Below are 71403 nucleotides of genomic sequence, written 5' to 3'. Positions count from 1 at the left end.
TGTTCAGATGTTTAGTCATTCCAGGGCTTTATATCCTACGTAATCCATGCCCTACGTAATCCATGCACTGCGTGGTCAAGTAATTTGCATGCAGTGTGATCACGCCATCTATGTGCAGGGGAATCCATAAAAAGTGGATCACATGGTGCATGCCTGTAATCCCAGCACTCGAGAGGTAGAGGCAGGTGGATCTCTATGAGTTCGAGGCCAGCCTGGTCTACAGAGCTAGTCCAGGATAGGCTCCAAAGCTACAGAGAAACTCTGTCTTGAAAAACCAAAAAAAAAAAAAAAAAAAAAAAAAAAAAGCGGATCATAGACTCCTCCCCCTTCCTCCTCACCCCCTCTCCCTGCACATGTCTTCCACAGGCCTGATCACATTTTCTTCTGTCCCTCCCTTCTCCTAATAAAACTCTGAGAGTGGGTTTTGTTGCGCCTTGTGGCTTTTCTCGTATGGTAACAACGCTGCATAAAAACCAACAATCAGGCTTGGCAGCAAGTGCCTTCACCCACTGACCCAGCTCACCAGCTCAAGATTTTGAATTTGATTTTGTTTGTTTGTTTGTTTTTGTTTTTCGAAACAGGGTTTCTCTAGCCCTGGCTGTTGTGGACATCTGTAGACCAGCATGACCTCGAACTCACAGAGATATGACTGCCTCTGCCTCCTGAGTGCTGGGATTAAAGGCGTGTGCCACCACTATCCTGATGATTTTTTTTTTTAAGTTGAGATAAAGGCTGGTCTTAAATTCAAAGAGATCCACTTATCTCTGTCTCCAGAGTGGTAGGATTAAAGTGTGTGCCATCATGCTCAGTCCTGGGTTGAATTTTTCTTTTAAGATTTACTTATTTATATCTTATGTGTATGGGTGTTTTGCTTACATGTATGTTTGTGTATTGAATGTAGGTGGAGGCCATAAGAGGGTGTTGGATCCCTTGGCATTGGAGTTACAGACAGTTGAGAGCCGCTGTGAGGGTGTTGGGTGTTGACCCCGGTCCTCTGAAAGAGCAGCCAGTGCTCTTAAGCTCTGAACCAACTCTTTAGCCCTTGGATTGAGATTTTATGAGGCATTTTTTTCTGGGCTAAGTATGGAGTCTTTGGCTTTCTAGGTCAGATCTCCATCAGTGAGTCAAGCTCCCAGCCCCTCACTGGGGTTCTAGGCAGGGGCTCTTTTCCCTGGCCACACCCCCAGACTTTGTGTCTATATTTTTAAATTCAGCTCTTAGATTTTACTCACATATATCACTAAATGGAGTCAGCTTATGGATTAACTGTTTTTATAAACACTTTTTTTGGGTGTGTATAAAATTTATCTATTATAACCTGCAATGGTGGCCCATGACTTTAATCCCAGCACTCAGGAGGCAGAGGCAGGCAGTTCTCTGTGAGTTTGAGGCCAGCCTGGCCTACAGAGTGAGTTCCAGGACAGCCAGGGCTACACAGTGAAGCCCTATCTCAAAAAACCTAAAAAACAATTTTTTTAACCTAATATAAAATTGCATGGTTTAAACAGTTTTTAAATAGGTCAACTAATTTTGTTTGAGTTTTGTTGCTGGAAATGGAATTGTCATGTGTGCTAATCATTTACTCTCTCCTCAGACTATACCCAGCTCACCTAGCTCAACATTTTTAGTAGACATTAAAAAAAACCTTTTTATTTGGGGGGGAGGGGAGTGTTTTGGTCACTGTTCTATTGCTGTGAAGAAACACCATGGCAACTTTTTTTTTTTTTAATGCTGAATGCCGTTTATTGAAGGAGGGAGGAGGTCTTAAATACAGGCTTACAGCACAATGGGAGAACCCCGGAGGGCAGAAGCTCACTACCCAATGTTCTACATTCTTGCATCTAAGCTGTTAACACCCAATATGCAGGATACTTCCCTTAAGCATTCAGGAGGGTGGAACCTGGCAGGGAATTAGCATAGGGAGGATATCAAGGTCAAGGTCAGCAAGCAAGGCAACAGTTACCCAAAACGGGGGCCAGGACCCTACAGGTCCCCCCTTTTACTAAAAAATGAGCTTCTGACTTAGGTTTCGTGGGACATCAGCAGGTCACCTTACCCATCATGGAGACGCCTGTCCAGGCCACACAGGCGCTCTGTCTTAGGTTGGTGAGCGCCCCCCAGGCATTACCCGTCTCTGAATACTCATTATTATACAGGCTCAATCATGTGTGAGCTGCAGAGTTAACTGCTGCCAAAGATCTCAAAGTGGCGCTGGGCTTGCAATCTTTGTGTTCAACACAGAAAAGACCAGCAGAAGTTCTAACCCACCCATAGCCAGTAGGCTAAAGGCAACTGAGCCATTCCTTTCCTTAACGAGGACCATGACAACTCTCAAAGAAAACATTTAACTGGGGACTTGCATACAGTTCTGGAGGCTTAGTCCATTATCATCATGGCAGAGAACATGGCAGCAGGTATGGCAGGCATGGTGCTGGAGAAGTAGTTGAGAGCTACATCCTGATCCATAGACTGAGAGACACTGGGCTTGGCATGGGCTTTCAAAACCTCAAAACCCACCCCCAGTGACACATTTCTTCCATCAAGGTCACACCTCTTAATCCTTTCAAGTAGCACCACTCCCTGCTGACTAAGCATTCAAATATATGATCCTGTGGGGGCCATTGTTCTTAGTCAAACCACCACAGGAGTGAACAGCAAGATGCTTAGCAGGCAAAGGCACCTGCTCTCAAACCTGACAACCTGATTTTACCCTACCCCCAGGCCCCTGGACCCACATAGTGGAAGGAGAGAAACAATCCCTTAAATTGTCCTCTGACCTCCATAAGTATGCATACACAGGCATCAGTCAGTCAATCAGTTAACACAACCTAAAAAGATATATCCAGGATGGCAGAGGTGGTTCAGCAGTTAAGAACACTTGCTCTTGCAGAGGACCTGGGTTTGGTTCCCAGAACACATGTGCTGGCTTACAACATCTGTAACTCCAGCTCAGGGGATCTGATGTTTACTGTTGACCTCTGCAGGCACCAGACAGACATGTGGTGCACAGACATACATGCAGGCAAAACACTCATGCAAATAAAATAAAGAAAGAAATCCTATGTATATACAGGCTGGTGAGGTGGCTCAGTGGGTCGAGTCTGAAGGCTTGAGTTTCATCTTGGAAGCCTACACGGTGGAAGGGTAGGACTAATTCCTACAGTTGCCTTCTGACCTCCATATGTATCCCATGCACACGCCCTCACCCAGTACGTAAATGAGATAAGTTTTAAAAGTATCTCATGGGCTGGAGAGATGGCTAAGAGGTTAAGAGCATTGACTGTTCTTTCAGAGGTCCTGAGTTCAATTCCCAGCAACGACATGGTGGCTCACAACCATCTGTAATGAGGTCTGGTGCCCTCTTCCGGCCATGCAGGCATACACGCAGGCATAATACTATACATAATAAATAAATATTTTACCTTGCCTTGGAGGAGGTGGGACTGTGGGATGGGTTGGGGGGAAGGCTGGGGGGGCGGGGAGGAGGGAGGACAGGGGAATCTGTGGTTGGTATGTAAAATGAATAGAAAATCTCTTAATAAAAAGTATATATATATGACAAAAATATTTTTTAAAAGTATTAATACAGAGTCCTCCAACTAGTCGGTGTGGGAAGATAGGAGACTTCCAGTGCTCAGCATTAAATGGGTCATCTGTGCCACACACCCTCCTCCCAGGGCTAAAGATTGCAAGGACCAAAGGTCCTGGATGACTGCCATGACACTGTTTTCTGCACACAACAGGGGACACCTGGCACACATGAACTCACGGTGGGTGGACCTGAATGCACAAGATTAAGCCAGACAAAATCCCAGCATGAAGTGAGGGGTGGTCAAGAAGTCCCACCCACAGCTGAGAAGCTATTGGCAGCTGATGGCTCTTGGGAGAGGGCATGTCAGTTTTATTAGGGTTGTGGCGCCTGAGAGGCTGCCCATGCTCCAGTAGATGGCCCTATGTCCATGCAGGTATAGTCAGCATTTAGTGTTAACACGCTGGGTTTAAAAAAAAAAGTACATGAAGTTGGGAAGGAATTGAGCAGGGGGATAAGGGAGGAATTGGAGGTGATGGAATGGAGAGACTTGACCAGGACACAGTGTGTGCATGTATGAAATTTTCAAACAGTAAAAAATAATTTGAAAAATAACAAGTTCCTGGTCTACCTTAATTACAGTAAGTGGTTTCATCCCTTGACCTCATTCTGTCCACCTTGAGAATGGAAGGGAAGGACCTCCTTTAGTCACTATGAAGATGAAATCAGGCCATAGGGATCAAATGCTTAGAACACTGCGTGGGGTGCGATTGAGGAGCAGAGCACCAGGGGAGTGTGGTCAGGGTCCTGTGTCCTACACACCTGTCTCGAGGGCCCCAGCTGAGGCAGAGTCTAGCCAATGGGAGTAATCCATTTCAACAGCAGGATGTTTGGACTCCCACATCTGAGGCAAATCCAGGCTCACAGTAGTCCTTTATTTCCACATCTGGAGCGCCCCCAGCTTCCTGCGGGTTGCTGGGCCTTGGGGCTCGGACTGGAGCCCATCTGAAGCAGCTGCCAAAGCCATCCAAGCTGGTTTAGGCCAGCTCAGGGGTGCCAAAGGGTAAAAAGCTGTTTATTGTTGGAGCTGCTGACCCACTGCCTCCAGCGCCCTCCAGTAGGCTTGGATTGGGTTTCTGGAAGGAAGGGAAGAGATTTAATCATCGGGGCACCCCGTCCCAGAGCTGGGGATAAGTTTTGTAATTGAAGATTTGGGACATTGTGCCGATGTGCTCAAGCCAGGAAGGAGTGCTGGGGGCCGAGGTTTGGTGGAGTGAGCGGACCTGGAGGCTGATGCTCCCGGGTGAACAGCACCTCATACCCACAGCTAGCTGTCATCTCTCCCTCAAGAGAGGGATGTAGAAGTTGGGTGCGTTGGCATTAGAGAAATGGAGGCAGGAAGGTCAGAAGTTCAAGGCCAGCTTCAGGTACACATTGAATCTGTTGCCATCCTGGTCTGCATGAGATACTGAGACAGTTTTTCGTTTTTTGTTTTGTTTTTCGAGACAGGGTTTCTCTGTGTAGCCCTGGCTGTCCTGGAACTTGATCTGTAGACCAGGCTGGCCTCAAACTCATAGAAATCTGTCTGCCTCAGCCTCCTGAATGCTGGGATTAAAGGCGTGCGTCACCACTTCTTGGCTGAGACAGTATTTTTTTTATTTCACTTTCTTTTTTCTTTTTGCCGTGCTGGCATGGAACCCAGGGCCGAGCATCCTAGACTGAGACTCGGTTCTAAGCCTCTACATCCGCTCCCCTCCCCCAAATAGTGTCTCGTGTGATATAGACTGGTCTTGAAGTATGTTTGAAGATGATCTTGAACTTAAATTAAAAAAAAAAAAGATTTATTTTATTAGCCATCACTCGGGTGACAGAGGCAGGTGGAGCTCTGTGAGTTCAAGGCCAGCCTGATCTACATAGTGAGTTCCAGGACAGCCAGGACTCCATAATGATATCCTGTCTCAAACAAACAAACAAAGATATATTTATTTAAATGTATGAGAGTTTTGACTACATCTGTGTATGTCTGTGCACCACACGAGTGCCTGGTACTTGAATCAGAAGAAGGCACCAGATCCCCTGGAATTGGAGTTATGGTGGTTGTGAGCTACCATTTGGGCTCTGGGGCTTGAACCCAGGTTCCCTGCAAGAACAACAAGTGCTCTTGACCACTGAACCATCTTTCTGGCCCCTTCTAAAAAATATTACTTATTGTTATGTCTGTAGGGTTTCTCTGTGTAGCCCAGGCTGTCCTGGAACATGCTCTGTAGACCAGGCTAGTCTCAAACTCAGAGACCCACCTGCTTCTTCCTCTCAAGGACTAAAGGTGTGCACCACCACTGCCTGACTAATTAATAGATTTTTTAAAGTAAAATGAATGACAACAAATGCAGGCGAGCTTGTGGAGAAAGAGGAGCCTTTAGACACTGCCAGGGTGGGGGTTTAAGCTGATGCGGCCACTAAGGAAATTTGAAATGTTTTTCCAAAAACTAAAAGTGGAATATCCATAGGATTCAGCTCCTGGGCATCAATCAAAGGGACTCTAAGTCAACATACCACAGAGGTACTTGCTCATCCATGTTCATTGCAGCTGTATTCACAATAGCTAGGAAATGCAGTAAACCTAAATGTCCATCAATAGATGGATAGTGAAAACGTGGTGTGTGTGTGTGTGTTCCAGTGTGTATGTGTGTGTTCCAGTGCGTGTATGTGTGTGTTCCAGTGTATGTATGTGTGTGTTCCAGTGTGTGTATATGTGTGTTCCAGTGTGTGTATGTGTGTGTTCCAGTGTGTGTGTTCCAGTGTGTGTGTTCCAGTGTATGTATGTGTATGTTCCAGTGTGTGTTCCAGTGTGTATGTGTGTGTTCCAGTGCGTGTATGTGTGTGTTCCAGTGTATGTATGTGTGTGTTCCAGTGTGTGTATATGTGTGTTCCAGTGTGTGTATGTGTGTGTTCCAGTGTGTGTGTTCCAGTGTGTGTGTTCCAGTGTATGTATGTGTATGTTCCAGTGTGTGTTCCAGTGTGTATGTGTGTGTTCCAGTGTGTGTGTGTGTGTGTTCCAGTGTGTGTGTGTGTGTGTTCCAGTGTGTGTTCCAGTGTGTATGTGTGTGTTCCAGTGTGTGTGTTCCAGTGTGTGTGTGTGTGTGTGTGTGTGTGTGTACAACATGAAAGTAGATGGAAAAGTAGAATTTGGGGAGAAGAAGGGGAATAGAAGACAGTAATGCCATGAATACAGTTAAAGAACTTGACTGACTTGAGAGAACGACATGACAAAACCCATAACGTTTCCAATATGTTGAATGAAGATAAATGCTAAGAAAAATCCAAAACGTACTCACAAGCTTTAACTTGACCTGGTAGCTTCCGATATAGTCTTCAAGTCCTTTGGCAATAGCTCTTTCCAGAAAGCCTTCCTTCCTTCTCTGGCTTCCCCAGTTCCTTTGTTCCCCGAGACTCCAACCAAGGCTCATCCTCAACGTTGAGAAGCTGGGCCCATCTTGTTCTAGCTTCATCAGTTCCAGACCATGAGTTCCTTGAGATGCAGCCCACGGCCAGCGCTCAGAGCTCTCAGTGACAGGAGTGACCCGGAGTGGAGCGGGGGAAACACTATAGAAGATTTACTTCCTGAACAAAGGGCCCGCCTCTTAGCTGCGGGCTTCCCCAGCTCTGCTCCTCTGGGCAAAGAAAAAGTTCTAGGTCAAGATGGCCACCTCCTGAATTCTGCGCCTTGTTCTCTTTCTGAGTCATTGTGCTGGGGTGGTGACTTCGCTGTGGGTGTATATCACCTGTGTCATTCCTTGGCCAAGAGAAATGTGTGTCAAATGTGTTCAAAGAGACCCCAGTTTCAATACAGGCTACCCAGCTGCCTAGGTAGAGCCTTTCCTTTTTGTGTGCCTTGTTTTCTCCATCTCTACAATGGGTACAGTAGTGTGTTTATCTCTTGACTGTGGCAAAGGAATTGAAGGAACGTAAATTTTTCAACTCATTTCCCACCACTTATCTGTTACCTACTGAGAGAAATTCACAGGACAAAGGGTTAGCTAACTAATTAATAATTAATTATTGTTTGAGACAGGATCTCATATAATCCAGGTTGACCTTAACTTCATGTGTCAGGAGACTGATCTTGCTTCTGTCTCCCAAGTGCTTTGATGTATAGGCATGCATCATACTCAGTTTATTTTATTTAAAAACATTAAAAAAATCCTCACATTTTGGCTGGCACAGGGCGGGGGGTGGGGGTGGGGTGAAGGCTGTGATGCCAGACCTCACAACTGGAATTCAAGCCCCGCACCCCGGATCCACACGATGGAAGGAGAGAATCGACTCACAAAACTTGTCCTCTGCATATTCACACAAAACAAATAACAGTAAGAGAAATTACATTTTATGCAGTGTATGTGCGTGTGTATGTATGGGTCAGAGGATAACTCTCAGGAGTTGGCTCTCCCCTTCTGCCGAGTGTCTCAGGGATCAAAGTCAGGTTATCAGGATTGGTGGCAGGTCCCCTTGCACACTGAGCCATTTTGCTGCCTTTGTTTTGTTTTCTTTTGACAGAGCTTCATGGAGCCTGGGCTGAACTTGAAGAACTTGTGATCCTTCTGACGTACCCAAGTGCTAGGATGACAAGTGTGTGCCACCATGCACAAAATTAATCACTGTAAATCAAACAACTTAACAATATAAACCCAGCAACCAGTGACATTTAGCACACCAATAGAGTTGTGCAAGCACCACATCTCTCCAGAGCCAAAGAAGTCTCTCCACCCCAAGCGGAAACACCGACTCTATTGCTCCCTGTCTCCATCCCTTCGGGCCCAGGTAGCCTTTGCTCCGCTCTCTGTGCCTGCAGATCTGGGATCTGCCCGTGCTGACATTTCATACAGACGGCACCGTACACTGTCTTCTGGGACTGGCTTCTTCCAGCATCGCCATGCTTTCAAGGTTCAATCATGTTACAGTGTGTGTTGGTGTTTCGTTCCTTTATACAGCAGAGTAATGCCACACAGCACAGCTAGATGACATTTTCTTTATTCATCATTGAGTTCTTTCTGTCCTTGCTCGTTTGAACTGTGCATCGATGAACATTACCATGTGGGCAAGTTCTCACATCCCCCAGGGGAAAGGGTGTGTGTGTGTGTGCATGCTGTGTGTGCACCTGAGTGTAGGGGTCAGAGGACAACTACTTTTGGGAGCTGGCATTCTCCCTCCATCACAAGGGTTCTGGTGATCACACTCAGATTGTCTGACTTGGCAGAAGGTATTTTTACCCGATGAGCCATCCTGCTGGTTCTTTTTTGTTTTGTTTTGTCTCTTTAAATACAGGCACTCACTAGGTAGCCTAGGCTGGCTTTAAACTCTCAATACTCCTGCCTTAGCCTCCCAAGGGCTTCTGTAACCAAGTAAAACTGTAGGCCACCAGACCTAGTTCTCCCCCCCCCGTCCCCCCCCCCCGCCCCCGCCCCCCCCCCCCCCCCCCCCCCCCCCCCCCCCGCCGCCACCCGCCGCCGCCGCCTTTCTTTTTTTCTACTGTTTATTGAGCCAAGTCTCATGTAGCCCAGACTGGCTTTGAACTTGACAAGTAGCCTACTGTGGCTTCAAACACTGACCCTTCTGCTTCATCCTTCTCAAGTGCTGGGATTATAGTGTGTGCTGCCTGGCCTAGTTTTGCCTTTAGACATTTATTATTATTATTATTATGATGATGATGATGATGTGTATATTTGTGTGTGCTCATGTACACATCTTAGTGTTATATGGAGGTCAGAGGACCACTTTTGGGAGTTGGTTCATTCATTTTCTGCTGTGGGTTCCAGGGATTGAACTCAAGTTGTCAGGCTTACACTACAAATGCTTTTCTGTCCACTGACAGGGTCTCTTGAAGCACAGGCTGGCCTTAAACTCACTAAGTAGCAGACGATGACCTTGAACTTTTTTTTGTTTTGTTTTTTGAGACAAGGTTTCTCTGTGTAGATTTGTGCCTTTCCTGGAACTCACTTTGTAGACCAGGCTGGCCTCGAACTCACAAAGATCCTCCTGCCTCTGCCTCCCGAGTGCTGGGATTAAAGGCGTGCGCCGCCGCCGCCGCCGCCGCCGCCGCCGCCGCCGCCGCCGCCGCCGCCACCACCACCACCGCCCGGCTGAACTTTTGATCACCTGACTTCCTCCCCAGTGCTGGGATTACAGTGTGTACCACCAGGCTTAGCGTTGCTTCTAGTTCTTTTGGACCTGCATGAAAGAGAGGCTCTGCTGGGCTGCATAGTCCCTCAGTGTAACATTCTGAGGAACCAGCACGGTGCACCATTCATTTTTACACACTTTTTATTCCGGTTGTCTCCCAAGCGAAGTGCGGAGAGCTCTAGGCAGAGACTCTTTTACAACCACATTTTGGAGACAAGGCAGTTGAGGATGGGAGAGGTGATCCCTGTACTAGCCTGAGACTGAAGGTGAAGGCAGCCTCTCTGATGGCAACTGGACTAGGCACCGACCTATGAATATAGCAGAACATCATTAGGAATCATTTCATTGATTTTCTTTTTTTTTTTTTTTTTTTTTTTTTTTTTGCCAGTCATGTTTGGCTTGACCTAGGTCTCTGGGCTATCAAGTCTCCAGTTCCTGGTCATTCAGTCAGTGTCAAGCACGAGCTCCCTCTTGTGGGAGGAAGCAGCACCAGGATCCAGCACCACTGTGTGCCAGTCACTTGCTGAGAAGGATGCTAGGGTAGTCCTCAGAAAGCTTTAAGGTCCCTGGGACCCAACAGATCTGAGCTGAACTGCCAACCTGGATGAGTTACGTCCTCATTCTGAGTTTCTGTGAATCTCCATGGGGTCAGGCATTATCCAGCTCCCTACCTCACAGCCTCAGGGTAGGAAGTTAATGACAGAGGGACAGGGTTTATCTGATGAGCAAAAAGTGGTCACCTGAGCTCAGAGGGGTGAAGCAACTTGATAAAAGCCACCTAGCAACTGACAAAACCTGGATTCAGGCCAGCCTGGTCTACAGAGCGAGATCCAGGACAGGCACCAAAACTATACAGAGAAACCCTGTCTTGAAAAACCAAAAACTAAAAAAATATATATATTCAAAGTCATCCTTGGCTACAACTTGGGCTACAAGAGACCTTATCTATTAATTAATCAATTAATTTAATAAATGTCAGATCCGTCTGACTCAAAAGCCTGAAAGTATTTTCAGACTTCTAGAATCTTCTTAGCCCTTCTAGAAGCCTGGTCCTCCAGAAAGGGGACAGGCTACTGTCATGATTTAATTTTTGGGGAGCTGACTTTTGACGTTGTACCCTACCAAATCTGCCTGAAGTAGCTTTTGGCTGTGAAGAGCAGGGGCTTGCGTCCCTGGCAGAGGTGCAAGCGTGCTCCAGCCACAGCCCACTCCCTCCCCCGCCCGGTTCATATCTGCATAGCCAGCGACCTCTGGCGCTCCAAATGGGGCAATAGACCAGGTGCTTCCGTTCCTCCAGGCCTCGGCTCCTGCAAGCGCAAGCTTCTGCTCTAGCCCCCTTCACACCTCTCTTTCGTTATACTTCTTCTATTCATTCAGGACTGGGTATGTGTGCTGCGTTTGTGGGGGGTCAGAGGACGATTTGCAAGAGTCAGTTCCCTCCTTCCATTATGTAGGTCCCAGGGATGGAATCCGGATCCTCGGGGGCTCCAAGTGCCTTTTCCTGACAACCATTTCCCTCCTGTGTCTGCCTGGTACACAGTGACAGCGTGCAAGAACCTGGAAATGGCGGCTTCCACGGTCTCCTCTGACTTCTCCACGCCTCCACAATCTGTCTTCTTGAGGATGCTGTTCTCCCACTGGCCTGGACTGGATACACTGACAATATTCCACATTAGATTTCCAGGTCTTCCTGGTGACCTCACCTGATTTACATAGACTTTTATCTGACAGTTCTTAAATTAATTAATTAATTAATAGGTAAGGTCTCTTGTAGCCCAAGTTGTAGTCAAGGATGACTTTGAATATATTATTTATTTATTTATATTTATTTTTGTTTTTTCGAGACAGGGTTTCTCTGTATAGTTTTAGTGCCTGTCTTGGATCTTGCTCTGTAGACCAGGCTGGCCTCGAACTCACAGAGATCTGCCTGGCTCTGCCTCCCGAGTGCTGGGATTAAAGGTGTGTGCCACCACCGCCTGGCTGAATATATATATATATATATATATATATATTTAATTTTAAAAGAGATTTAGTGTGTGGGCCATGTGTGTACTGGTGCTTTTGGAGGTCAGAAGAAGAAGGCATGGGATCCCCTGGAGCTGGAGTTACAGACGGTTGTGAGCCATCTGATGTGGGTGCTAGGAACTGTTAGGCAGATGTCCTACCCATTGAGCTACACCCACAGCTCCCTCTCTTGAGTCATTACTATAAATATAAATTTTCTTTCCTCCTAAGTGAGTTTATAAAGATGAAGGGTTCTTCCATGCTCTGCTCCACAGTCTAATAAGTTTTCTCAGATGGGTGACGGGTGGGTACCTTGCCCCTCTCTAGCCATCCATCATCCTCAAGCTTTTTTCTGTGGTTTCTGAGGACAAGGACCGACATCTCAAGGCATCACTCTGCACCTGCCTGCTCTTCCCTTCAACACAGACTCCTATTAAGCTGTCAAAACCCACCCACCATGGCACTTCCTCCAGGAACCTTTCTATGCCTCTTCCAGGTCTCACTGTGTAGCCCATGCTGGCCTGGAACTCTCATCCACTCCCCTCAGCACACCAAGTGCCACCATGCTCAGTTCTCATCTGGGTTTTTTGCTGCTGCTGTGCTTCTCTCCTGGAATGCTTCCACCCTCTCCTCGCAATGGTCTTCTCTCTGTTCCTCTTTCTTAACCTTTTCTCTCCTGGTCCCTTCTAGAAAATTTCAGCCTATATAGTCCCCAGGCCAAAAGCTTTTCTGTCACTCCGAGTTGTCATCTGACATCCCTGCATCTAATCTGTCAGCAAATCCCATTTATTTCACCTTTGTGAAAATTCCAGGGCTGGAATGTGGCTCAGTGGTGGAGTGGTTGTCTGGCATGTGCGAGGCCCTGGGTTCCATCCCCAACACTGGAAATAAAACCAAAACTAAGAGAGTTGGTGTGGTGTGGTGTGGTGTGGTGTGGTGGAACACCTTCAGTTCCAGCACTAGGGAGGCAGAGGCAGAAGGATCTCTGTGAGTTTGAGGCCAGCCTGGTCTACAGAGCGAGTTCCAGGACAGCCAAGACTACACAGAGAAACCCTGTCTCGAAAAACAAACAAAAATTTAAAAAAAATGAACAAAACCCACTCACTCCCTTTCCCAGCTGGTTGCCAGTCTAGGCGTAGGTACAGGGAACTCCTGTTCCTCCTTCAACCTGTTCATAATGTTGCAGCCAGAGGGCGTCTGTTACAACCTTTGCTTAGAGCCATGAGTAGCCTCTCAGCTCAGAACCATGGGTAGCTCCCCCTTCCCAGAGTGATAACCTCAGTCCCGGCAGGTGAGATGGCTCAAAGGGTATCTTAGTTAGGGTTACTATTGCTGTGATGAAACGCCATGACCAAAGCAACCTGAGGAGGAAAGGGTTTGTTTCACTCACAGCTTCACATGGTGCGTGTTAATATTCTGACCCATCCCTTGAAATCCCGCCCCCTGGGACCACTCTGCATCCTGACGCAAAAGCCTCATTTTAAGGAAAAACCCCTCCCCTTCCTCTCGCTCTTCCTCTCTCTTTCTTCCCTGCCATGAGGTGCGCACACCTCTGCTTTTCCTTCTTCTCTTCCTTTCTCTCCTTTCTGTCTTTCTGTCTCTTTATGTCCATATTATAATAAACTCTTTCCGTGAGGATGCAGCGCCTGGGTTGTGAATGAATGTCCACAGTCACTGCCACCGCCATGCCTGCATGGTGTGTCTCGTCCGCTGCCCACCGCTGCATCTGCCCAGCATGCCAGCATGTTTCCCTGCATGTGCAGGATACCCTCAGGGTCCCCCATGCAGTGTATCATAACATTGGTGCCACACGTGTCTTTTGGGCTTTAAGCCCTCTGGCCCCTGCCCCAAGGCGACGGCATATGGAGACAGCGATGCCCACTCAATTCCACCGCCCAAAGCCTTTGGTGGTACGATGGTCCATTGGCTATCTTGCACCATTATCGTTGGCCCTTGCTGACCCTCTGGGACACTGGAGGTCAGTCCGCTGGACCTTAATAACTCACTGTGGAAAATGCACCTACTCCCTCCTATTCAGGCGCCTCTGCTCCACTCGGAACCAAGCCCCTTCCCCCTCTGGCAGCCCGTAGACTAGCCGCAGAAATGTCTGTTCGCTTGACTGTATTTCTGCTGCTGCCACTACCACTGCGGCTCATGCTGTTGGGTCAAGCCAGGTGGAGTAGCCCCTGCCCCCACCTCGGCCACTCACACCATGCCATAGCCCAGGGGGTCCCTCTCTCCACTAGGCTGCACTGCTACTCTATTTCCCGTTCCCCTCCACAGCCCCACCTCTGAGCTCCAACGCATTAACTGTAAAAGTTTCCCAAAAAACTTCTCTCCGTCTTTCTTTCACAAAGTCTGTTTCCTATGTGCGGATTGATACGGCCATCTATATTTCTTTCTGACTGACTCTTTTTTTTTTGGTTTTTCGAGACAGGGTTTCTCTGTGTAGCTTTGCGCCTTTCCTGGAACTCACTTTGGAGACCAGGCTGGCCTTGAACTCACAGAGATCCACCTGCCTCTGCCTCCCGAGTGCTGGGATTAAAGGCGTGCGCCACCACCGCCCGGCCTGACTGACTTTTAAATGCCTCAGTTTATATGTTCCTTATCTTTTCAGTTTATTTTGCAAAACAAAACAAAACAAAAAATACCCCACATGACCATCACAGTCACCATATTTGATAAGGGCTGTTAGGTGGTCAGGCAGACGCCATCTTTGCTAAGTTCAAAGGGGGACAGGTCATATGACCTCACCACCATCTTTACTAAGGGCACCAGGAAGTCAGTTCCTGACTCAGTTGTGGGCAGGGGCAGCAAGATCCTATGCCGGGATAATGGGATAATGTAGCAACAATAATGCTTAAGAGATTTTAAATCTTTTTAAAATGCCACATGCTTTATTTTGGGTATTGAAAGAAGACATTCGAGAGATCTTGAACCTTTCCTTGGGAGTAGTCTTTAGGTCTCTTGATAAATGGTTCAGGATATAAATTCCAGTTATACATACTTTTTTTTTTTTAACACAAATCTGTAATTCCACTAGAGCTCAAGGGTATGAGTCTATTTCTGCTGTTTTGCAGACACCCATTGTCTGCTCTCCTATGATATGGATTTCAGTACTGATTGATAATACCAATTAATCGAAAACTTTTATTTCTTTTTATAAAATAAGAATTCATAAAAACCCCAGAAGATCAAAAGAAGCCATTGGGTCCACTTCACAGAGGTCAAACGACCTCCAGATAAATGAGTTTCCTCACGTGTCTATTCCTGAGGATGGTTATTTTCTCCCTCCTGGTCTCCCTTTCCCAATCACTAAGACATGGGACAAAAGGTTCCAAATAAATTCATAAATTTTAACTCTCGTCTCTAGTCTATATTTCAGCAGGCTGGCAGAAACATCGAAGCAACAATTGTGGACCACAATATGCAGTGCTTTCCCTGCTACAGATGCCAGCAGACACTCTTGTCTATGTGATGCAGACCAGCCCAGCCAAACATAATTGTTCCCTGTCTCTACAGCTAGGTCAGATGACCACATACTTTTGATAAATACCCCATTTCCTGGGCTCCCTCCTTGCCTTTGACTAGCCAGGGTCCTGAGCACCTGTGCCCTATTTCAGCTTGAAACAGCTATGGAGGAGAATATGTCATCTTGTGCTCCCTGTTCCCAGGGCAGGCTTCAGGGCTAAGTTCAGGATGGAACCCCTGGTATAGGAAACCGAATTGGCTACCTAATGACAATTGATATACCAAGAAACTGGACCCAATATTGCAATAAGACAAGACACATGATCTTCTTAATGCAGAACAAAAGAGGTATTACATAACCTTGAGAAATTATTTCTACATAAATTATTCAGGATTATAATCTGGCTGTACTCAAAGATCAGAGCTATGGCTACAGGGCCTTAAAATGTGTAATAGATTCAGATATCACTGCCATCATCTTAAAAAATGTCTCTCCTTGCTCAAGGTCTGTTCAGGCTTAAGAATGTGAGCCTCCCTGTCCTTGCTAACTTCATTAAGCTGTAGCTAACTGGGAAACCTGTACATTGAGATTTAAGTCATATATATGCTCTCAAAGTTATAAATACATCTAACAGATTTTATTCCCCCAGTCTTCAAACACCTTTAGAGATCTGAGAATATGACATTTAGTATAAAAGCTTTTATGAGAGAGAGACATGTCAGCTCCTGGCAGCATCCTGTATCTTCTCCAAGAAGGTAGATGGTCACGAAGAACTTCCACCTGGAAGCTTATGGCAAGGTCAGCTATGAAGTGAAAAGCTGAGATCCTGTTCAGGTTGTGAATAAGTGGAACAATGGAGGACTGATTGCCCCTTACTGCAAAGTCAAGGTGGGTCAGTTTCCCCAAATTTCTACTCCACAGAAAAAAATCTGTCAATCTTCTGGGCCTGTCAGCTGAACAACTGCTGCCTTTGGGGCTTCTGTCTTCCAACAACCATGGAGAGACTTGGGATTGCTGCCCAGGTAGCTGGAAAGCTGTCTTACTTCTCCTTAAATTTATCCTTCTCAGATCTGATGATGTGTGATGACAAGGGTGGATTAGTTTAATAGCCCCAGTCCCAAGATTACTGGCAGCTCATTAATAAGTTTCCTATTACAATTACAGACAGGTATGCCTCATTCAAAGACTTCGTGGTACAGAATAGGCTGGTTTCAGATATAACTTCAGAGGTTCAAAGTTTTAATATTGATAAATGCAGCTTTGATAAACTGATAGAACACTGACTACAAAGAGTTCTTAAGAGTCCTTAAATTTCTATAGATTTTTAACCCTTTTGCTATGATGTAAATCCATTCCAGCTGTCTTACAGATGCCTGTATGTTCTTGGGAAAAGTTCTGCCACTGAGTCAAGAAATCTGGTCTGATGAAAACTAACAGTCTCCAGAGCCCATTTTTGACTCCACCTATTTTTTCAGCGTATTTTGCAGATTCACTGTTCCTGCCTGACCTCCAGAGAAACGGCAGATGCCGTGGCTTCTGTACTCCTGATTTGGCGTGCCATTTCCCCCAAGGCTCCTGGAACACCACTGTTGCAACCTGCCTTCCCAGCTTCCTGAGATCTTTCTCCATGCATGACTCCCAGTTCCCCCCTCCCCACTTCACCCCTTGTCAGCTTGAAGAGTCTCGGGAATTCAGCGCCCTTGTTCCCCCACTTGCTTCCATAACTCACCTCTTTTTATAATAATCAAAATGGAGGATTGTTAATATTCTGACCCACCCCTTGAAATCCCCCCCTGGGGCCACCCTGAATCCTGACGTAAAAGTCTCATTTTAAGGAACCCCCCCTTCCTCTCTCTCTTCCCCTCTCTTTCTTTCTCACCCTGAGGTGTGCACACCTCCACTTTTCTTCTCTTCTCCTCTCTTCCTCTCTCCTTTCTGTCTTTCTGTCTCTTTATCTCTATATTATAATAAACTCTTTCCGTGAGGATGCAGTGCCTGGGTTGTGAATGAACTACCACCACCACCACCGCCACTATGCATGCATGGTGTGTCTCACCCACCGCCCAGCATCTGCCCAACATGCCAGCATGCTTTCTTGCCTGCTCTCACTGTGTGCCAGGCAGAAGCAGGAGGGAAATGGTTAGTAGGAAAAGGCACTTGGAGCCCAGCCTGAGGATCTGGTATCCATACAAGAGTTCATCTTCAAAGGCAGTGAGGACAGGAACTTGCAAGGACAGGAACCTGAGGCAGGAGCTGAGGCAGAGGCCATGGAAGGGTGCTGCTTACTGATTGCTTTCCATGGCTGGCTCAGCCTGCTTTCTTATAGAAACCAGGACCAGCAGCCCAGGGATAGCACCACCCACAGTGGGCTGGGGCTCTCCCATCATCACTAATTAAGAAAATGCCCTACAGGCTTGCCTACAACTGGATCTGTGTTCTCTCTCTCTCTCTCTCTCTCTCTCTCTCTCTCTCTCTCTCTCTCTCTCTCTCTCTCTCTCTCTCTCTCTCTCAGTAACTGCTGAAGACCCTTGATCCAGGGTCTGGGACTGGTAAAAATAACTCTTAGGTAAAAATAACTCTCCCTCCAGGGTATTTCTTTCTTTCTTTCTTTCTTTCTTTCTTTCTTTCTTTCTTTCTTTCTTTCTTTCTTTCTTTCTTTCTTTTTTTTTCTTTTTCTTTTTCTTTTTCAAGACAGGGTTTCTCTGTGTAGCCTTGACCATCCTGGAATTCACTCTACAGACCAGGCTGGCCTCGAACTCAGAGATTCATCTGCCTCTGCTTCCTGAGTGCTGGGATTAAAGGCGTGCACCACCACCACCCAGTTCAGGGTGCGTCTATTAAGCAGATTCACTTTGTTTCAGTGTTCTGTTTTAATCTATTGTGAAACCCAGGGTTTCATATATACTGTGGAAGTGATCTACCACCAAACCACTCCCCTAGCTCGTAATCTTTTAAAAAAGGTGGTGGCACACGCCTTTAATCCCAGCACTTGGGAGGCAGAGCCAGGCGGATCTCTGTGAGTTCAAGGCCAGCCTGGGTTACCAAGTGAGTTCCAGGAAAGGTGCAAAGCTACACAGAGAAACCCTGTCTCAAAAAAAAAAAAAAAAAGGAATAAATTGAGGGGCTGGAGAGTTGGCTCAGCTGTTAGGAGCACTGGTTACTCTTGCAGAGGACTGGGGCTCCGTTCCCAGCACCCACATGGTGGCTCACAACCATCTGTAACTCCTTTTGGCCTTCTCAGGCACTGCATGCATGTGGTGTACAGACATACCTGCAGGCAAACACTCATATACATACAAAATAGGTAAAATCTCAAAAGTAATCGAATCGGGCATGGTCTTGCATGTAATGCCTGCACTCGGGAGGCTGAGGCAGGAGGATCATCAGTTCAGGGCCAGTATGGGCTATAAAGTGAGACACTGACTTAAAAAAACAAAATGGTGAGGGCTGAAGAATTGGTGCAGTGGTTAAGAGCATTTGTTGCTCTTGTAGAGGACCTGGTTCAGTTGCCAGCACGTGGTGGTCACAACTCCAGTTTCAGGGGAATCTAACACCTTCTGAACTCCTCGGGCACCAGACATGCACACAGTATATAGACATATATGCAGGCCCAACACCCGTAAACATAAAATTAGAAAGAAAAAGGACTTAAGCAGGTAAAGTACGTGGCACCAAGTTTGATGACTGGAGTCTGGTCCCTGGGAGAGAACCAAGTCTCATGGGTTGTCCTCTGACCTCCATGCACACTTGTGTCTTCCCCCACATACATATATATACACATATAGAAATAAATAAATAGATGTAAGAAAAAAAAGAGAGAGAAACAAGGAGTTTGGAGCTAGATGTAGCAGCACAGGCCTGTAATCCCAGAACTTGGGAGGTGGAGGCAGGAGGGTCAGACATTTAAGACCAGCCTGTATTACATGAGTTTCAAAAACCGAAAGAAAAACATATCATTAGTTTTTATGACTGGTTATTGTTCTGGTGAAGCTCCACCTCAGCCCCTGGCACCCTGGCATCCCTATACCCAAAGAGTCTGAAATGTTTGGTAGAAGATTCACCTCAACTCCCCTCTCCCATCTCTTTCCCCAAACCTGCCCCTTCAAAACCTGCCAAACACAGCTCCTCTCCCAGAGATGCTCAAGACCACTCCCACAGGGTATTTAAGCTGCATCCCCCAAAACAGACACGTGGTTTTCCAGTGTCTCATCCCCGTCTCCTCTCTAGTGGGCCGGAGAATCATCCGGAAATGCTTTACCCATTAAACCGGGGCTGTTTCTAATTCGATCTGATTTGGGTTGCTTCGTCAGCAGCGAGTTTTATCGGGGTGCAAAAAAACCTTTCAGTTACTATTCTATCACCCAGATGAGGTGCTTTCCTTTTTTCTTTGATGGGTCACTTAATTTTTCCATCTTTTTATTGATCACGCATAGTGCTACTGTGAGTACAAAAGTGAACGTGTTTTCAGTTCTTTGGGGTCTGTACTTAGGAGCAGAATCTCTGAGTGACAGGATAACTCTGTGGTCAACTTCTGGAACCCTTGCTGTACCACTTTACCTTCCCACCAACAGTGTCAGAGGAGGGCAAACTCTTTTTGTTGTTGTTGTTTTGTTTGTTTGTTTGTTTGGAGACAGGGTTTCTCTGTGTAACAGCCCTAACTATCATGGAACTAGCTCTGTAGACCAGGCTGGCCTTGAACTCACAGAGATCTGCCTGTGCTGGGATTAAAGGCATGTGCCACCACAGCCCAGCTGAGGAGGGCAAACTCTTGCTCAGCTTTGGGAGCCCTGAGAAATCCCTTTTTACTTCGTTTTTAAAGTTACATTTATTTCTTGGAAGAGGAGTATCATTGGCAGTGTATCACTGGTTAGAGGACAGCTTGCAGGAGCTGACTCTTTTCATCATGTGTGTCCTAGTTAGGGTTACTATTGCTATGATGAAGCAACAGGACCAAAAGCAAGTTAGGGAGGAAAGGATTTACTTGGCTTACACTTTGGTATTGCTGTTCATTATTAAGGGAAGTCAGGACAGAAACTCAAACAGGGCAGGAACCTGGAGGCAGGAGCTGATTCAGAGGTCATGGCAGGGGTGCTGCCTACTGGCTTGCTCAGCCTGCTTTTTATTTTAAAATAGAACCCAGGACCACCAGCCCAGAGCAGCACACTTCACCATGAATTACTATTTTAGAAAACCTCCTACAAGCTTGACTACAGCCTGATGATCTTATAGAGGGATTTTCTCAGTGGAGGATTCTTCTCTGATAACTCAAGTTTATTGTCAAGTTGACATACACTAGCCAGCATAATGTGGGTCATAGGGATCAAATTCAGGCCTTCAGCCTTGTCAGCAAGTATCTTTACCATTGAGCCATCTTTTTTACAAAAAAAAAAAAAAAATACTTTTTAAAGATTTTTTTTTTTTTTGAGAGAGAGAGAGAGAGTCTCTTTATGTAGCCTGCTGGCTTAGAATTCACTATCTAGACCACACTGGCCTTGAACTCACAGAGATCAGTCTGCCCTTGCCTCTCACATTTTTAAGATAAAAAATTCTTTAATGATGTTGATTTGTGGTGTATGTGTGTGCACATGCGTACAGTGCCTGTCAGGTCAGAAGAGGAGCTGAAGTTACAGGTGGTTGTGGGTTGTTTACAGTGAGTGCAGTGAACTGAGCCTGAATCCTCCTCCTGAACTGTGAGTGCTCTTAACTGCTGAGCCATCTCTCCAGACCCTGGAAAGACCTTTTAAAAAATTAATGGTGCTGGGATAGTAGCACAGGCCTTTAATTCCATGGAAGGCAGAGGCAGATGGATCTCTGGGAGTCTGAGGCCAGCCTGGTCTACAGAGTGAATTTCAGGACAGCCAGGTCTACACAGTGAGACCTTGTCTCAAACATTATTTTTAAACGAATTCTTTGAACTTCATACATGTATATACTACATTTTGAGCATATTCATCCCTCCATCTCACTCTCACCCCTTTCTTCCCAACCATTTCCCCTCTCACTTGCTTGCTTTTTTATGATATAATAAGGGCTTCTTGTATAAGCCTGGGTCAGGGGGTGTCATTTTCTGGAGCACTGACTGGCCCCTGCTGTGCTCTGGAGTCCACACAGCTGTCCTGAACCATCTCCTAAGTCTAGTGATTGTTTCTGGCTCATCCAGTTCTGTGGTCTTGCTCCCATCCTGTCTCCTTTCTATTGCCCACCCCCATTCCGTGAAGTGGGAGGTGACCAACGTGAACCCCTCTGTGTTCGCCTGGTGGCTTTCACGTTGGGTTCAACTAAGAGGGAGCCACAGCAGGCTTTAGAGGGAAGGAGAGAAAGAGGGGCCCATGGATCCTTTTGTGACCCGGTGAAGGCCCAGGGTCCTTGTGATAGACCATTCCTGTGATGTCACCTGTCACTGCCTTCCTTAATCGCCGCCCCCAGTCCTGCCTCTGCCTGTCCTTACTGTACGTGTGCTGTCACCCATACTCGTCTCCGTGCACAACTCTGTCTTCCCCCTTCACCCAAGTGACCCTCCACCCACTCCTGTGTTGTCTACTTTCACCCCAGTGAGGTGACTCACTCTCACATGCGTCCTGCTGCCTACCTGAACATCCCACGGCCCTTGTGGACTGAAGGTGACAGAGGTAGAGTTTTCCTTAGCATTGCTGACACTTGTGACCCATTAGTCTCTGTTGCTGGGGGTGTGCTGTGTGTGGTAGGACACTGGACGGCATCTCTGCTCTCCACGGATGACATGCCAGTGGTACCTTTTACCCCAGTGTGATGACCAAAAGTATCAGGAGATACTGCCTGTGTCTGCTAAGCTGGCACAAATCAATTCCCAAGCTCAAAGGGCCAGTATTTGCTCCATGCCAGATGCAGGGCTGAACGCTCTGCAAGCACCACCTCATTTCACTGTTTTATCTGTAGAAGGATGGCATGACTTTCCTAACACCACACAGCCAGGAAGCCTACTGCCGGTGCCTCTACACCCAGACTGTTGGGTTTATTCCTCTTCCCTGGTATTCATCTCTCTGTGTCTTCCAGTCTCACATCCAGCCTGTGATGGAGGTGGCTAAAGGTCCTGGACTTCAGCCCCAGCAACTCCCCTGCGCCCCCAGGTCTCCATTAGCCATGGAAACATCCTTCTCAAACTCTCTGCCTTTGGAAATTTATGTATCTTCCATGTCCGCAGTAAGGTCTTCCTTAGCACCATCAGCAAAACTAAATCACACAAGTAAAATGATAAGTAGGTTCTAATATGTTTTAAAACTAGGCAAGCAGTATGGGGGCACTTTTGCTCAGACACTGTCTGTGACTCCCCATTGCCCACCAGACCAACCAGCATCCACTGAAATTGACCCTCAAGGCCCTCCCATTAGCTCCTGGGCCCTTCCAGCCTCTTCAACTCTCACACCCCAGGCCAGGAAAAGCTACCGGGCAGGCTGCACCTTCAGGTTTCTTTGTGCCCGAGCCCCACCCCCTCTGGCGGACAGGTTGAAATTCAACCCCTCCCCGCAGACCTAGCTCTAATATCACCTGCTTCAGGCCACCAGTCTGCTCTCCCTTCTGTGGTTTCCAAGCAGAAAGCTTCGATTATTTCCAACTCTTGTTCTTCACTTCGAATCCCCACCTTCCCAGGGCAGAGTGAGAGAGGCTGACTGGAGAGAGAAGGGAATATTTGAAGTGGAGGCCAAGTGTTAGTTAGTCTTCGGTTAGTTCACCCCGCTCTCTGCCAGTGGGCCCATGTCGGCTGCCTGCCCAGCCCAGCCATGTGCTCTGTCTCACATCTAAGGGTGGGGCTGACTGGATACCTGTGGGGCAAATGGGCTGGCCAAGGACAACATCCCGGTGCAAGGTCAGGGTGCCTGTGAGTGGGCGGGTTGTGTTGAGGTGGGAGCTGAATAGTCTAATGCCTCTGGAGACTCTCCCTTCATCTTTTTTGTTTTCATTTATTCATTTAAAATTTTATACTTTTTAGATTTGTTATTTATTTTATTTTGTATACATGAGTGTTTTTGCCTGCATGTATGTTTGGGCATCATGTGCGTGCCTGGTGCCCTCAAGTTCAGAACAGGGTGCTGGATCCCCTGGAACTGGAATTACAGATGGTTGTGAGCTGTCACGTGGGTGCTGGGAACCCAGCTTGAGTCCTCTGCAAGAGCAACAGATGCTCTTGACGTCTGAGTCATCTCCACTTTCTATATTTATTTAAGTACTGTGTGGATCACAACGGTCTGTGGTGGGCCTGTAGAGGTCAAAGGACAACTTGTGGGAGTTGGTTTTCTCTTTCCATCACGTGGGTCCTGGGGATTGAACTCAAGAAGTTGTGCTTGGTGGCAACCGCCTTTAACCGGATGAGTCATCTGGTTGCCCCTTTACCTTCTTTTTTTCTTTTAAAAAATTATTACTCTTACTTGCAGATTTTTTTTTATCATTTTTGATTGGGTGTGTGTGTGTGTGTGTGTGTGTGTGTGTGTGTGTGTGTGTATCTGCACACATGAGTGCAGAGCCTCTGGCCTCTTATGCCCTGGAACTGGGTTTACATGCAGGCAATTGTGAACAGCCAGTGCTTTAAATGTCCGAGCCATCTTTCCAGCACCCCTTTTCTCTAATACTCCCTCCCTTTTATATATATTGCAACAGTTATAAATAAATAAATACTACACACACACACACACACACACACACACACACACACACACACACACACACATTTCGACAGGGTTTCTTTCCTTAAGTAGCTCAGGCTGGTCTGGAATTTGCAATCCGCCTGTTACCAAGTGGTGCTGGGACAACGGAGATGGTGTTGGGAGGACTGGAAGAAGAGCGGTAGAATCCCACCCAGGAGGGCATGCAGGGCCGGGTCCAGGAAAAGCAGGTAGCCCCCAACCTTGGCCTGATGGAGCCTGAGAACTCTTGAGAGCCCTCAAAGAGCGCTCCTGTGGGACAGTGACATCTCAGAGGTGATGGTTTAGGGACTCCTCTGCAAGCTTGAGAGCCAGTTCTGCCTCGGGGCTCTGAGGGGTTGGTTTGGGAGATGGGTGACCCTGAGTGGTAATAAAGCTCTAATAGGAGTCAGAGCCAGGGAGTCTGAAGGTTCCTGGCTTCTCATCTCCATCTCTGTCTGTTAAGTTCTTGCTTTTGGCGCCTGTCCCCACCTCCATGTCTTGGGTCTAGTTAGTGCTCTGGATTTCGGGGGCCAGGCTGGCAAGCGGCAGGGCAGGGGTGTTGCCGTATGGGCGTGGCCCCGCCGCCGAGAGGAAGGGCTCAGCGCTCATCCTGGCGGGTTTAAAGGGCTGGGGCTGTCAGACCGCGCTGTCAGAGCCCAGGTGGCTGGCGGCACCTGCAGATCTGGATCTGGATCGAGCTCGGCAGGCTTAGACCCGGGTGAGTGAGCCGGCCCAGCGGCTGTGGCCTGAGCGGGGCGGGGCGGGGCGTGCGTCTGTGGGCGCAGTCAGTTCCAGGACCCCGCGACCAGCGGATGAAGTTGAATGATCAGGAGTGGAGCTAAATGTCGGTGTCTCCCAGACAGTTGTGGGGTTTTTAAATTTTTAAATTTTCTGAGTGCTCCCGGTGTCCTGGAGTAGCTCATTTTTGAGTACCAGTGGTGGAGACAGAGGGAGCTTCTTGGGCCAAAGATTTCTGTTCTGGGACACCTCTTTAGGGGCTGCCTGACATATTGTCTTGAAGAGGAGGTCTGAGTTGGCATGTAGTTCAGTGGTACAAGTTTTTTCAGCATACTTGAAGCTGTTCATCCTCCGGATGAAACCTATCTGCTTGTAGATGCTGTGTCCATCCACAGAAGTGTCAGGACCTCCAAGTTCCCTTCTTCAAATAAAATGGTGGCCCAGCCCCTCTGCTTTTGGCTATGCGCTCTGGAAATCAGTCAAAGGGGGTATTTATCCCATAAGTGCTGACTGTTGTCTCTGGGGCCTTTTAGAACTACTGATGGGCTGCTCAGCTTGAGCCTTGCAAGGGGGATCTCTGGCTTGAGGTGAAAATTGGGGAGGAAGAGGCTGCCTTTGGCCTCTGCACGGGCAAGTGTGTGTGTGGGTCCTGACTCATAGTCCCTTTCTTGGTCCATCTGCCTTCCCAGTTCACCATGCCCCCTTTGCCCACAGTGAAGTCCTCTCTCCACGTTTTCTCTTCCCTCCCAATCTCTCTGTTTGGAAGCTGACTCCAGCAAGAGCTTGTAACATCTAGTCATGAAGATGAAACCCATGAGATCCCTGCCCAGACTCTGATGTGACTGATGGGGAGACTGAGGGTTAGAGAAAGGGAACACATACCTATGGACACTCAGTGGGCAAGCTGGGATTGGAACAAACAAACCCCGTCTGACCTCAAAATCCTGGGCCGCTTTCTGGTGGCCTCGGCATCTCTGTAGGGCCCAGCTTAGGTTTCTGAGTGGTAACATTAGCCGTGGGCTCGTGTCTTGGTGGTGACCAGAGTTGGGAACCACAGAGGGGCTCGGATGACCTGGGAGATATTCAGAGAATGAGACCTCATCTTTCCTCCATGATCAACTAGCTTTGGGCTTTGTTCTGTAAATCCCAGATGTCCAGGTAGCAGAAATGAATATGTTTACAGTAACAAGTGGGACTATGCCTGATAGTGAATGAACACTTTGAATATTCTATATGATTCTTGTTTTAACTTTTATGTGTGTGTGTGTGTGTGTGTGTGTGTGTGTGTGTGTGTGTGTGTACGGGCACAAGTTTGGAAGTCACAGGACAGCTTCTGGAAGTCTGCTCTCTCCTTCAAGCATGTGGGTGTCAGGGACTGAACCCGGGTTGTGAGGCTCGGCAGCAGGTACTTTTACTCAATGAGCTATCTCGGTGACTCATAAATATTTTATATATCATCATAGCTCTGCGAGGTGGAGAAATATGGTTCCTGTCTAAAGCAACTGAGACTCAGAGAGGCATGGACACCCGCCTCAAGCCACACAGCTACAAGGGATAGAGCACTATAGAATCCCTTCTGTGGCTCGTGTCCAAGTGTAGCTACGTTTGCAATGGTGTGCGGAGGTCATAACATCCCAGGGTGCCAGTGACCTTAGAACTTCTTTTAGGCTAGGCAATGGTGGCGCACGCCTTTAATCCCAGCACTCAGGAAGCAGAGGTAGGTGGATCTCTGTGAGTTTGAGACCAGCCTGGTCTACAGAGTAGGATCCAGGACAACTAGGGCTACACAGAGAAACCCTGTCTCAAAAAACCATAATAAATAAATAAATACTTCTTTTGAAGGCAGGACCTATTGGGGACAAGGAGTCTATGTGCTTAAAATCAACACTCTATTCTTCCCTACTTGCTTTGGTAGCTCAGTTCTGTCCTCATAACTGATCCTGAGCTTTCCCTCTGATTTCCAGACATTTGGCATGCTCACTGTGGAGAAGCAGACCCAAAAGGCTGTTTTCAACTCAAACCTGGAGTCTGGCCCTTTGGTGGGGGACAGGAGTCCCTAGGGTGAGGCAGATGTTTTGTGTTGAGAGTCAAGGATAGGCTGGGACAGGAAGCAGATCGCCTTGACTATTGGCTAGGAGAGGGAGACTGGTTTGTGGGGTGATATTTTAACTTTGGGGTGTTCCTATGTCAAGCCCTGGTCAGGGCTCAACATTCAGGAAAAGGCATGTATGCAGTACCTGGCCAGGGTACATGTTCTGAGTTCTTTCTTGTGAGCCCATACACCTTGTATAACAAGTCCCTGGCTGGTGGCTTGCCAGCAGAACCTGACAAACCAGCACTCCCTGGGTGTGGGTTGGGCTAGGCTAGGCTGCAGGGCTGGTTGATGGCACCACCTCTGCCAGATAAGGCAGCCCCAGCGGAGTGGAAGGGAAGCTGTGACGGGGCAGGCTGGGCATCTTGCTGATCAGGATGACACCTGGGGCTGGCTTAGGGAAGAAATGACCCTGCCAGCCTCCCACAGCCTTCCTAGGGTGTGGGCTTTGAATCTGTTTCACTTTTTATTTTGATGAGAGAGTGTCCCTTGTAGGCCAGACTGGCCTCAAACTGACTTTGTGGCTGAGGATGATCTTGAACTTCTGATCCACCTGCCTCTACCTCCCAGGTGCAGGGGTGACAGGCACATGACACCCCACCTGGTTTTCTGTGATGCTGGGAATCAAACCCAGGACTTCATGTATACTAGGAAAGCACCCCACCAGTCGATCTACACCCTCAGTCCCATTTCCTTCACTTCTGCAGAATACTAATAAGCTGTGGGAATTGGTTCACACCTGTCATCCTAGCACTTTAGAGGCTGAGGCAGGAGGATCTTGAGTTCCAGGCCAGCTTGGACTACAGAGCAAATTTTGGCCTAACCTGGGCTATGAGACACTATTTCAATCCTAAACCAAAACTCAAATCAGACCTATGAAATAGTGGTCATAGGAATGGCTAACATACTATGTGCAGGTGACATGCCCTCACTTACCACTGAACTCTCCCCTAACAACTTCAAGAGATAAACCTTGTTGTTGTTATATTGCTATATATTATCAATTAATTTTTTTTTGAGATAGGGTCTTACTATGTAGCGTTGGCTGGCCTGGAACTCACTTTGTAGACCAGGCTGATCTTGAACTCTCAGAGATCTGCCTGCCCATGCCTCCTGACTGCTGGTATTAAAAGCATGTGCCACCATACCCAGCCCCAAATTCTTAAATTTTATCACATTTATTTATAGTGTGTGTCTCGGTAAGCACCTTTACACACTGAGCCTGAGCCCTCTTGCTGGACCCTTAAAAAGAAAACAAAACGCAAGTCTTACTGTATAGCTCAGACTGGCCTCAAACTCTCAATCATCCTCCATCCTACCTCAGCCTCCCAAATGCTGGGATTGCGGCCTGCATCACCACACTGGCCATTGTGTTGTTTCTCTTTCTCTCTCTCTCTCTTCCTCCCTCCCTCCCTCCCTCCTTTCTCCCTTCCTTCCTTCTTTCTTTGTAATTGTGTGTGCAATCATGTGTATGTGTGGTTTGTGCACATGAGCATAGGTACCTGTGGAGGCCAGAAGCGGGGGTCAGCTCCCCTGGAGCTGGAGTCATAGGCACTTGCGAGATATCTAATGTGGGTGCTGGGAACTGAACTCTGGTCCTCTGGAAGAGCAGAATGTTCTTTTTTAATCTGGCTTCCAGGCATTGAACTGAAGTCATCAGGCTTGTGTGGCAAGCACTTTTGCCCACTGAACCGCCTTTTTGGCCTCATATATGTACTTTTTTTTATTGAGGCTTAGGTATTCAGTGTAAAATTAACTCTTTTTTTTTTATGTTAGGGACTGAATCCATGGCCTTGCACACATTGTCATGCCCTTGCACACACTGTGCTCACACTCTACCACTTAGCTGCATCCCTCCATTGAAACAAACCCTGTTACAGTGCACAGTTTACAGACATTTGATTCCAGCACCTTCAAAATGGAGGGTACCGCCACCTCTTCAGGGTTCCGAAGGAGACCTTATGCCCGTTAGCAGTCACTGTCCACTCTCCCTCCCCTGTCCCTAACCTTCGCTAGTCTGCTTTCCAACTCTGTAGATTTTTGTATTCTGGACATTTCTTGTCACTAGGACCTGTGTGTACGGTGTGTATGGCCTTCATGTCTTTCTCTTAGAATCATGTTTTCAGGTCCATTCATGTTCTGCCTTTATAACAGCCTCATTCTTCTTCATGTCTGAACAGCATTCTGTCGTGTGAATATGCCATATTTTACCTGTCTTCTCATCTCTGGTGGGCACTTGGAGTTTTCCTCTTCTTGGCAGTTGTGGATCCCGCTGGTATGAAAATTCTTTGAATACTTGGTTTTCCAGTCCTTTGGGTATACACCTAAAAATGGAATTGCTTGGTCGTGTGATAATTTAAGGTTTAACTTTATGAGAAAGAACCAAATTGTTTCCTGTGCTGGCTGCATCTCAAAACTTTTTTTTTTTTTTTTTGAGAGGGGATCTCACTGTTTTAACTCAGGTTCTCCTGGAACTCACTGTGTGATCCTCGTTGGTCTCAAACTCACAGAGAGCTGCCTCTCAAGTGCTGGGATTCAAGGCCTATGTGAAAGTTTGAAGACGACTTGCAGGAATTGGGTAACAGGGATTGAACGCAGGTTGTCAGGTTTGGCAGCGAGCACCTTTACCTGTGAGCCCTCTTGTTGGCCCTCAAAACTTTTTGTAATGTGTGTGTGTGTGTGTGTGTGTGTGTGTGTGTGTGTGTGTGTGTGTGAAGTGATCTTCTTGGGGGTCAGAGTATGCTCAGCTGTGGAAAGGGTAAGATTTCTCCATTGCAGGCTGGAAGTGTGGATCGGTGGCAGAGTGCTTGCCCAGCATGTGTGAGGCCCTTCGCTCCCTCCTTAGAACAGAAAAAGAAACAAACACAATTTTCCGATGTACTATTTATGCAATTTTCATTTTTTTAAGTATGTGTGTGTGTGCATGCACACACATGAAGACATTTTTAGGTGTGCATATGGAGTCCAGAGAAAGATCTCACTTTCCAATTTATTCTCTTGAGACAAGGTCTCTCTTGCTGAGCCTGGCGATCACTGCAGTCTCTTCTCCTCCCAGGGGTAGAAGTGGGAGTATGACCTCAGGTGTGCTAGAGCCCACAGTTGGCACGGGAGGAGGTGAGGGGGCACAGGACTTCAGAAGCCTTCTTACCCTTGCACAGTGCCCCTTGTGTACACAGCCCCCAGAACTGAAGCCAAGAGTCCTCTAGCCCCGATTCCTTCCTGTGGCGATCCCTTTGTCCACGCCAAGGCCTCAAGTTGACATGGCTTTTGCTGTGTCTGCACTGAGTTGTCGTCAGTCTTCCTCCAAAATGTTCCTGGCCAGAGGAAATGAATGACAGGGAAGGATGCAGCCTAGGGCTGGCGCTCACTCATCCTTCTGAGAGTGATGGCGGGGTGGAGGCTGACCGGAGTGGGGGGGGAGAGGAAATAGGCTGTTGACAGGCCTGGGTTTGGCAATGAGAAGGAGCTGCTGTGGGCAGAGCAGGGAAAGGCATGTGAGTGAAAGGAACAGCATATGCAAAGCTTAGAGGTGAGAACTGGCTTGGCCTGTGGCCAGAGTGGCCTGGAGTTGTCAAAGGAGGAGAGGTTGTGGGAGACAGTACTACCAGGATAAACAGGGACCAAGGCATACAGGGTGTCACAGTCCAGGCAAAGTGTCTGAATGTCACTCAGAGTGCAATGGGGACTCATGGGATGGTTTGAGCAGGGGAATTTTATGATCTGATTTAAATTTTGTGATTTTAAAAACCTTTTCATTTTTTGGTGTGTGTGTGTGTGTGTGTGTGTGTGTGTGTGTGTGTGTGTGTGTGTGTGTGTTATGGGCCATCCTGGGGGTCCGAGGGGATTGAACTCAGGTTGCCAGGGTTAGCAGCAAGCACCTTTATCCACTGAGCCTTCTTGCTGGCTCCTGATTTTATTTCCAGAAGATGCTTTTAGCTTCTGTGTGTGCCTTGGAAGACTGTGGGAGCAAGGGCAAACCAGTGGGATACTGCCACTGTGGCAGGCAGTGGGATGAGAAGATGGACTTGAGGAAGAACTGCTCTGCATTGTAAAAGAATCCACCAGCATATGGCGTTCTTCTGAGGCAGTGATTGTGAAACTTGGGCTTAAAAAAAAATCTGTTAACCATTGATGCAACAGGAACTGAACAGGGTTAGTCACTGAATACATTTGTTGAACTGACCCACTCAGAAAAAGGGATTAAAAAGAATAGTTTGTGGAGGAGGGCCTTTGTAATCTGAAAATCTCCCTCCTTTTCTTTCTGTTTAAAACTATATAAAAGCATTTTATTGTGGTGGTGTTTAATATGGAAACTGTATAGCTATACATAACACTTTTTCCTTAGTGTTTTTAAAGATGTATTTTATTTGTGTGTGTGTGTGTGTGTGTGTGTGTGTGTGTGTGTGTGTGTGTGTGTTCTTTAGAGTGCAGGTGTCTTTAGAAGCCAGAGGCTTTGGAATCCCTGGAGTTGGAGTTATATGTGGTTGTGAGCTGGCTGTTGTGGGTGCTGGAAACTGAACTCAGGTCCTCTGTAAGAGCAGCAAGTGCTTTTAACTACGGAGCATCTCTCTTCACAGAGCATCTCTCCACACAGAGCCAACTCTCCACACAGAGCCAACTCTCCACACAGAGCCGTCTCTCCAGCCTGGAGATGTTTTTTTTTTTTTTTTTTGTTTTGTTTTGTTTTTTAACATGTTTAGTTTGGATGTAGGAAGGGGGTGAGGAAATTTGAGAGTTTGGAATTCTTCCAAACATATCATGGGGAAACTCACTGTTTGGTACTGAGGCATAGGAATCAGCTCTGATATGAGATTGCTGAAGGCCTGGGGGTGGGGTGGAGATCCCAGGGGAAGTGTGCACAAGAAGAAGGGGTATGGTGATATTTTATTTGTGCTGAAATGTGATATTTTATTTGTATGTTAATAAGTAAAACAGCTAAGAACCCCCAACATCTATAACTTGTGTGACAAAGAGGACCCCACACTGGACTGGCGAAAAGGACCCTTGGTGAGGAAGAGAATGGTGGAGGTGGGACCTCCGAAGGGGCTCTGGAGCCAGGTGAAGACAGTGGGGGTCCACGGAGGGTGTTAGAGCATGGGACTGGCAAGCCTTTAGGAAGCTGGTAATGGTAGGGCTGGTTCAGCTGGTAAGCACGCAGATCTGCGTTCAGTGCCCAGCACCTACATGAAAAGCTGGGCATGACAGTGTGAGTCTTCCTCCCCTCTGGGGAAGCAGGGACAGGAGGACCATGAGACTTGCTGGCCCGCAAGCTAATCAAACCAGCTGTAGGTTCAGTGAGAGAGAGTGGGGGAGGGGACAATTGAGAAAGAAGCCTGGCATGGATCTCACAAGCAGGAACACAAAAACTGAGAGAAAGAAAGAAAGAAAGAAAGAAAGAAAGAAAGAAAGAAAGAAAGAAGAAAGCTGTTAATGGTGGTGTATGCCTGTAACCCCAGCATTCAGAAGCTGCGACTGGAGAATCTGTAGTTCAAGGCCAGTTTGAGTTCCACAAAACAAACAAGCAAATAAATAAACGGACCTGGGGTGATGGCCCAGTGGGTGAAGGCACTGGCCACCGAGCCCGACCACTGGAGTTCAGTACCTAGGACCCACAGAGCAGAAGGGAAGCAGCAGTTCTGTAAGGCTGTCTTCTGTCTCCACACATGCACTGTTGGGCACTTGCCTCCTCAATAATAATAATAAATAAATGTAATTTAAAAATAAAACTAAGACAGCAAAATGGGAGGGGGATGGAAGCATGTCCCTCACCGGCCTCCCCCCCCCCCATTCCAGGGATTAGAAACTACACCGGAGAGATGGCTCAACAGGTATACTGTAACATTTGATCGCCTTAGTTTGACCTCTTGATCCCATATGGTGCAAGGAGAGGACCGATTCCTGCAAATGGTCCTCTGACTTCAGCATGGTACCAGTACACACACACACACACGCACACGCACACGCACACGCACACACAAACACTCTGTGAGTTCGAGGCCAGCCTGGTCTATAAAGTGAGTTTCAGGACAGCCAGGTGTACACAGAGGAACCCTGTCTCGAAAACAAACAAACAACAACAACAGCAAAATACATGTAAAATTTACTAAAAAAAAAAAAATGAAGTCCCTAAATGCCACCCTCCCCACTCCCCACCCTCACCCTCCCATCCCCACCTGCTCCTTGGCAACATCACTAGATACCTTGTACCCAGTTGCATCATTGCCAGGAGTGATCTCCTCCCTCCGGAGCCAGAGCCACGTCCGTCATGTTCACCACTTTAATCCCAACGCCCAGAATTGAGTCACTCACATCGCGGCCTCTTGAAAGTATTTGCCAACCAGCTTTCTGAGGAAAGGCATGCGGAGCACTTAGCGTGGGTGTGGCAGGTGAAGGCCTTTTGAAAAAGGTCTCAATGGACGCAAGCAATCACTGGCTGGCTTCCTTGGCCTTGCCAGAGAGATCTTCTCATCAGCTACTGTTAAATTGTTAAACAAATAAAGAGTTATGGATACTTCTTAGGGTGTGTGTCCCCGGGGGCTGCCCAGGTGAAATGCCATCCATTTTTTTCTTTTTCTATTTTTAAAGATTTACTTTATGCACGCAAATGTTTCCTGCGTATTTGCCAGTGTATCACATACGTGACCTGAGGAGGTCAGAAGAGGGCATTGGATCCCCTGGAACTAGAGAGTTGTGGATAGTTGGGAAGCACCATGTGGTGCTGAGACTGGAACCCAGGGCCTCTGCAAGAGCAGTCTGTGCTCTGGTGAGTCTCTGAACCATCTCTCCAGGCCTCCTTCTAAAGAGTTACTTTCATTACTTAAAAATTATGTGTATGTATGCATGTCTGTGTGTGGGTATGTCCTTGTGAATACAGGTGCCTGTGGAGGCAGAGGCATTGGATTCCCTGGTTCTGTAGTTACAGGTGGTTGTGAGTTGCTTGACTTTGGTGCTGGGAGTCCAATGCAGGTCCTCTGCCAGTAGGGTCCTTAACTTTGTTTTTGTTAGTTTTTTTTTTAAATTTTGGAATAGGGTTCATGTAGTCCAGGCTAGCATTTAACATAACATGTAGCTGAGAATGGTCTTGAAATCCTGCTCTCCCTGCCTCTCCCCGCTGAGTGCTATGATCACAGGCATGCACCCCTCCCCGTCCCCTGGGATGCAGTGCTGGGGATAAACCCCAGGGCCTTGTGTACCCTAGGCAAGTGCTCTCTCTACCAGTGGCGCTATACTCTCAACCCTTTTGTTGCTGTTGTTGTATTTATTTATTTGTTTTGATGCAGGGTCTCACTCTGTAAGCCAGGCTGGCCTTGGACTCAGTCTGCTGAGGGCTGACGTCACAGGCGTGAGCCACAGTACAGCTAGCTTGACCACTTTTGAGCATCTGCCTGGGACAGGGCAGACACTGGAGCTGCTGTGCTTCACTTAGGGAAGCTGTTTACTTCTGTCTCCTGCCCCCACCCCAGGGACACACCTGGTCCTCCTGGCCTACACTTTTGTGTGTGTGTATATGTGTGTGTGTGTGTGTGTGTGTGTGTGTGAGTGTGTGTGTGTGTATATGTGTGTGTGTGAGTGTGTGTGTGTGTATGTGTGTGTGTGTGAGTGTGTGTGTGTGTGTGTGTGTGCATGAACCTGTGAGTACATGTGGAGCCAGAGGAGGACTTCCGTTGTCCTGCTCTCTACTTTCTTTACATTTCTTTCCATTGAGGTGGGGGTCTCTCACTGAACCTGGAGCTTGTCCTTTTGGGGCTCTAGGAATCTGCCCACTTCCAGCCCTGTGCTTGTCTCTATCCCCCAACACCCTGGTTATAGGTGCACACAGCCACACCAGTTTTTTAAAAATTCTATTTGCTTTTAATTTTGTTACATTTTTATTTCTATTTATTTATTTATTTATTTATTTATTTATTTATTTATTTATTTATTTATTCTTTTCTGGAGCTGAGGACCGAACCCAGGGCCTTGTGCTTGCTAGGCAAGCGCTCTACTACTGACCAAAATTCCCAACCCTATTTGTTTTCTATTATCAGCTTGATACGATACAAATTCTTATCCTAATAGTGAAATGTTTCACTGAAGCTTGCCCAGTGATTGAGTAAAACCAAAACTTATTATAAGCCGCAGTCATCCTAGGGCCCTCTCTGCTATGTAGCCTCCCTGGATCTGTGGGTTGCAGTCTGATTGTCCTTTGCTTTATATCTAGAATCCACTTATGAGTGAGTACATACCATGTTTGTCCTTCTGGGTTTGGGTTACCTCACTCAGGATGATTTTTTTCTAGTTCCATCCATTTGCCTGCAAATGTCATGCTGTCATTGTTTTTCTCTGCTGAGTAGTACTCCATTGTGTATATGTACCACATTTTCTTAATCCATTCTTCAGTTGACGGGCATCTAGGTTGTTTCCAGGTTCTGAATATTAAGAATAGTGCTGCTATGAACATAGTTGAGCATGTATCTTTGTGGTATGATTGAGCATTCCTTGGGTATATGCCCAAGAGTGGTATGGCTGGGACTTGAGGTAGATCAATTCCCAATTTTTTTTTTTTTTTTTTTTTTTCGAGACAGGGTTTCTCTGTGTAGCTTTGCACCTTTCCTGGAACTCGCTTTGGAGACCAGGCTGGCCTCAAACTCACAGAGATCCACCTGCTCTGCCTCCCAAGTGCTGGGATTAAAGGTGTGCGCCACCACCGCCCAGCAGATTCCCAACTTTTTGAGAAACCGCTATACTGATTTCCACAGTGGTTGTACAAGTTTGCACTCCCATCAACAGTGGAGGAGTGTTCCCTTTGCTCCACATCCTCTCCAACATAGTCTGTCATTAGTGTTTTTGATCATAGCCATTCTGACAGGTGTAAGGTAGTATCTCAGAGTCGTTTTGATTTACATTTCTCTATGACAAAGGATGTTGAGTATTTCTTTAAATGTCTTTCAGTCATTTGAGATTCTTCTTTTGAGAATTCTCTGTTTAGCTCTTTAGTCCATTTTTAATTGGATTGTTCAGTATTTTGATGTCTAGTTTCCTGAGTTCTTTATATACTTTGGAGATCAGTCTTCTGTGAGATGTGGGGTTGGCAAAGGTCTTTTCCCATTCTGTAGGTTGTCATTTTGTCTTATTGACCGTGTCTTTTGCCCTACAAAAGCTTCTTAGTTTCAAGAGATCCCATTTATTAATTGTTGTTCTCAGTGTCTGTGCTACTGATGTTATATTTAGGGAGTGATCTCCTGTGGCCATGCATTCAAGAGTACTTCCTACTTTCTCTTTTATCAAGTTCAGTGTAACTAGATTTATGTTGAAGTCTTTGATCCACTTGGACTTGAGTTTTGTGCATGGTGACAGATATGGATCTATTTGTAATCTTTTACATATTGACATCCAGTTATGCCAGCACCATTTGTTGAAGATACTTTTTCTTTTCCATTGTATAGTTTTGGCTTCTTTGTCAAAAACCAGGTGTTCATAGGTGTGTAGATTAATGTCAGAGTCTTCAATTCGATTCCAATGGTCTGCATGTCGGTTTTTATGCCAGTATCAAGCTGTTTTTATTACTATAGCTCTATAGTAGAGGTTGAGGTCAGGGATCGTGATGCCTCCAGAGGTTGTTTAATTGTACAGGATTCTTTTAGCTATCCTGGGTCTTTTGTTTTCCCATATGAAGTTGAGTATTATTCTTTCCAAGGCTGTGAAGAATTGTGTTGGGATTTTGATGGGGATTGCGTTGAATCTGTAGATTGCTTTTGGTAAGGTTGCCATTTTTACTATGTTAATCCTACCTATCCATGAGCATGGGAGATTCTTCCATTTTCTGATATCTTCTTCAATTTCTTTCTTTAGAGACTTAAAGTTCTTATCAAACAGGTCCTTCACTTGTTTAGTTAGTGTTTGTTATCCCAAGGTATTTTATATCATTTCTGGCTATTGTAAAGGGTGATGTTTCACTGACTTCTTTCTCATCCCTTTTATCATTTGTGTATAGGAGGGCTACTGATTTTTTTGAGTTGATCTTGTATCCTGCCACTTTACTGAAGGAGTTTATCAGCTGTAGGGGTTCCCTGGTAGAATTTTTGGGGTCACTTATGTATACTATCATACCATCTGCAAAAAGTGAAAGTGCAAATAGGAATCTGCCCTCTTCCAGTCCTGTGCTTGTCCCTATCCCCCAACACCCTGGTTACACGTGCACACAGTCACACCAGTTTTTTAAAAATTCTATTTACTTTTAATTTTGTTACATTTATTTTGTGTATGTGCATTTATCCATGGCTCCTGTGTGAAAAGTCAGTGGACTAGAGCCGGTGTGGTGGCCCACGCCTTTGATTCCAGCACTCAAGAGGCAGAGGCAGGCAGATCTCTGAGTTTGAGGCCAGTCTGGTCTACAGAGTGAGTTCCAGGACAGCTAGGGCTGTTACAAAGAGAAACCCCATCTCACCAAAAAAAAAAAAAAAAAAAAAAAAAAAACCCCAAAAACCAAATAACAAACAAAACAAAACAACAATAAAAGATCAGAGGACAACTTGCTGGAATCAGTTCTCTTCTTCCACCACGGGATCTGGGGGTCAAACTCAGGCCATCAGACTTTCAACGCAACACTTCCCCCATTGACCCATCTCACAGGCCCAGTAAACAGCTTTAATTGTAGTAGAAGAGAGGCCACAGAAGTTTTCCTGGCGGAAGTGTTTGGAGCATAACTCAGCAACACAGAGCACATTCATCGTGTGGCACAGCCACCTGTCTGTTTCCACACTGTGGAAACTGTCCCAGCACACACTCAGTACGTGGCTCCCCCTTGCCCTTAGAGTCTCTGATGCTGCTTCCCGTATCCACGCCTCAAATGGCTCTAGGACCTTAATAAATAGAGCAGCTCTACTGGTCAGGCTTTCCATTTCTTTTTTTTTTTTCTTGTTTTGTTTTACAAGACAGAGACTCACTATATAGCCCAGACTGGCCTTGAATGCACAATCCTCCTGTCTCAGCCTCCTGAATGCTGGAGTTATATTCATGAGCTACCATGTTTAGGTAACACTGATCTTTTTTTTTTTTTTTTTTTTTTTTTTTTTTTTTTTTTTTTTTTTTGGTTTTTCGAGACAGGGTTTCTCTGTGTAGCTTTGCGCCTTTCCTGGTACTCGCTTTGGAGACCAGGCTGGCCTCGAACTCACAGAGATCCGCCTGCCTCTGCCTCCCGAGTACTGGGATTAAAGGCGTGCGCCACCACCGCCCGGCAACACTGATCTTTTTACATTGGGCTTATTTCACTGAGTGTAATGACCTCAAGATTCATCTGTATCACAGCACATGCCCGACTTCTCCTTTCTTGTCTTCGCTGAGTAATGTTCTGCAGTAAGTACATGCCATCTTTTACTCATCCACTCACCTGTCTGTGGACAGCATGGGGGTTTGTGCTTTTCGGCTGCTGTGAATATTGCTGCTATTGGACAAGCTGTACAAATATCTCTTTGGGATCTTTCCTCTGGAAATGCATCCAGAGGTGGGCTTGCTGGATCATATGTTATTCTAGGTTTACATTAGTTTATTTATTTACATTTACTTGTTGATTGATTTTTCTGTGTGGATGTGTGTGTACATGCCGTGGCATACATGTAGAGGTCATAGGACAACGTACAGGAGTTCATTCTCTCCTTCTACCACGTGGGTCCCGGGAATCAAACTCAAGTCATCAGACTTGATGTCGAGTGTCTTCACCCATGGAACCATCTCTTTGGCCCTTTGTGTGTGTGTGTGTGTGTGTGTGTGTGTGTGTGTGTGTGTGTGTGTGTGTGTGTTTTAAAAACATGAGATCTCATGTAGCTCAGGCTAGACTTAAACTCACTGTGTAGCTGAGGATGGCCTTGAATTCCTGTTCCTCCTGCTTCCGTCTCTGAGTGCTGAAAAGTGCAGGCAGCACACATCTGTTTAATTCTCACAGTGATAATTAGCATGCTTTGCAAAGTGGTTGAACCGTTCACATTTTTCTCAGTGGTGCACACAGGTTCCAGTTTATCCAGTTTCTCACCAAAACCTTATTTTATTTGATTCTTCTTTCTTTCTTTCTTTCTTTCTTTCTTTCTTTCTTTCTTTCTTTCTTTCTTTCTTCCTTTCTTCCTTTCTTCCTTTCTTCCTTTCTTTCCTTTCTTTCTTTCCTTTCTTTCTTTCCTTTCTTTCTTTCCTTTCTTTCTTTCTTTCTTTCTTTCTTTCTTTCTTTCTTTCTTCTTTCTTTCTTTCTTCCTTTCTTCCTTCCTTCCTTCCTTCCTTCCTTCCTTCCTTCCTTCCTTCCTTCCTTTCTTTCTTTTGCTGGGATGAAGCTGAGGGCTTTGGGCATGCTGAGTCAGCGTTCTGTCCCTGAGTCACGTCTTAGCCCCTCAGTGGGGGATTCTAGGCAGGCACTCTGCAGCTGACACATGCCCCTGGTACTCATTCATTACTTCTTTGAATTGGAGGAACTGAGCTGAGATTTAACCTCCTGGTCTGGAAAATGAATAGTGTCACAACCTACTGTCTGAGATTGCCTGAGATGGAGGCTTCACATTCCTGTGGCGTGTGGTGCCATGCATGGGGAGCACTATGCCCCTGCTCACGCTTCAATTCATGCCACTGCTTTACTTCTTTCAGGAGCTGACCCCAAGTCAAGGATCTGAGTACCAGTAACTGGGCAATTTCAGCAAATACCAGTAAAGAAAGAAGAAAGTCAAGAGAATTGAAAGCAGGTACCCAAAGGAGTACGTACAGGCACATGCTCAGAGCAGCACATTTCCCCATTCCCAGAGATGGAAACAGCCCAAATATCTATCAAGAGATGAGTGGCTAAGCCCGACAGTGGGGGTGCACGCCTTTAATCCCAGAACTTGGGAGGCAGAAGCAGGCAGATCTCTGTGAATCTAAGGTCAGCCTGGTCTATAAAGCAAGTTCCAGGACAGCCAGGAGAGAAACAGAGAAACCCTGTCTTGAAAAACTAAAACAAAACAAACAAAAAAATGAGTGGCTCAACCAAAGTGTGGCATGTCCAGATAATGGAATATTACTCATCCGTACAAAGATCATAGCGGTGATCCTTGCCAATGTGGCTGAATTTGGAACAGGTAGAGGAATAAGTCAGGCAAGAATGGTGCCATTTGTATGAGAGAGAGGAAAACCCACAGAAACACAAAGAAGATCAGACACTGAGTAAACTGGATGTGATGGCCCAATCATGTCATCCCAGCACTTGGGAGGTAGTGCCCTGCAAGAGGATCAGCAAGTCTGAGCTAGCCTGCACTAACTACATGAGGCTATGTCTGTCTCAAACATTTTTCAAAAAGGAAAAGAGAAAAGAAGAAAGAGAGGGCAGTAGAGGCCAAGATTTGTATGAAAGGAAGACCAGGCGAGTGGTTGCTGATGGACACGGGGTATTGTTCTGACCACAGTGTTGTAGGTGGAGGCAATGGTTGCACAGTGTTGTGAAAATGCTAAATGCCAGTGAAACGTTTACTTCCTTAATTTCATAATATTTATTAATTATTTTTGTGACAGGATCTACTCTGAGGCAGTTCTGGCTCGGAATGTACTCTGTCGCCCAGACTGGCCTCAGCTTGAGCCTCTCAGATGCTGAGATTTCAGGCACACACCACCACACTTGGCTTCCAGACTGATTACTTTCTTTTCATTTTGAGACAGAGTCTCACTAAGTTGTTGGTCTGACCTGGACTTTATTGTGTGATCTGAACAAACCTTGGATGTAATTTTTTTCTTTTACTTTGTGTGTGTGTGTGTGTGTGTGTGTGTGTGTGTGTGTGTGTGTGTGTGTGCATGTGTGGATGTGTGGGTGTATGCACAAGTACATAGGTACCCGAGGAAGCCAGGAGAGGGTTTCAGATCCTTTGGAGCTGGAGTTACAGGTGGTTGTGAGCTGCCTGAGGTGGTGTGTTGTGAACAAAACTCGGGTCCTCTGGAAGAGCATAAAGTGTTCTTAACCATTGAGCCATCTCTTCTGCTCCCCCCCCCCCACTTTTTTCTTGTGTTTTAGAGACAAGGTTTCTCTATGTAGCCCCGGCTACCCTGGAACTCAGAGAGATATGCCTGCCTCTGCCTCTCAAGTGCTGGCATTAAAGGTGTGCGCCACCACAGCCAGGTTGGCCCTGGATGTTTTCAGCCCCCTTGCCTCCATTTTCTGAGTAGCAGAATTGTCTGCTTGTGACTCCTGGCCCAGGTTTCTTCCCAGACTCTAAATAGTCACTATTATATCTCAATGGACTTAAAAAAAAAGTACTCATATATGAGAGAGAACTGAGTTCCTGCCAGCTTCTCTCATCTGAGAAAATCTAGCTTTGTAGCCTAGGCTAGTCCTGAGGACTGGGAGTATAAACATGTGCCTGCATGTTTGGCCTGCCATCTATTTTTCTGTGTTTGACTTATTTCCCTTGCCCTGCATGGTTGCACAAACCTGCAGTCCCAGCCTCTCAGGAGGCTGGAGCAGAATATCACTTCACACCAGGAGTTAAAGTTGTCAGCCTGAAGTACAGAACAAGACACCATTTCAACCAGTCAACCAATGAAAGAGGTTGAGTGACTTATGTTACTTAACATGATGTCTTCAGGTGCCTTTTTGGCCAAAAATAACTGGCTATTCTTTTTTGTGGCCAAATAATATTCTATTGTAGGAGTTGTTCATTTAAAATGGCATTTTAGGGCCTAGGAAGATGCCTCAGTGGTCAAGAGTTACTCTTACAGAGGAGGGAGTTCTGTTCACAGCACCGGTGGTAGGTGACTCACAACTGCCCCAAATCCCAGTCCCAGCGGCATCCATTGCTTCTGGCCTCCGAAGACACCGCCCATGAGAGCACATACCCACACACAGACACATGCACACAATTAAACACTTAATATCCAAAAATTAAGAAAAATGATGTTGTACGTTATGTGAATCTTCACTTTAGTTGAAAAAAGAAAGCAGGAAAGGAAGAGGTGAGACAGCGAAGGGGGAAAACCAATCAGGAAAGTTCTTGCTTTGGGCTGCTGGAGTTCCGGAAAACCCTGCATAGAGTACATGTCTCGGTGTTATTTCACACACTCACACACACACACACACACACACACACACACACACACACACATATCGAGAGAGAGAGACAGAGAGAGACAGAGACAGAGACAGAGAGAGACAGAGACAGAGAGAGCTAGAGTGTTGATTTACCGAGACTGTAGGGCCATTGGTTGAGGGCTACTTTGTGTGCATGTGTGCATGGTGTATGTGTGTGTGTGTGTGTGTGTGTGTGTGTGTGTGTGTGTGTGTGTGTTGCTTCCCCGGACTCTGACTATCTGTGCTCAAGCAGAGAAAGTTCTATGATAGGAGGGTCCAGAGGGTGTCTTGGCACTGGGGACGTGGAGGGAAGGTAGACGACCTGTTGGGTATAGCATCTCCATCGAGTACTGCAAACATAAACAAACAGTTAAATAAATAGAAAAGAAAGAAAATAAGTGTGTGTGTGTGGGGAGTAGGGCTGGAGAGATGGATCAGCAGTTAAAAGCAATGGCTTCTCTTCCAGAGGACTCGAGTTTGAGGCCCCCAGCACCCATTTCAGGATGCCCATAGCTCCTTATAACTCCAAACCCTGTTCTAGCCTCCACAAGCACTCCACTCACAAGCGCAACTCCTTCACCCCTGATATACATATCATTAAAAATAAGCCCCTTTTAAAAGTTGTTTTTGTCTTTTAAAGAAAGATGTGTGTGCCGGCAAAGTGAAGGATCCTCCTGTGTGTGGCTGCGCTGATTGGTCCCCGCGTGTCTTCTAGGATGCTGCCCATCACGGACTATCTGTTGCATCTGCTGGGGCTGGAGAAGACAGCCTTTCGAGTGTATGCTGTGTCAGCTCTGCTGCTGTTCCTCCTCTTCTTCCTCTTCCGCCTGCTACTGCAGGTGTTCAAATTATGTTGGGACTTCCGCACCCTTTGTCGCAGGCTCAGCTGCTTCCCAGAGCCTCCAGGCCGCCACTGGCTGCTGGGCCACGTGAGCATGGTGAGTGCGCAGGGGCAGACCTGGTGGCGGGGTGGGTTTACGGTTAGACGCAGATTCACTGTGTGGAGTAGACCAGACCTCAGAGGGGGCAAGCCGTTTGCCCAGGGGCACACCGTTGGGAGGAGGCAGAGCTGACTATTAAGTCGAGTTCGTCCCCCGTGCTGGCCAGCTTTCCTAGTACTGGAAGCTGCATCAGTGGTCTTACTCAGAGCTGAATGTTACAATAAAGACCTGCCAGGCAAGGTGTACCCACTGGCACACTAGTGACATTACAGTGACGGGGGCAACCGATTGTCTTTTAAAGAAAATGATCCATGCCCCAAACAAACAAACAAACAACAACAACAATAATAATAGTTCTTTCTATAGTTCTATAGCTACCAATGTAGCAGGGAGGTACTGATGCCCATAAAATTTGGGGTCTGGCCGGGCGGTGGTGGCGCACGCCTTTAATCCCAGCACTCGGGAGGCAGAGCCAGGCGGATCTCTGTGAGTTCGAGGCCAGCCTGGGCTACCAAGTGAGTTCCAGGAAAGGCGCAAAGCTACACAGAGAAACCCTGTCTCGAAAAAACAAAACAAACAAACAAACAAAAAAAAAAAATTGGGGGTCTGGAGCCTAGAGTGGGAGCAAGGAGGGGGCTCCTGGAGATTGTGTTTCTCTAGCCTTCCCTAGATTAGGGTGATTCTACTCTTGCTCTTTTGCTTGTTTTGTTTTGAAACAAGGTCTCTATGTAGCCCTGGCTTCCTAGAACTTGCTATGTAGACCAGGCTGGCCTTGAACGCACAGAGATCTGCCTGCCTCTGCCTCCCGAGTGCTGGGATTAAAGACGCGCTCCACCATACCTAACTACTCTCATTATTGGATGCTATGATACTATACACTGAGATTCTAACTCTTTCCTCGCATTTGATTTTTTTTTTTCAAACGAAGTAGGCCACGCTGGCCTCAAACTCATAACCCTTCCGCCTCAGCTTCTTGAATGCTGGGATTACAGACATAGGTCAGCATGCCTGACTCATCTATTTTTGTTTTTAATTTTTACTTTGAGACAAGGTCTCACGCTACAGCTCAGCCTGGCTTGGAATTTGTATGTAGCTCAGGCTAGCCTCAAGCTCACAGCAAATCCTCTTGCCTCAGCCTCATGAGTATTGAGGTTACAGTTGTGAGCAACCATACCTGAGACAGTAAGAGTCTCCTTAGAAAGATGGGGCGCTAACCATGAATTGAGAGCCCCAGCTTAGGGATACACACACACACACACACACACACACACACACACACACACACACACACAAACACACACACCCACCCACCATTCAAGACATAAAGATTAGTTTGCATGGCGACACAAACCACGGGTCCCAGTTACTCAGGCTGATTGAGAAGGATCATCTGAACACAGAAGTTCATCTTGGGCAGCATAGGAAGACCTTGTCTTTGGTATCCTAAGGCTGGCCTTGAAATTGCCATCTTCTAGCTTTCCTGAGAAATTCTGGATTCCAATCATTCCAACCCTTTCCTGCTCATACACCACTTCCTGTTTCTGAAGCTGGCCTTTGTCAACTCTCTGATTCTTCATCCATTGTGTTCTCTATCAGAATATCTTTTTCTGCTACGAGAATTTTCACGCTAACCTCCAAGCGTGTATCGGCAGGAAGCCATCTCCGCTTTCGGGCTTCGTTTGTTTTTCCTGAGGAAAAGGGTCTCAGTATATAACCCAGGCTACTACAACTGTCTATCTTCCTTAGTGCTGGGATCGCAGGCGTTCACTACCAGGCCCAGCTCCTCTCTCTCTCTCTCTCTCTCTCTCTCTCTCTCTCTCTCTCTCTCTCTCTCTCTCTCTGCAGGGAACTCATATAGCACAATCTGGTCTCAAACCTATTATGTAGCTAAAGATGATATTGAATTTTTGATCCTCCTGCCCTCTACCTGTTGAGTGCTGAGATAGCAGACATTTGCCACTATAAATGGTTTAATTGTAATTTTTATTTATTTATTTTTTACTAACATTGTATTCTACTTTGCTTTTCTGTGGCTATGATAAAACACTCTGACTCAAAGCAACTTAGGGGAGGAAAGGATTTATTTGACTTACACTTCCAGGTCACAGTCTGTCGTTGGGGAGTCAGGGCAGTCGTAGAAAACCATGGGGGTGCACTGCTTACTGACTTGCTCCCCTTGGCTTGGGGAGCTTTCTTATACAACTCAGGATCACCTGCCCATGGGTGGTACTGACCACAGTGGGCTGGACCCTCCTACATCAGTTACCAGTAAAGACAATTCCCCACACACATAGTTACAGGCCAGTCAGATCTGGGCAATCCCTCGATTCTCCTCGGATGTCCAGGTGACAAAACTAAACAGGACATACAGCAAATATCTGATAAATGCCAGCTCTTACCGTTGCTGTGCCTGCTACTCTGTCTGTCTGTCTATCTGTCTGTCTATCTGTCTCTCTCTCTCTGTCTCTCTCTTCCTCCTTCCCCCCCTCTCTCCCTCTCTCCCCCTGCTATGCTATCTTTGGAATCCACCTTCTCACGAATCCTAGGCAAGAGTTCTACCCCTGAGCCAGGCCTCCAGCCCCATTGCTCTTAATTTATTTTTAGAGGAGGGGGAGACTCAGAGAAAGGCAGCAAGAGACCCGTGGTCTGCAGTGTTCTGCAGGAGAGAGGCAGTGGTGGGAGGGGGCGGGAGCAGATTAAGCTGAGTTGTCACATCTTCGTTGTCCCTTTCTGTCTGCCATAGTATCTTCCCAATGAGAAGGGCCTTCAGAATGAGAAGAAAGTGCTGGATACCATGCACCACATCGTCCTGGCATGGGTTGGACCTTTCCTGCCTCTCTTGGTGCTTGTCCATCCTGATTACATGAAGCCTGTGTTGGGTGCCTCAGGTAGGCGGGTTGGGCCTCAGGGGGATGAGTGAGTTTCCAATTCCCAGAACCTTCCTGGGATTTATACATATGAGGGTGCCCCAGAGGAAGGGTTACTTGAGTAAGGATTTGAGGGATGAGCAGAAGTTCACCAAAGAAGGCAATACAGGCTGTGAGAACAACATGGGCAAAGAATGTGACAGTGTGTAAGAGTCTCAGGAACTTTGCAAGGCTGTGCACCTGCTGGAAGTCACATCCAAGCAATCCATTCATCCAAATTGTTCATCCAGGTTTGGGTAAGTAAGTGTTGCTCAATCCTGGGCCATGGTATTGTCCTCATTAAGACTGTGACCTGCCCACCATGACCAAGCATTTCAGTCATCCAGTGGGCAGCTGGCTGGCAGGGAGGCAGATGTGGATCCTTCTATCTGCTGACCCTACTTATCTTCCAAGTGTGCTTGGTGAGTTCTCACTCATGCTCAGCACCCAGCTCCAAGGGCCCCCTCTTCCAGGAAGTTCTTCCCAAATCCTCCAGAGGTCTCTGTCTTCTAGACATCCTCAGTCCTAATCCTTTAGGGTGAGTGAGTCTGGCCAACTCTATTCCCCTTGAAGTGGATCCTCAGAATGACCTTGCCTGGAGCTAGTTGTCTTCATAGCTGCAAGGGGACTGGTTTGGTATTTAGGGACAGGGTCTCTCGATGTAGCTTAGGCTGGCTCACAGCAAAGATCCTCTCAGATGTGTGCCACCACTCTGCTCTCTTGTGCCTTAAAAACAGTTTATTATTACATTTTACTGTGTGTGTGCCTGTATGTGTGTGTGCATGCATAGATGCATAAAACTGTGGGAGTCCGTCAGTTCTCACCTCCCGAATAGGTCCTAAGGGTGGAGCTGAAGCCTTCACCCCGGCAGCACCCTCTGAACCACCTCCCATTTTTTCTTTTCTCTCTTCTACTGATTTTCCTCTTCTCTTTCTCTTTCCCTTCCTCTCCAATTCTTCTCTTCCTCCTCCTCCCATTGCCAGGTTCCTGGGCTGGTTTGAGTTCTCCAAACAGAGGGTCAGCTGTGCTCAGGCACTTGGCAAACAGGCCTGGTTCCCTCCACACTCTCTCTCCACCCTCTCCATGTGGAGGTGCAGGACGGAGAGCTGAGAGGGACTGAGTCCACCTGGAGGGAGGTGTGGGGTCCCAGGAGCGTCTCGCCCTCCTGCCCCTCCCTGCGGGCCTGCCCACCCGCCACTGTTGCCCAGGCTGGCCCCCCTCCCCCTCCCTGTGTTCTTTCCTGATTGAGGCAGAACTGGCCCAGAGTGCAGTGCATTGTTCTTGGGTGAACCATCACTGATGGTTTGGTGCGTTCACAAGGCTGTGCAACAACTCACTCTCTCTAGTTTCGAAGGTTTTCATCATTCCCTCAAGTAGCTTGCCCCTGTGGCGGTCTTGCCTCTGGCTCCTCCCTGCTGAACCTCCTGGCTCCCAGAACCTGGTTTCTGTCTAGATGGACTTGCTGCTTCCAGACCTTTTTGTGTCTGGTTTCTCTTAGTCGGCCTCCTGTCTTCCCGGTCCATCACACTATTGTACAGATTGGCCCTATGCTCTTTTTATGATTCATTGTATAGATGGATCCAACTTTGCTTATTCACCTACCTGCTGGCTGTTGTGAACAATGCTACAGTGAACATTCACGCACAGGGTTGTGCTCTCACAGACACCTCCCCTCCACCCCCCGCCTTTTGTCCCTTTATTCCTTCCTTTTTTAAAAAATTAAGATTTATTTTTATTTGTGTGTGTGTGTGTGTGTGTGTGTGTGTGTGTGTGTGTGTGTGTGTGTGTGTCAGAGGACAACGTGTGGGAATCAATTCTCCTTCTACCATGGAGGTCCCAGGGACAAAACTCAGGCTGCTTGGCCTGTGCAGCAGGTGCCTTTAAGCCACTGAGTCGTCTTGCTGGCCCCCCTCCACCCTTCTCTCCCTGATACTGGGCATGGAACTCAGGGCTTTGAGCACAGTAGGTAAATACTCTGCTACTGAGCCCTGTCTCTTAGTCCTGTACTTGACTTTTTAAAAAGGTTTTATTATTTTTATTTGTGTATGCGTGCTTTGTGTATGAGTACGGGGCTTGGAAGCAAGCACCCTTAACGGCTGAGTCATCTTTGGGGTCCAGAGTCTCTCATTCATTGCTCCTGGCCAGGGATCTTCACCTGTCCCCATCTCCCATCTCACTGTAGGGGTACTTCCCTGTGTGGTCTTAAACGGCTCCAGGAGATCCGAACCCAGGTCCTCACGCTTGTGAGGCAAGTGTTTTACCTAGTGAACCATACTCTCCAGCCTTATATTTTACTTTCTAGGGAATTCTCTTGCTGTTTTTCACAGTGACTGTGCATTAATTGTTCACTAACAGGCTTCCCAAGTATTCAATTTACAAGTGTTTGCTGCCAATAAGCCATAATTGTAATCAGAGTAACGAATCAGCCGACAGAGGAGCTTGTCAGTCCAGAGGTACAGATGTGGGAGGGTGCTAGGGGAATTCAGGTGCTTTGATTGGATGGAGTAGAGGGGATGTGCTTGGGGGAGTAGGAAATGAGACTGAGAGTTAAGAGGAAGCTGGACAAAGAAGCAGATGGGTTTGCACTTTATCCTGGGGTGCTAGGGCCAATGGCAGGTGTATGAGCCAGGCAGCGATGGGCCAAATCTGAGTACCGGTAAGATTCCTGACTAGTTTAGCCTGGATTCCACAGAGAGAGGTGACTGTCCTGCCATCTTGCTTTCAGTGCCACTTCCGCTCGGAAGCCTCTTCGGCCTTCTGGGAGCCCTTCCTCTGTGGCTTTCTTAGCACCTGGCACACTCTCGACCATTTTGATAATTGGCTGGTGTGGGCCTCTCCTTCCCTTTCCCACCCCGCCCAGGAGCTCCTGCAGGCAGGGAGTGGAGCTGAGCCATCCTTGGATCACTGGCATCACCTTGCATGGGTTGGGCACAGAACGGCAACAGAAGGGGTGACTGATGAAGGATGACTGTGCATGCGGTTTGCCAATGCAGGGAAGCGTGCGTTGGTGGCTGAGTCACGTTGGGTGTACAAACATCCTTGGGTGCCTGTTCACTCGAACCTTTCTATAGTTTGTAGTTTTTTTGGAGTGTGTGTGTGTTTATTTTATTTTTTTTAACTCTTTTGGTGCCTGCCACCCAGCTCCCAAATAAATACATGGAGACTTATTCTTACTTACGAACGCCTGACCTTAGCTTGGCTTGTTTCTAGCCAGCTTCTCTAACTGAAATTATCCCATTTCTCTTTAACTACATTTTGCTTCTGGGCTTTTTACCTTTCCTTATTCTATATATCTTTCTTTCCTTCTTACTCTGTGGCTGGTTGTGTGGCTGGGTGGCTGTGTGGCTGGGTGGCTGTGTGGCTGTGTGGCTGTGTGGCTGTGTGGCTGTGTGGCTGGGTGGCTGGGTGGCCGGGTGGGTGGCTGTGTGGCTGGGTGGCTGTGTGGGTGGCTGTGTGGCTGGGTGGCTGTGTGGCTGGCTGTGTGGCTGGGTGGCTGTGTGGCTGGCTGTGTGGCTGGGTGACTGTGTGGCTGGGTGGCTGTGTGGCTGGGTGGCTGTGTGGCTGTGTGGCTGGGTGGCTGTGTGGCTGGGTGGCTGGGTGGCTGGCTGGGTGGCTGGGTGGCTGTGTGGCTGTGTGGCTGGGTGGCTGTGTGGCTGGGTGGCTGTGTGGCCGGGTGGCTGGCTCCTGGTGCCCTCCTCTCCTCCTTTTCTTGCTCCTTGCTCTTCTCTCTCCTAAATTTCTCCTCCTATTTATTCTCTCTGTCTGATAGTCTGCCTATCCCTCTCCTGCCCAGCTATTAGCTGTTCAGCTCTTTATAAGACCCATCTGGGGTTTTAGGCAGGCAAAGTGACATAGCTTTATAGAGTTAAACAAATGCAACAGAAAAGAATGCAACACACCTTTGCATCATTAAACAAATATTCCACAACATAAACAAATGTAGCACATCTTAAACTAATATTCCACAACAATGGTGTACAAGGGGAATGGTATTCATTAATCCATCCATCTACCCATTCCTCCCTCCCTCTGGCCATCCATACATCTGTCTACATATTCATCCATTCATCTGTACATCCATTTACCCAATCACCCAACCATACATCCGTGCATGCATACATGCAATTTTCCACATATTCGTTTATTTACCCATCCAACCACCTTGCACCTATCCATCCACACATACGCTTTCATCCATCCATCCATCCATCCATCCATCCATCCATCCATCTATCCATCCATCCACTCACTTACCCACTCACCCATCTATCTGCCTACCCATCTTCCCATTTATCCACCAATCTATTTACACATCCAATTACCCGCCCAGTCATCCATTCATCCACTTACCCATACTACCTACCAACCCATTCATTCATCTGCCTACATATTCATCCACCCACCCACCCATCCATCCACCCACCCATCCTTCCATCCATTCACTAAATATCTACCCACCCAATCACTAAATTATCCATCTATCTACCATTCACCTACCACCCACTCATCTACCTATCCCTTTTCCCATTCATCCACCCATCTATCAATCCACTCACCAACCCCACCCACCTATCCATTCATCCAACTATCCATTTCTCCTTTCCGTCCTTCCTTTTCTTTATTCTTTTAAAATTAAAAACAAGTGTACATACATGTGTGTCTGTGTGTGTGCGTGTGTGTATATGCACACTTGTAGTTCAAGGAACAAGTCTTTAATGAACCTGAGACTTGACATTTGTCAGCTGGACTGGTGGTCTGTGAGCCTCGGAGATTCTGCTCTCACTCTCCAGCGCTGGGGCCACAGGTGCGTGCAGCCATGCCTAACTTGTTTTTTTATAATAGCGTTTTTGTTTATTGATTTTGTATGTGTGTTAGGGTAGGTGTGAGCCACAGCACGTGTGCAAAGGGGAGAGAACAACTTGCAAGAGTCTGTTCTCTCCTTCAACCATGGGGGTTCCGAGGAGCTCACTTGGGTCTTTAGGCTTGGTGACGAGCATCTTTACCCACTGAAGCAGCTCTCTGGGCCCTGACTTTTTTCCTGGGTTTTGGGGATCGACACTCAGTCCTTATGCTTGTACTACAAGTGCTCTTACTTTCAGAACCACTTTTCCAGCTCCTATTTTTCCTCTGATCCATCCACCCTTTGATCCATTCATTCATTCATTTACTGAATGGAAAAGGTTCTTTTTTCTTCTTTTGAGGCAGAGTCTCTGGTGTCTCAAGCTGGCTTTGAACTCACTGTGCAGCCCAAGGTGATCCTGAACTTCTGAACTTCCTGCCTCCTCCTGGGATTGCAAGCATGTGCCACCACGCCCAGCTCATTGCGTCAGCTTTGATTTCTCTGAGTTTCCTCAGTTAGCAGTCTTTGCAACATCATCTACAAAGATCTGGGATCCACACCTGATATTCTTAACCTCATAGTGCCAAATAGCACCCCCATCTCTGAAGGTCTTGGGGACCTGGTGTCCCACAGTGACATGGGGTTCCTTCCTAGATCTCATTGCAAAGCTTATGACTTGCCAGTTCACAAAAATAAACAGCAGTATAATACCAGGCCCGATGGTATTACTGATGGCCCGAAGCCATTGGTAGCAGGAAGTTCACCCTGGCATGCAGTTGCTGCAGGACACCCTCGAGTCTCTTCCCTTGAAGAACTGCTGGTGTACACCACCACCACCCCCCGCCCCCCGGCCCCATGACCTGCCTCGTTAGCGCAGGCTCACTCAAAGCTGCCAAGTTCTCTTCCCTGGAGCTTCTTGGTCATCACGGCAGATCCAGCCATGATGGATGGTTATCATGGTAGATGCAGGTTAAAAAAGGAGAATGGGACCTTCCAGATGCCCTAATTTGTGACTTGGCAATATCCAGCCTTTGGGGTGTGTGTGTGTGTGTGTGTGTGTGTGTGTGTCGGTCTGGCAGCATGTGTATATACATGTGCACACGTGGGAACCTGAGGACAACCCTAGCTATCATTCCTCAGGTGCCTCCCATCTTCTTTTTGAGACAGGATCTCTCACTAGCCTGGAGCTTGCCAAGGTTGGCTGGCCAGTGAGCCCCAGACATTCACTTCTCTTCACCCCCACATTGCTGGGATTGTAAGTGCAACTTAAAAAATTAAATTAAATTTTTGTCTGGTATATGGGGAGGGCAGAGGAGGCACTAAAGGGCCATAGCACACGTGAAGAGGTCAGAGAACAACCCAGAGGAGTTGGTTCTCTCCATCTTGTGGGACCCAAGATCAGAAGGAAGGTGTTCAGGATTGACTATAAACTCCTTTACTCACTGAGTCATCTCATTGGCCCACTCACCATCTTATCAGCCTTGTCATTTAAATGTGGGTTCTGGGGACCAAACTCAGGCTGTCTTGTTTGCAAGGCAAGTACTTCACTAGCTGGCTTTTGGTTTAATCAGAAAGAGCCTCACTATGTATCACAAGCTGACTTAAAACGTTGGCCTCAGCATCTGAACTTTGGGGAACACAGATATGCTCCCCAACAACAAGGGGCACCTGACATTGTTTAGGAGCAGAGAGGCTCTGTGCCGTTGGTCCTGTTTGATGGAGTGACAAGAGCTGGAGTATAGAGATGTCTGTTCTGGGCAACATCTGGACTAGGGCTGATCCCCAATGGCTTTGAAAATGAGCCCTGTCCAGGTGCCGGCGGGTGATGGGTGGGTGCAGTGGCAGAGGCTCTTGTCACTGTCAGCAGGCCAGCATGTCAGACAGACAGGAAGGTGAGGCTGGCTGTGGGATTACAGCTGTGATTCAGATGCTGGGCCAGAGCTGATAGCAGGGAGGGTTAGGGTGTGTCGTCCTTCCTATGGGAGCATGGCCTGGCGGTGAGTGATGCTGTGCTGTGAGATTGTTGAAGGATTGAGCGGAAGAGTCTGGATGCAGGGACTGAATGTGCCAGAGCCATCAGCGGGAGGCTGAGCATGGATTATTATTATTATTATTATTATTATTATTTTAATATAAGAAAGTCCAGCATTCAGGCCCAATGAGATGGCTCCTTGGGTAAAGGCAATTGTTGACAAGCCTGACAAACTGAATTTAATCTCTGAGACCCAGATGGAAGGGGAGTACTGACTCCTACAAGTTGTCCTTTGACCTCCATACAAGCGCCAGGGCACGAGTGTGCCTACACATGCCGCACATATATAAATAAATACATATTTTTTCTAAAGCTTGTGTTTCTTTTATATTTAGTTTTAGTGTGTGCACATGTGTGTGAATCTGCACTGCATTATGTATGTGGATGTCAGAGCACAAGTTGTGGGGGGAGTCAGTTTTCTCCTTCCTTCTGAGTCCCAGGGATTAAACTCAGGTCATCAGGCTTGGCAGGAAGCACCCTTATACACAGAGACATCTTGCAGGCCCAAGTTATTTATTTATTTATTTATTTTAGAAAAGCTATTAGTACACAGCAGCCCAGGTTGGTCTAGAACTCACTATGTATATAGCTAATGCTATCCTGAAATTTACAGTAATCTTCCTGATTTAGTATCTCAGCTGCTGGGATTACAAGCATAAAACACCATGCCCAACCCAAAAGCTCTTCTACAAGAGTAATGGGGAGCCATGGGAGGTGTTTGAGCAGGAGAGACTCAGTTCAGATCAGCATGTTGTAAGATTTCTCAAGTGAGAGATGTGAAGGTGGGGTGAGATGGGAGGCAGGAACCTAGAGAAGAGGCCCCGGAAAGTCCTAGGCGGAGGTCAGAACTCGGTCTGGAATGCCCATTGCCTCCTCTTTCTCCACAGCTGCCATTGCGCCCAAGGATGAGTTTTTCTATAGCTTCCTGAAGCCGTGGTTAGGTGAGTGCTGAAGAAAGGATGCTGGTCTTCATTTCATAAGAGTACAGGATACTCAGAGTAGTAAAAGTAAACCTGTTTGTTCTACAACTTCGCAAAGCTGGCTGTTAGCACAGAGAATAGGCAAAATGGCTGTCCACCCACTCAGTTTGATCCCAAACTGGTTTTTATATTTCTTTTTTAAAAGATTTATTTATTTTTAGTGCATTGGTGTTTTTCCTGCGTGCATGTCTGTATGAAGGTGTCAGATCCCCTGGAAGTGGAGTTACAGACAGTTGTGAGCTGCCTTGTGGGCGCTGGGGATTGAACCTAGGTCCTTTGGAAGAGCAGCCAGTGCTCTTAACTGCTGAGCCATCTCTCCAGCCCCTGGTTTTTATATTTCTAACATTTCTCTGCCCTTTGGATTTCTCATTAAGATCTTCAGTGAGTAGTGTCTAGCCCTGTCCCCTCCCCAGATTCCTATCCCATTAGTTCAGGACACAAAGCCTCATCTGATGTGTGTCTTGGGGCTGAAGATTCCCTCCATTTCCGACACATGGCCTTAGGCTTCCTGCAGCTTTCAATCTTAGGATGAACTGAGATCACGTGAAGCAGGCACCAGCTGGCAGATGGGGAAGAAGTGGGTGTGGGGTGGGGGTGTGTGTGGCTCCTGTTTATCTGTGATTCTCCAATGGCCTCTAAACACACCTCATACTGAACATGGAGCCAAAATGATTGCCTTTTACACGAAATCAGAGAAGGGTATGGGGTTTCTTGGAGCACTTCAGCGGGGAGCGGGGAGAGGAGAGGCCAGTAGCCCTTGGTTTTCTGGGTTCAGGGGATGGACTTTTGCTCAGCAAAGGGAACAAATGGAGCCGGCACCGCCGCCTGCTCACACCCGCCTTCCACTTTGACATCCTGAAGCCCTACATGAAGATCTTCAACCAGTGCACGGACATCATGCACGTGAGTCCCGAGGCTGAGTGGTGGGAGGAGGTTGGCCTCATCTGGGAAGGCCTCAGAGCGGAGGGGGGCAGCGTCCCTTGCTACGCCTGAACTGGATTGGCCGTGAGGATCCTGCCTGCTCCCGTCTGACCAGCTCGTGGTCTGTGGTCTTTATGCCTGGTTGCCTTGGGTCTCCCTTACAGGCTAAATGGCGGCGGCATCTGGCAGAGGGCTCGGTGGCTTCCTTTGACATGTTCGAGCACGTCAGCCTCCTGACCCTGGACAGCCTTCAGAAATGTGTGTTCAGTTACAACAGTGACTGCCAGGAGTGAGTGTGGCCCCTAGGGTAGGTGGGGGTGGGAGGAGAGAGGGACCCTCCCTGCTGTGATGCAAGCCCGGCTGTGCACCCACAGCCTTGTTTACTTCTTCCTGGGTGGCCCCCAAGATGACACCACCTCTCTGAGCCTCAGTTCTCTTATAAAAAGGATTAAACGAGATTTTGGCTGGGTGTGGTAGCTCACACCCATGTTCCATAATCCTAGCATTTGAGAGGTTGAGGCAAGAGGATCTTGAGTTTGAGTTTAGCCTGGACAGCTTAGAAAACCCCATAGAGCATCGTGGTGGTCGCTTTTAATCTCAGCACTCCGGAGTCAGAGGCAGGCAGAGCGCTTTGAGTCCAGGCCAGCTTGCATAGTGAGTTCTAGGATAGCCTGGGCTATAGCTTCAGAACTGGTATCAAAAGCAAGCAAGCAAGCAAAACCCCCATATAAATACATAATTAAGTAAGTAAAACGATGTCAGCCAGTGTCTTGGCACTTAGTAGATGTTCAGGAAACACTACTCTCCCTCATTCCTCCACAGAGAGGGTATAGCCCGGAAATGCTCACCTCCTTCTTTAGTTCCTCCCTCTCCTTCCTCTTTCCTCCTCTTGTCCTTCTTATCCTTTTTCTTCCCTCTTATTCCATCTTATCCCCTCTTCTTCCTTCTCTTCTTTTTCTGCATCTCCTTCCTGTATTGTTATTTTTTCATCCCCATCCTCCCTCCTTCTCCTTCCTCATCCTCACTTTCTTTTCCTCCTTTAAAAATATATATTAAGCTGGGCGGTGGGGGCGCACGCCTTTAATCCCAGCACTCGGGAGGCAGAGGCAGGCGGATCTCTGTGAGTTCGAGGCCAGCCTGGTCTCCAAAGCGAGATCCAGGAAAAGCGCAAAGCTACACAGAGAAACCCTGTCTTGAAAAACCAAATATATATATATATATATATATATATATATATATATATATATATATATATATATACATTAAAAGCTTGTCTGTCGTTAAATATTATGCCTACGTGTCTGTGCATAGGTATGTGCACATGAGTACAGGTGCCCCTAGAGCCTAGAGGTGTCAGATGCCCTAGAGCTGGAGTTACAGGCAAGCTGTGAACTGTCCAACATGGGTGCTGGGAGTCAACCTTGATTCCTCTGGGAGAGTAGTATGTGCTCTTAACTGCTGGGTCAGGCCTCCCTCCCATCCTACAGGCTTTCACTCTGTGCCCAGGGTGGCCTCTTGATCCTCTCTGATTCCATCTCCTTAGTGTTGGGATTGCAGGAGTGAGCCACTGCCACCCCACCCCAGTCCTTTGCTACACAGAGATGAGAATACCTGACTTTGAGAAATGCTCTAAGGATAAAATAATGTGGCAGCTTCCCTGGCATGTAAAAAGCGTCCAGTGAATATTTGTTGACTGAACTAATAAAATAACACTCACTAGAGTTCATTCACTCCCCAGATATTTGTTACGACTGGCTGTGCAGCTCTGAGGTGGAGGGCCTCATGTAGGAGGCCCTCGGCTCCATTTCTAGTCTTGTGCAATAAAATAAAATAAGCCAGGTACAGGGCTTAAGGGATGAACCAGTGGTTAAAAGCACATAGTGCTCTTGCAGAGGACCAGAATTTGGTTCTAAGCACATATGATGGGTAGTTAACAAACCACCTATAGCTCCAGTTCTGGGGGAATCTGGCACCTTCTTCTGGACTCCTAGGCAACCTGCATGCAGGTTGAACACACATACGTTCAGACCTTCCCCCCAAGACATAATTAAAACTGAAAACACGGGCTGAAGAGATGGCTCAGTGATTAAGAGCACTTGATGCTATTGTGTAGGGTCCAGGTTTGATTCCCTAACACCTATCTGGCAGTTCACCACCACCTCTGACTCCAGTTCCAGGGGATCTAGCACCCTCTTCTGACTTCTGAGGGTACCAGGGACACATATGTAGTGCACAGATGTGCAAGCAAAGCACTCATACACATAAAATAAAAATAAAAGAATAACAAAGCAAAACAAAGACCTTTAAATAAAATAAGTCATGTGTGGTGGTGCATGCCTGTAATCCAAGCACTTGATGGGCAAAAAGAGAGGGAAAATCAGAAGCTCGAGGTCAGTCTTTGCTACATAGTGAGTTTGACTCCATCCTGGGCAACAAGAGACCCTGTCTCAAAAACACAAAAAGGCTGGCCATACAGCTCATTTGGTAAAGTGCTGGCCTAGCATATGCAAAGCCTTGCAGTCCACCACCTCCAGACAGACAGACAGACACACAGATGGGAGAGGAAGTGGGGGAGAGATAGAGAGGGAGAGTAAGCGGAGGAGAGGGAGAGGGAGAGGGAGAGGGGGAGGGGGGAGAGAGAGAGAGAGGAGGGAGAGAGAGAGAGAGGGAGGGAGGGAGGGAGGGAGGGAGGGAGGGAGGGAGGGAGGGAGAGAATATGGATTAAACGAAAATGCAGGGGCTGGAGAGATGGCCCAGCTATTACGAGCACTTGCTGCTTTGGGGGGGGCTCATCATTCAGTTCCAAACACCCACGTGGCAGCTAACAATCATCTGTAACTCCGGCCCCAGTAGATCAGACTCCCTTTTGGTCCCTTCAGGCACTGCACACAGTTGGTGCACAGACATACACGCTGGCAAACACTCACAAACATAAAATAAAAACAATTTTAAAAAATAACAAAATACGGTTAATACAGGACCTCTGTCTGTCATCATGCAACAGAGGCTGGACCCCACGCATGCCTCTGGGCCGCGCGGGTGGCTGACTGCCCTTCTTTCTGCAGGAGAATGAGCGATTACATCTCTTCCATCATCGAACTGAGCGCTCTGGTGGTGAGACGCCAATACCGCCTGCATCACTACCTGGATTTCATCTATTACTTCACGGCCGACGGGCGGCGCTTCCGTCAGGCCTGCGACACCGTGCACAAGTTCACCACCGAAGTCATCCAGGAGCGGCGGCGGGCGCTGCGCCAGCAGGGTGCTGAGGCGTGGCTGAAGGCCAAGCAAGGCAAAACCTTGGACTTCATCGATGTCTTGCTGATGGCCAAGGTAAGGCTGGGTGGAAGCGGGCTTCTGACCCTAGAGCCCGGCATGGGAATTGCACCCACTGCTGAAAAAAGATGCTCAAACTCTTGGGGATTACAGGAAGGAGCAGGTGTAGGGGCACAATGTGGGTGGGTTCATTCAGATGTCACAACAGAGTACTTCGGTCTTTTTAATTTAAATGAGCCCCATTATAGTCTAGAGTGTGGTCTGTTCTGTGGAACATTCCTGTAAACTTAAGTAGGCTATGAGTCCGGCTCAGACAGCTGATGTTAATACATTGAGTGAGGCCTGTACTGGATACATGCACAGCTTTTTTCTTTTGAAACAAAAAAATTTTAATTATAGTCATTGACCAGGCAAGTGGTGCACGCCTTTAATATCACCACCCAGGAAGCAGAGCAGAGGCAGGCAGATTGCTGTGAGTTTGAAGCCAGTGGGGGTCTATAAAGCAAGATCAAGGACCACCAGGGCTACATACTGAGATTCCGTCTCAAAAAACAATGTGTGTGTGTGTGTGTGTGTGTGTGTGTGTGTGTGTGTGTGTGTGTGCGCGCGCGTGCGTGTGCGTGCATGCTAGGGAGCTTTTAGGGAGATCAGAAGACAACTTGTAGAGCTGGTTTTTTCCTTCAACCATGCGGGTCTGGTTCCAGGGTTCAAACTCGGGCCCATCACGCTTGGTGTCTAAGTGCCTTCACTTGCAGATCCATCTTTCCAGCTTAATCTATTCATCCTCACCCCCTTCCTCTTCCTCTCCCTCAGCAATTCCCAGGTTGGCCTCAAACTCACAGTCTATAATCCTCCTTCTCAGCCTCCTTTGTGGTGAGATCATAGGTATATGCCCTCATGCCCAGCTATTCTGTTACCTACAGGTGACTTAAAGTAGACAAGAAGATGATTATAGGTTCTGTGCAAACACTCTTAATTTTAACCATGCGTCTATGCATGGGTATGTGCGCACAAGTGCACATGCCCGTGGCAGTCAGAAGAGGGCATTGGGTAGCCTGGAGCTAGGGAAACTCCCTGACACAGGTGCTTGGAACTGAACTGGTCTCTTTAGAAGAGTAGCAAGTGCTTGTAACCACTGAACAAACTTCCAGTCAAAACACTCTTGTTTTTATTATCGTTGGCGCTCTGAGAATTGAACCCAGGGCATAAAGAATACTATGCAAGTGCCCTGTCATTCAGCTACGGCTCATCCTTCTATGGATTTGTGTGTATATGAGTGTGTGGGTGTGAGTGCCTATACATGCACATTTGGATTCAGCAGCCAGTGTAGGAAGTGTGGTATCTTCCTCTATTGCTTTCTGACTTAATGCCTTGAGTCACAGTCTCTCATGGGATTGGAATCTTGCCATTTCATCTAGTCTGGTTGTCCAGTCAGCAATAGAGATCTGCTTGTCTTTGTCCCCAATGCACACAAAGCTATGGCTTTTTATATATATATAAAATATGTGTTGGAGAGCTAAACTCAGGTCTTAGTGTTTGTGCAGCAAGTACTTTTACCCACTGAGCATCCCGCCAGCCTGCTGTTTTTACATTTATTTCACTCTTAAATATGTGTGCACGTGTATGTCTGAGTACAAGTGCCCTTAGGATCTAGAAGAGGGTCAGACTCCTTGGAGCTGGAGCTACAGGCAGTTGTGAGCTGCCTGATGTGGATGCTGAGTGCTGGACACCAAACCCAGATCTTCTACAAGAGCAGCAAGAGCTCTTAACTACTGAACTATTTCCCCAGTCATTCTTGTTTGTTGCCTTTTTTTCCCCTTTTGAGGCAGTGTCTACTTTAGCCAATACTAACCTCAAAGTCCTTGTATAGCTGAGGATGACTTTGAATTTCTGATCCTCCTGCCTCTGTCTCCCTAGTGCTGGTATCACAGGGGTGTGTGCCTAGCCTCTTGTGTGGAATTTTTGATACAGTTCTGGATTCCAGCCATGGCTCTGCCACTCAGAGGGTATATGATTGAGATCACCATTCCCGGCTCTTGCATCCTGGTGCTCATAAGACCTGATGACAGACTTGTTGGCTATCCTGCAGGACAAATGGCTGCCAGGAGCTACTCAGTAAATGCGGGTGTGCAGCATGAGACAGTCAACAGCGGTGTGCAGAGATGATGATGGCCCTTGTGTGGGTTAAGTCATCTTAGGTAACTTAGAACAGCTGGGTCTGGTGACACATAATCCCAGAACGTGGAAGCTTGAAGCAGGAGGATTGTAAGTTTGAGACTACTCTGGACTACATAACCTGTGAAGAAATGGAGAGGGTCAAAATGAAGAAAAAGGAGAGAGAAGAGGGGAAGGGCTGGCAAGGTGGCTAGGTGGGTAACGAGGCTTGTCAGCAAGTCTGATGACCTGAGTTCGATCCCCAGAACTCACATGATGGAAGGAGAGAATCGACTCCTGAAAATTGTTATCTGACCCCAGATAGCATCTCCCAGGAAAGACTTGAGAGGCAGGTTTGCCTAGGAAATGCACAGCCCTGACTCCATCTGCAACAACACACACACACACACACACACACACACACACACACCCCTAATCACTTAATGAAATTGTATCTGTTGGTTTATGTAAGCGGTGAAATTGCCTAATGCATTTCCCCTCCTCTTCTTTTTGCATTTATTTATTTATTTATTTATTTATTTATTTATTTATTTATTTATTCATTCATTCATTCATTCATTCATTTTGTGAGTCCATGAAGGTGTGTGAGCATGCATGTGCCACAGCATAAATGTGGAGGTCAGAGGGCAAATTATGGGAGTTGATTCTTTCGTGCCATGTAGGTTCTGGGAATTGAACTCAGACTGTCAGGATGGGCGGGAGATGGCTTTACATAATGATTCATCTTTCTGTTCCCTTCATTAGTTTTTTGAACTGTAACATAATTGTCAAGTGATGCTTGTATGAACTCCCTTTGACATTCTTTCCCCCTTTCATCTCTTTTATAGTACATTGCATCCTTCCCTCTGCTAGGAGTATTTATACCCAGTGTAGTTTAGGAGAGGGGTGGATGGGAAGCCAGGCACGGTGGTGCACACCTGTAACTCCAGCCCTTGGGAGACTGAGATGAGTCTGGGCTGCATATGGAGTCTCTGGGAGAGTGGGGTAAAAGGGATGAGCTGAGAATACGGCTCAGCAGGCAAAGACGCTTGCTGCAAAGACTGACGACCTGAGTTCAATCCCTGGGACCCACATGTTCAAAGAAGAGAAATGATCCTAGCAAGTTGTCCTGGTTCTCACATATGCAGCATAGCATATGCATGAATGCATGCATGCACGCACACACAGACGAAATAAATAAATGTGTGCATACACTAAATAAATAAAAGTAAAAAATAGAAGTGGGAAGAAAGGAAGAAAGAAAAGAAAAAGTCAAATGGGAAAATAGGTAGATTTGACTTTGGGGAACCTCTAGGATGTAGGAAGTGGGGTAAAGTGGGCTCAGCATCCTCCACCGCCATTGCAGGATGAAGAGGGAAAGGAATTGTCTGATGAGGACATCCGAGCTGAGGCAGACACGTTCATGTTTGAAGGTAAGGATGCTGAGTGAGGCCGAGAAGAAGTGCCGCTGTCCTCCTGGTGTGGGGAACACCTCAGGGAACACTAATCTGCCTGGAGGTAGTAGCTTCACTACACCTGTCTGCCCATAGGTCATGATACAACATCTAGTGGGCTGTCGTGGGCGCTGTTCAACCTGGCGAAGTATCCCGAGTACCAGGAGAAGTGCCGGGAAGAGATCCAAGAAGTCATGAAGGGCCGGGAGCTGGAAGAGCTGGACTGGTCAGTTGGGAGGGTCGGGAGGATTGAAGGGAGAAAACCGAAGTCAGGGTCTTGAGTGTGAGTCTCTGCGCTACCAGATTCTGATTATGTGGCCTTAGACAAGTCCCTTAAGCTTTCGGAATTCCAGTTCTTGAGACTGGTTGAGATGCCTACCCCTTCTTCAGCAGTTCTCAGAACCACTCCATCAGGACCTGTTGTGGTCCCACCACATGACAAACATCCCTCAAATCCAGTGGCTTGTGGCAAGCATTTAGTTATCGCTTTTACCCACACATGGATTTTTTTTTTGTGTGTGTGTGTGTGACCACTGGGCTCAGTTGTGTGGAGTGGGGCTGCTTCCAAATCGTTGGCTGGGTTCAGGTCTCTTCCAGGTATCTCCTAACTCTCCTAGGATCTGGGGTTACTCTGGGACATGTTCTTCTCAATGCAGATTCCAGAAGAGTAAAAAAAAGTTCTGTGTGCACTGGCACACTATGGAGGAGGGAGTCATCAACAAGTGGGCAGGAAGGGCCCCCTGGCTGGAGAGTAATGCCTGCAGACACATCGCCCTCTGGGATACAATGTTTCAATTGGGAGGAAATGGCATGCCAGGGTGATCATGATGCAGAGACAAAGTGCAGAACAGAGAACAGGAAGACAGTCTTGAGATATGAGCTGACTCTGAGTGATACAGAGAGCACAGCCCTGTAGCCAGGCATGGTGGCACACCTGCCATTCCGACTTTCAAAGGCTGAAGCAGGAAGCGTTCAAGGTCAGCCTTGTCTACATATTGTGTTTGAGGCCAGCCTGGGCTATATGAATCACTGTTTCCATAAAAGGATCTCTGAGGGAGATGCCTCAGTTGGCAAAATGTTGCCTTTCAAACATGAAAGAAAATTCATGTTACAAAATAAAAGCTAGCATCTTGGTCAGTGTTCTATTGCTATAAAGAGACGCCATGACCACAGCAACTCTTATAAAAGAAAGCATTTAACTGGGGCTTGCTTACAGTTTCAGACGTTTAGTCCATTTTCATCACTGCAGGAAGCGTGATGGCATGCAGGCAGACATGGTGCTGGAGAAGTAGCTTAGAGCTCTACACCTGGATCTACAGCCATCAGGAAGAGAGAGATACTGGGCCTGGCTTGGCCCTTGAAACCTCAAAGCCCACTCTCAGTGACATACTTCCACCAACAAGGCTACACCTCCTCATCCTTTCACATAATGCCACTCCCTGATGATGAAACATTCAAATACATGCTCCTGTGGGGGCCATTCTTATTCATAACCAGCTGGATATGGTGGCAAACTCTTATAATCCCAATTCTGGGGAGGCAGAGACAGGCAGGTTTCTGGGTTCACCGGGCAGCCAGTCTAGCCTAATCAGGGAATTCTGGGCCTGTGAGAGACCCCGTCAAAAAAAAAAAAAAAAAGTAGATGGTGCATGGTGCCTGAGGAGTGACATTGGAGCATTGGAGGTTCTGACCTCCACACATATGCATACATATGTGGATAAACGCCCCAATGCATGCACCCCATCACACATCAACAAATACACACACACACACACACACACACACACACACACACACACACACACACACACACACAGTGAGTGTGGTGACCTACACCCTTAATCACAGCACTGGGGAGGCTGAGGCAGGAGGACTGAAAGTTTAAGGTCAGTCCAGGCTACATAGTGAGTTTCATGCTGGCCTGTATCAGGGAGAGGAGGGAAATCACTTCTTCTGAACTAAGTATGGCTTTCAGTTAATCCCTTCCCCTAGTTAAGTAGCACAGTGAGAAGTTCCTTTCACTTCTCTCTCAGCCTTCTGTGAGTTTCCCGGAGATTCTCAGCCGAGTGCTACAGTACCCTAAACATCTTGCTGCTTTGCCTTTGTAACAAACGGAGATGCTAGAGGGTCTGGCCAGGGACTGGCGGGAGATGTTGCCAGCACAATCTAACTGCTCCTCTGTTTTCTTCAGAATGTTTATATCTGTGGATAGCTTTATGACAAGGATGTTCTTTGGCACTTCATGATGGCAACATAAAGCTTCTCTGGGGGCTGGAGATATGGCACAGTGGTTAAGAATGCTTGCTACTCTTTCAGGGGTGCTGAATTCCAACCCCAGCACCCACACTGGGCAGCTCACCATTACTTGTAATTCCAGGTCTAGGCGATCTGATGCCCTCCCCTCTTTTGGCCTCCACAGGCACCTGCAAACATGTGACAGATATACCCAAAACCAACCTGTTAGAGTTAGGTGTGATGGTGCACAACTGTAATCCCAGTATCCTGGAGGCTGAGGCAGGAGGATTGCAGTAAGATTGAGACTAGTCTAGGCTACATAGCAAAACCTTGTCTCAAAACAACACACACACACACACACATTTAAAAAATGAACTAATAGTTATAACTAGTCCATTTTGGGTTTCTGAGTAAAATAAGCTATTCTGAAATCAGCAATAAAACAGAAAATACAACAAATGAAACGTGGAAAGGATGCATACAAGCTAGTAACTTGCTGCAGCTCTGAGGCTCCTAGCTGCCCTGGTCCCTCCCATGATGACACAACAATTCACCAATGATAGGTGAGTGCTGGGCCCAGCAGCAGCCTCAGCAGCAGCCCCAGCAGCAGCCCCAGCAGCAGCCCCAGCAGCAGCCTCAGCAGCAGCCCCAGCAGCAGCCCCAGCAGCAGCCCCAGCAGCAGCCCCATTGCTTGCTGTCTTCATTTGTCACGACTGTGATTGATTGATGGTCAGTTAGTTTTGTCTGAACCTAGGACCTCACGTGTACCAACCCATTGGACCACCACTGAACTACATTCCCAGTCATCTTTTGCTTGTTTCTATTACATTTATTTATTTATTTATCTATTATGTGTGTGTGTGCATGCATGTGTGCACCACTGCATGCATGTGTGTACTACTGCATGAATGTGGAGGTTAGAGGACAACCTGCAGGAGGAGTTGCTTCTCTCTTTCTTCAGGGATTGAGCCCAGATAGCCAGGCTTGGAAGCAAGCTCCTCAACTCCCTGAGCCATCTCACTGCCTTCTTCTGGTTTTTTGTTTGTTTGTTTGTTTTTTGTTGTTGTAGTTTTGTTTTAGCACTGGGCCTCACACAGTTGCTTACGTTGACTTTGAACTCACTCTCTAGCACAGCCTCCCGGGAAACTGGAATATAGGCCTGGCTAGTGGTCAGATATTCTGCATCCTAAGTTTGTTATGGGCTTGAGGTCACAGCCCATGCTCGCAACAAACCAGGTTCAGTAGCCCATTCTCCATTCATTACTCAGCTGAAACAGCCAAATTACTAATGGAAAACAGGAAAGGGAGATCTGTTCAATGTGGCCACATCGGGAAGGGGCAGACGACAAAGAGCAACAGTGACTCTTTCCAAAGTCCATCTTTGGGGTCCTGGAATGAGGCTAAGGTTTAAGTAGAGACCCAAGTTATGTGTGTGTAAGCAGCCCTGTCAAGGTGTGGTCCCACCCCGATCGGCTGATCATCATATGCTCTGTAAAGTGGTCCAACCATAAGTCTCTTTCTGGGAGAGTTTCCCTTCTGGGTGGCCTAGCCTTTATGTTTTCCCTTCCTGGCATTAGATTCCTGGGGGAATTCCAGTTTCTAGGACTCCATGGCTTCAGCAGTCAGATGGTCAGAATGAGTGGCGCAGTCTTTTTAGAACAGCTTCATTCCTTCCTGGTCAGCCACACTCAGGACACCGGCCTGGGACATCTGTACATTGTAGATTCCGTGGGGCCATTCTGGATCTTTTGAACTGGTCTTACAAAACTATTCCCGTGTGTGCATGAGTCACAATGCCTTTCTTTTCAGGGATGACCTGACTCAGCTGCCCTTCACCACTATGTGTATCAAGGAGAGCCTCCGACAGTTCCCACCTGTGACGCTCATCTCTCGCCGATGCACCGAGGACATCAAGCTGCCAGATGGGCGCATCATTCCCAAAGGTGCCTGCTCCGTGCCCTCCACTGCTGCGGCGTGGTTTACAGGGGTCGGGCCAGGCCTACTGTGGGTGCAGGATCCCTGTGAGGGGGAAGATCCCTGTGTATCTGTTGCTAGTGATGAGGGCATCTTCCTTTCATTTCCTGTCAGTGTGACAATATAACCCGACAAAAGCAATTTTAGGGGTCAAGTGTTTATTTGGCTATAGTCTGTCATGGTAGATGGGTCAGGGTGGTAGGGACCTGAAACAGCTAGTTGTATTGCAGCCACAGACAAGAGCACAGAGCAATGAATGACTCTGTGCATGCCAGTGTTCAATTCTCTCCTTTTTATTCTGTCCAGGTCCTAGCCCATGAAATAGTGCCACTCACATTCAGTGTGTCTTCCCACCTTAAGTAATCCAATTAAAAAAATCTTTTATGGGGGCTGGAGAGACGGCTCAGTACTTTAAGAGCACTGGCTCCCAGAACCCATATGGTGGCTCACACTATCTGTAACTCCAGTTCTAGGGAATCTAATACCCTGTTCTTAACTCTACATGCACCAGGCTTGCATGTGGTATGAATACATACATGCAGGTAAAATACTCATGTACACAATAAATAAATAAACCTAAAAAAAAAAAGCACTTGCTATTCTTGTAGATAACTGAGTTTAGTTCCAAGCACCTGGTTGGGCAGTTCACAACTACCTGTAACTTCAGAACCAGAGGATCTGACACTCACTTATGGCCTCTGTGGGCACCCACACACATAAATCATGTATGCACACACACACAGAGTACATATAAAATAAAAATAAATATTGAAAAAGAAAATTTCTTACTGGCATGCGTACAGACCAATCTAATTAGGCAATCCCTCATTGAGACTCCTTTTCCAAGTGATCAACTTGACTGTATCAAGTTGATATAGCTAATCATCATGGAGGGAAACCTAGGTGTGTGTGAAGGAGGCAGATGTGTCTGTATCCATAGTGGAAAGGAAGGGGTGGGTGAGGCAGGGCTGGATCTGCGGGTACTGATGGTAGAGGGTCAGTTTCTTTAAAACAAGTTATTATTGTCAGTATTATTATTATTACTATTACTATCCCCTTATTATTATTACTATCCCCCCCATATGTGTGTGTGTGTTTCCAAAGACTCCCTTGGGTCCCACTGATTCCAAATGTCCCTACAGGTATTATCTGCTTGCTCAGCATCTATGGGACACACTACAACCCTTTAGTGTGGCCTGACTCTAAGGTAAGCTCCTGCCTTTGCCTTCCTATGGCTCTGGCTCCTTCTCAGGGCTGCTTGCAGGGACTGGCCCTTCTGCTCCACTGTTCCATCAAGTCCTTGTTAACTCAGGAAGTCAACAAATAGTCACTGAGCCTCTGCTCAGCATTGGTAACCTACAATGACACTGCCTTTGCTCTCATGGACCTGGAAGTCAAACTCAGGGCAACAGGCCAATAGAGAAAATCATTTTGGGAATTGCTAAATGCTTTAAGGAAGTGAAAACATATAGGGTGGGGGCATTCAGTTCAGGGGATCAGGAGAGGCCTTGAAGACAAGATGATGTTTGAGCTGAGACCTAATGAGTATGAAGAACAGGGAGAGGCCTGTTCCAGGCTTAGGAAACATCAAGTGCAAAGGACTTGAGGTAGAAAAAAGCCCGGGTGCCGGGAAGGAGACAGGCATGGCTAAGCTGTAGTGTGTGAGATAGACTGGACCAGATTGCCCCGAGGTGTTCCAGCTGCAGGAGCCTTTAGAGACTGAGGTGCAGGCTAGGGTGTATGGTTGGGCCAGAACCCGGACTCACCCAGGCAATTCCTATCTAGGTGTACAATCCTTACCGCTTTGATCCAGACACCCCACAGCAGCGCTCCCCGCTGGCCTACGTACCTTTCTCAGCAGGTCCCAGGTAAGGCCTCTACTAAGCCCAGACATCATCACAAGTGGGAGGGACTTGGCCAGTGTCAGGTCAGGGATGTGCCCCCAAGGAAGCAGAGACCAAGTCTCACCCACAGGTAATTTCTGGCAACCCAAGTCCCCTTTGTTCCCTTGACGGAACCAAGGGTTCAGCATCAGATCGCAATTCCGTCCTTGTTAAGAGGGTACCCCTCCTGTATGTTAGACCCCCGGGTTCTGGGCTCACACACTTCTAACAGCTCTGTGATGTGGTCTTCGTTCGGTTCTATGGAAGCGGGAACTGAGGCTCAGACAAGGGCGGTCATCCATCAGGATGCCCTGATAGTAGCAGGCTGTGCTAGGATTTGAACGTTTGACTCCAGGGTCATGTCCAGAGACCTGTCCTAAGGATCCTTGCCTCTCATTTGAACCCTTCCTGCAGGAACTGCATTGGGCAGAGCTTTGCCATGGCAGAGATGCGAGTGGTCGTGGCGCTGACACTGCTGCGCTTCCGCCTGAGCGTGGACCGAACGCGCAAGGTGCGGCGGAAGCCGGAGCTCATTCTGCGCACGGAGAACGGCATCTGGCTCAACGTGGAGCCTCTGACCCCGCGGGCCTGAACGCGCCAGGCCCTGAGGATCCCCGGGTTCAGGCTCCGCCCACTCGGGCCTAGACCACGCCTCCAAGGGCCTGGGTCCGCCTCCAAGATCCTGAAGGAGTAGACCATGCTCCTCCAAAGTACAAGAGGATAAAGCTTTGTGGAGGAGCATCTTGTTGGTGGCGACCACGCCCCTCAGGACAAGGCCCAGCCCCTTGGGATCTGATTCCACCCCTTGAGGTCAAAGTCCCGCCTTAAATTACCCTCAGGGCCCTTCAGCGTGTGAAAGTCAGGTTAGGCCCCGCCCCTAGGGCTTGGGCCCCGCCCCCAAGGCAAGGCAGCTCACCCTAGTCCTGTGGATTCGGGTTCCTCGGCCAGACCCACAGAACCTTCCCTGGACCTAAGACTCAACGCTGGGACTGGATCCTCGCCTTCCCTCTGGCTACGCCCAGGTTAGCTTCTAAACTGAGGATTTAGAAGCTGGAGTCTGAGGTTGCAGCCCTGAATCTTCAACATCACCTTTCCGAGACGCGCAACTACACTGAAGGACTGCATAAGCTGAATCTCAGGACTTTGGCTGTTTGCTTTGTTGTTGTTGTTTTGTAAACCCGGACCCTTGCAAGCCATTTCCTCCTTGGTCACCGTCCCTCTGATGAGTTTTCTCATTTTTTTTTTTTTAAAGAGTAAAAGCAAGGAGATGCAGATACCTTCCGCCTCATCCCATCCCAGATCTGGAGCCCAAGCTGGGGAGGAGGGGCTCTTGGCAGTTGGGAAGCGACTAGGGGGAAGCTGTTTGTTCTTGAACTAAACTCAGATTTTTGGAGACAGTTTGTGCACTGTTTATTTGGTCAACAGATTGCATATTAATTCAGTGTCTACTGTCATGGGGCCAGGAGCACAAACCAGCCTAGTTCCTACCCTCCTCAGGGAGAAGCAGGTGCTGAACTAACAATTACACATGGCAATGACTATTTGAAACGGATGACAGGTGTTTCAAACATGAGACCCCTGGTTCTGGGTGATATGACAGAGGTATGGGGAGTGGAGTGTCAGGGGAACGTTGATGCTGGAGCGTGGAAGCTGAGTGGATGATCGGGAGGGAAGAGTGTGGCAGGCAGAGGAACAGCGTCAGCAAAGGCCCGGGTTGGAGAAGAGCGTGAAGAGCTTTAGAAACTCACAGCAGGCAGAGGTGTTTGCATCTGGGTGGGAGGAGCAGAGGGAGGAAGGGTAGTAGACCGGAGCAGACAGCAGCAGGGATCCATGGAAGGGGTGAGCAGGGGCAGGGAGGGGTTAGATCAGGCTTAGAATGAAGGGGGCTTGTGGGGGCGTACTGTGGGTCAGGGTCCTGGGAAAGATGGAAATTAGACCCAGGGAGGATGGCTCTGGACAGGGGTAGTTAGCTAGCTGTGGAGACTAAAAGGAGGGAGGGAACCAGGTCTGGCTCAGGGAGCCAGGCTGACATGCAGAATATTAGAGTTGGGGCAATGATGATACTGGCCATATCAATTCATCCAATATTAACAGGCATCTGCTGGGAGCCATGCTTACTTTGGGCCTTTGCATAGGTGACATCTAAGGGCAAGATGATAAATGACAATAGATATGTAAAGAAATCAGCAAATTCACTAATCACGCTGGAGGATACTATACAGATGTTAACTTCTCTTGTGAGAAAAAATGGGGAGCTATGGAGGGGCCCAAACAGTGGTGGGACACAGCAGCTGCTGGGTTGAATGGAGACCTCATGAGGCAAAGGGGTCAGGTGGTCCTGATGATGGCTGAATCAAGATGATGCTATAGGGGCGTTAAGGTGACAGATTCCAGGGAGTTCTGGCAGGTTTGCCTTATGTGGGGTTCAGGAGAAGGGGAGGGCTCTAGCTTTGTCTCAATCTCTTGACAAGGTGGACCTGCCACAGGCAGACACGGGGGTGCAGAGTGGAGGAGATGGTAGTGGTGAGATCAGGATGTCAGATTTTGAGACGTGAAACAGGATCCCAGAAGGATGGTATGCAGTGTGGGGATCAAATCTAGGGTCCTGTGCGTGCGAGGCAAACACTCTACCACTGAACTGTACCCCTGTTGAATAGTTCTTGAACTTGGATGTGGATTCCAGGCTGGAACACACATTTTGGAAGTCTAAGTGTTTAGATAGCATTTAAAGACTTAGGGAGCCAGGCTTGGTGGTGCATATCTTTAATCCAAGCACTCTGGAGGCAGAGGCAGGTGAGCTCAAGGCCAGCTTGGTCTATATAGGGAGCTCCAGGACAGCCAGGACTACATAGAAAGAGTGTCTCAGAAAAAAAAAAAGTCAAGAAAGGACTAAAGGGTTGCAGGGGTGGGGTGGGGGTGGTGGAGGGAATGTAGCTCATCTGGTAGAGCATTGCACTTGAATTTGATGCCTACATTACAAGAAACAGCAACTCCCCCCATGAAGACTGCGTGTCCCAGTATGTGTGTGTCCTTACATTTGTGTGTGCATGTGTGTGTGTCCTTACATTTGTGAGTGCATGTGAGTGTGTCCTTACATTTGTGTGTGCATGTGTGTGTGTCCTTAATTTGTGTGTGCATGTGTGTGTGTCCTTACATTTGTGTGTGCATGTGTGTGTCCTTACATTTGTGTGTGCATGTGAGTGTCCTTACATTTGTGTGTGCATGTGAGTGTGTCCTTACATTTGTATGTGCATGTGAGTGTGTCCTTACATTTGTGTGTGCATGTGAGTGTACTGGAATGCACACACCCAGGTGCATGAAGAAGGGTTCAAAGACTACGCCTAGGAGCTCTCCACAGTTAATGTAATAATGAGATTCAGGTGAGACCTAATGCTTCCTGTGTGCTCTTCCAAGGCTTGCAGAGATAGGCAAGCACATCCCCAGCCCTTGTTTTCTCGAGACTGGGTCTCCACTTGGGCCAAACTGGACTTAAGATGGAATGACTCTTTTTTTCTTTCTTTCTTTTTTTTGTTTTGTTTCGAGACAGGGTTTCTCCGTGTAGTTTTGGTGCCTGTCCTGGATCTCGCTCTATAGACCAGGCTGGCCTCGAACTCACAGAGATCCACCTGGCTCTGTCTCCCGAGTGCTGGGATTAAAGGCGTGCGCCACCACCGGGAAATGACCCTTGTCACTTGGCTCAGTTATCGTTCCACATGCTCTCATTAATCCATGCACTGCCTTACAGTTTAGATGACTTATCTTTAGATGATTATCTTTTTAGCCGACATCTTTTTTAGACGATTATCTCATTTAACAGAAGCAACTCACTCAATACCCTTATCTTGAGGTCCCAGCGCAGATCCTTTCCTGCAGCATCCTTCAGGATTCCTGTCTGGTTGGATTCCTAAGCCTCTGTGTAGCACTGGGAGTCAGCAGGTGTCAGGAAGATCTGCTAAGTTGAATTCGGAGACAGTGGCAGCACAGCTCTGTGTCCTGGGGCGACCCCTGGTGGCATGTTGTGGGATCGTCGGCCCGTATGCACTGTCCGCCGTACTTGGGGGCTGAGTGGTAAACTGGCAGACCCGGGGTCTA

The 71403-nt window shown here is 47.5% G+C and overlaps 1 protein-coding gene across 1 annotated transcript; it reads left to right on the top strand.

Moving 5' to 3' along the window:
- The first annotated feature begins 42431 nt into the window (after positions 1-42431).
- Positions 42432-67903, top strand: LOC128115211 (ultra-long-chain fatty acid omega-hydroxylase). The gene is made up of 12 exons (XM_052745685.1): positions 42432-42653; positions 45400-45544; positions 53322-53375; positions 54190-54317; positions 54500-54624; positions 57401-57668; positions 61132-61198; positions 61316-61445; positions 65264-65397; positions 66571-66635; positions 67214-67296; positions 67726-67903. Exons 1-12 carry the CDS (start codon positions 42432-42434, stop codon positions 67901-67903), a joined length of 1599 nt encoding a protein of 532 aa, XP_052601645.1.
- Positions 67904-71403: the final 3500 nt, after the last annotated feature.

The sequence above is a fragment of the Peromyscus californicus genome, unplaced genomic scaffold (assembly GCF_007827085.1).
Source record: "Peromyscus californicus insignis strain IS unplaced genomic scaffold, ASM782708v3 Scaffold_1__1_contigs__length_55948999, whole genome shotgun sequence".
NCBI classification, from domain to species: domain Eukaryota; kingdom Metazoa; phylum Chordata; class Mammalia; order Rodentia; family Cricetidae; genus Peromyscus; species Peromyscus californicus.
This window is presented reverse-complemented; position numbering and strand designations above follow the sequence as displayed.

Bases quoted from the DNA above. Each gene is read 5' to 3' on its own strand.
- LOC128115211 (XM_052745685.1), top strand. From the start codon at position 42,432: ATGCTGCCCATCACGGACTATCTGTTGCATCTGCTGGGGCTGGAGAAG. The intron at 42,654-45,399 runs GTGAGTGCGCAG...TGTCTGCCATAG, and splicing joins TGCTGGGCCACGTGAGCATG to TATCTTCCCAATGAGAAGGG. The intron at 61,199-61,315 runs GTAAGGATGCTG...GTCTGCCCATAG, and splicing joins AGACACGTTCATGTTTGAAG to GTCATGATACAACATCTAGT.